This window comes from Cibotium barometz, chromosome 50, assembly GCF_041138505.1.
Source record: "Cibotium barometz isolate CiBa-2024 chromosome 50, ASM4113850v1, whole genome shotgun sequence".
Classification (NCBI taxonomy): domain Eukaryota; kingdom Viridiplantae; phylum Streptophyta; class Polypodiopsida; order Cyatheales; family Cibotiaceae; genus Cibotium; species Cibotium barometz.
Genome location: NC_141095.1, coordinates 859,663 through 931,751, shown reverse-complemented (window position 1 = coordinate 931,751; position 72,089 = coordinate 859,663). Strand labels below are relative to the sequence as shown.

General features: G+C 42.2%; 1 protein-coding gene across 1 annotated transcript; it reads right to left on the bottom strand.

Annotated features, from left to right (window-relative positions):
• Positions 1 to 30,518: 30,518 nt before the first annotated feature.
• LOC147609701 (uncharacterized) lies at positions 30,519 to 70,287 on the bottom strand. The gene is made up of 11 exons (XM_086786768.1): positions 69,847 to 70,287; positions 69,226 to 69,311; positions 33,456 to 33,555; positions 33,204 to 33,326; positions 32,988 to 33,074; positions 32,845 to 32,889; positions 32,650 to 32,745; positions 31,917 to 32,018; positions 31,634 to 31,720; positions 31,447 to 31,514; positions 30,519 to 31,299 (listed from the first exon to the last, which is right to left on the bottom strand). The coding sequence occupies exons 1-11, from the start codon at positions 70,171 to 70,173 to the stop codon at positions 31,218 to 31,220; spliced, it is 1,203 nt and encodes a 400-aa protein (XP_086642894.1). The 5' UTR covers positions 70,174 to 70,287; the 3' UTR covers positions 30,519 to 31,217.
• Positions 70,288 to 72,089: the final 1,802 nt, after the last annotated feature.

Here is a 72,089-nt window from a genome sequence, read left to right as displayed (position 1 = left end):
TGTATGTGAATGTGGATGTAGATGTGGATGTATGTATGTATGTGGATGTGGATGTATGAATGAGGACGTGATAGTGGATGTATGCATGTGGATGTGGATGTATGGATGTGTATGTATGAATGTGGATATGGGATGTGGATGTATAAATGAGGATGTGAAAATGGAGGTAAGCATGTAGATGTGGATGTATGGATGTGAATGTGGATGTGGATGTGGATGTATGGATGTGGATATGGATGTGAATATATGATATGTGATGTGAAGGAATCTGAAGTGAAGAGATGGAAAATGATGTGATTGGATGAGTACACATATAAATGGAATGTGGAATAAGTAATGTGGATTAATGAGGGATAATGTGGAAAAATGAGAGTTAATATAGAAATTGTATTTGTAAACTGTTTGTAAATGGCTGTTTTATGTCAAGAATGCTGGGAAAGCATTTTGACCGTCTTGTGATTAAGGTCGTGGAGACCTAACTGATAAAGTTGCAACTGCTGACGGAGAGTCAATGGAGGACGTCTCGCGTAGCAAGGTCGGCCGAGGTCTTAACCAGCCTTGGTGCAATTAAAATGCTGAGCTTCCGGTACGGTGGATGAGGGGCCAAGGAAGCGGCCTATGAGTGAAGCGCTAGGTCACCTGCGAAGGATCCTAGAGGGTGCTGACCATACGGTGCTCGGGCTCTGGGTCGCCCAGGATACCCACGCGTGCGTCGAGGAAGATATTGGAACAAGGAGTAAGAGTTGTTTTGTGAAACCGGGCATGGATCTGGTTGATTGACCTTGCTGGTCTTCAATGGATGAGTCCATGACTCTTTATATAGATTTGTTGGTTGATCTTGCTGATCTTCAACGAGATTCCATCTTGATTTTTATAAGTGATTATATTGTCGAGTATTATGGGCTAAGAACTATTGAAAAGGCCCCTGTGTGGACAGGTGGTGTGCGTTCTAGTTGCCAATGATGCCATAGATACTCTGATGAAGGAATGATGGAAAATTATGAATCAACCGGATAAATTGGAAGATTGTGATCAGTGGTACTATGGTTTCATTAAAGGATTGTTTTAAAGTTAGCTGATGCTAAGAAAAAGGCAATTTCATATTGGGTGTGTAAGTGGTGTGGCTAATTTTATGTTTGCATGAACTTCCGGCTAGGGGGCCTGGGAACTCTTTTCCCTGGTACCCGGGACAAAAATCAAATTCTAAATTGGATCTCATCACTACAGTGGTTGGGAGGTTGGCTAACCCATGGGACTAGATGGGGTTAGGCTGGACTGATGGATCCGTAAATCGAGACTCAACTTTTGTTATTACAATAGATAAAGTAAATCCCGGACAGTAATTGTTCTATGGATAGGAATCAACGGCTGTGCCTCTTAAATGGGGAAAAAAGCATTGATCCCAATGATCTAAGTGCAAGTTTCTTCCTTGATCTGATCAAGTATCTTGAAGATGCAATTGGATCAGCTTGATCAAAAATGATCTTGACTATGTTAGAGTAAAAAGTTTTTTTTCTTGGTGGAATCGCCCGTGTTTTCCGGGTAAAGGAAGTTTTTTCGGGTTCGGTTTTGAAACAACCATCGGATTAGTCTCTTGTCCGGATATCCATGGGCGAGGCCCCGAATGTGGGACCCCTGTCTCGCGCGAGAAGTGCTACTTCCGTTGCTAGTACCCCGAATCTGTTGCTCGGTGGGAACAAGGGGATCTCACAGTTGGTATCAGAGCATTTGGTTAATAAAGATCAACTGAGAAGACAAATATGTCAAAAATTTATCAAGAAACACAAAAAGATTATAATTGTGTGATATAATTCATACAATTTGATATTCAAACTGAAATTCGTAATTTGGTAATTGGGTCTTCAGATGGAAGTACCGCAATTATATAGAATCCCTGACTTGCTTGAGGCCTAGACATGATGGTATTTACCTTATAATTCCAAGGGCCGTGACTACCGTATATACCGTGAGTATAACTGCAGCTCTTTACTGACAATATATACGAGTAAATCTAAGACTTGAAATTATAAGCGTTAATGCTATCCAGATGATGATTTCGAATGTGGTTGATATGATTTTTAATTCTGTTTGAGAATTGATGAATTGATTTGGATTCTGATTGAAAAATGATGATTTCTGAAATTAGTTGAAATATAATAATCTGAACAAAACCACAATGAGGATGAATGGGACGAGTCCCTGTGATGATATTCATAACTAGAATGATGATAATGAATTCAGCAAATCACTATGAGATTAGTGGGTTGTGCTGTCAAATTGTTACTGTTAACACTTGATCGGTAGATCAAGTTAAGGGATGTCAAATTGAGAACTTGCTTGCTTGAAATTCCCGTGGAGGAATGTTCAAAAGGAAATTTTTCGGTCTAATGGACCATTATCATGTTAAAGATATGAATGATAAGATCTGAATGAATTGTTATTTAATTATAAGTTCTATATAAGGGATATTTATCCCAGTATTCTGTTGGGTTGACCAGAATATAAGGAACCCCGGAATAAAATTGGATCTTAAGAAAAAGAGTTGTCCTCTACCTTGCGAGATGAGGACATCTCGCACTTTTTTAAGTGGGGTAGAATGTAAGATTCCTCCCCAGCCTTCGTGGTATACAGGAGTAAGAATCTCCCTTTTTGATCTTATAATTATTCCCTCTCTAAAATAAAAGAAAGATTCTGTTTAAAAAAGGAAGACCCTTTCCCTAGAATACTTCTCAGGAGTCACGGCTATTTTAAGGATTCAGAACAATGAGTTCAGAAGTGAGAATCGGTGTTTTGGATACCAAGGTTTTGGTTTTCATTCGAGTACGGCCCAAAAGAAGTTCTTTATCTCTTGGGGAGTATAAGAAGTTATCCCCCAGATATTGTGAGCCTTATCTGAATTCAATGAAAGTAGGTGGCTTAGCCTACAAGCTTCTTTTATCTCCTCATCTCAAAGTTCTTAATGCCTTCTATAGAAAATGTGCCAAACCCAAATCATGGAAAGACGGTAAAACGTCAGTGACAAGATACCGTTGGCTTCTAAGTTACGCTAGCTCCTTCCTTTATATAAGTCGTAACTTTTACTTGTCGCTCACAGTAATCTTACTTCCATCGATCTCCCTTCTTCTTAATCTTCTTCATGGCTTGGCAACAGGAATTAGTTGTATCCATGATGATTTCTCACCTTCAAGACGCAAGCGAGTCTGTGAAGAAGGAGTTTATAGAATAGTATGAGCGCTCACTTTTTCCTCACTTGGGAACTTCTGTAGCTCATACCAAATGTCGGACCTATCAAGACATAACTAGGGTAACACCCTGGGGTCAGCAGCACTTTCGTAACAATGTCCGCTTGGCCATGGTTATTGAAGCTTTGGGTTTGGGTCCCCGATACTACTGCGTCATGAGATCAAGGCATCTTGGGTTTTCTGAGCGGGTCTTCTTACTGGCGTGTTTTCTTCCTCATCAGAAGATATGCCTTTACCTCGTTTTTGGCTTGCCTCTCAGAGGTCCTTTTGTTAGATCACCTCATACCACTGAGATAGGTGCGGTAATAACCAACAGAATTATTCCCATAGATGAGTTACCTTATACGTGCGCAGCTTGTGAGTGCTGCTTTTGTGATCATAGATGGACGGGCTTGTGGAAGTGTAAAGAGTTCTTCTATCTTTACTGTATATGTTCCAAGAATGAATAAAGTTTAAATCTTGTTCTTGTCTTGACCCTTACTCTCTTTGAGACTTTTTTAATTAGTGGTTAATCTTAATTAAAAATTTTCTCTCAGTCTCATACTTGTGCATCTTGCGAAATTACCCCTAGTTTGCGAGATGAGGACATCTCGCGTTTTTCAAGTGGGAGAGAATGTAAGATTCCTCCCCAGCCTCTCAAAATGTCCAGCATCTTCCCCTGTAATCAATCCCTCTTCAGAAATATAAAAGACTTGTTTCTAACTGTTTTAACCTAGAGAGAGAAAATATTTTAGAGAGAGAATATTCAGATTTTAAATATTTTTGGATAGAAAATTATCTCATCTTATTAAAATAAGTTCCCCTGAAACAGAAATTCAAAAAGAACTTTCCAATGTGCAATTGGAATTAATTGGAAATGGGTATAAAGGACCTTAGCCTAAGGGTCTAGATTTTCAGAAATTTTTGGATTATGGTCCAATTAAGGTTCTTATGGGCCAATAGCATCAATCCATGTGTAGGGAGGAGATAAATCCAATTTGTAAAAGAAGATACCCAAAAATGAGTAAATGCTCACATAAGATGAAGAGTTGAAAATGTACAAGGTTTATTAGTAAAAAACTATGAGCAATATTAAAAATATGAGATATTTTGGATATAATGATTCCATTTTGACACATATGTAAGGAAGGGGAGTTCTTTAAAGGAGGTGCATATTTCACATAAGATGAAGAGTTGAAAATGTACAAGGTTTATTAGTAAAAAACTATGAGCAATATTAAAAATATGAGATATTTTGGGTATAATGATTCCATTTTGACACATATGTAAGGAAGGGGAGTTCTTTAAAGGAGGTGCATATTTCACATGCTTGAATGAGTTTTAAACTCAAAAATAATGTGATATTTTTATCTCTCCTCTCTCTTGAACCAAACCAAATCAAAATGGAACCAAACCGAATCAAAAAGTAACCAAACTAGGTTCAAATCTAGTCCAAATTCAACCAAACTAAATTTGGAAAATTCTAGAATTCAGTTAGCTTTGGTTAGAGCTTCCCTCTCCTATAAATAGAACATGAGCCCTTTGAAAAAAATAGAAGAATTTTACTATACTAGAGTTATGCTGAAATAATGCTAATTTCTACTATTCTCTAAAATTCTCTCCAAATTGAAGAAATTGGAGCTTCCCTCTTTCTTCAATCCCCATTAGTGGCTCCATCAACATACTTAACCAATTGATTGGTTGGGGGCCTCTACCGTGAACAAAGAATCAAGTAATTTGTAAGGTAATTAGTGAATTTTGATCATTTTCTATAATTTCTCAATGTTTCTCTCTTCTCAACCCCTCTCAAGCTTGAGAAGCTTAATTGGAATGGTTTTTGAATGCTATTGAAGTTAATTAATGAATGGTAGTGAAGAGTTAGATAATTTGATGAATGCTATTGAAGTTAATTATATTAATGATAGTTAAGAATTACATAAATTTCTATTTATGCTTAATTCTAATGGTTTTTATGTAATTTCTCTCTCACACTCAAGAAATGGTCATACTCATGACCCATTCTCAATCCAAATGAAGCTTTTCATAAAGCTTTTCCTTAATTCAAGATTAATCTATGCTTGAGGCCAAATGAATGGCTTTTTTCTATGCTTTTAGTTTATGTATTTCATGAATATTGATGATTCAATCCATTATGGATTAATGATCCAATTAGGGATCATTCTATTTATTTCCTTAATGATAAGCTTTATCCCTTAGAAAATTTGAGATTTATCAGTCATAGCAGCGGAGCTATGGCAAAATTTTTATAAAAATACGCATAAAACAATTTCATTCAAAGCATGAAAAGAGGACTTCCTACCATATTCTAAGAATTATCATCCTAGATTAATTAAAAGATATTCATTGTAATCATAGAGAAATTGATTTTTATATTATACATAATTGATTTTCATGCATAGAGATATGCATAAAAGATTATTATTTTAACATAAAAGTGTTACTTTTATCATAATTAGATTTCATGCATAGAGGTATGCATAAAAGATTATTATTTTAACATAAAAGTGTTACTTTTATCATAATTAGATTTCATGCATAGAGGTATGCATAAAAGATTATTATTTTAATGTAAAAGTGTTACTTTTATCATATTTGAATTTCATGCATAGAGGTATGCTTAAAAGATGATTATTTTATTACAAAAGTGTTACTTTTATCATATTTGGATTTCATGCATAGAGGTATGCATAAAAGTTGATTATTTTATTATAAAAGTGTTACTTTTATCATATTTGAATTTCATGCATAGAGGTATGCATAAAAGTTGATTATTTTATTGTAAAAGTGTTACTTTTATCATATTAGATTTCATGCATAGAGGTATGCATAAAAGATATTCTTTTTATACTAAAAAAGTGATTTTCATCATAAATGGATTTTATGCATAACTTCGATGCATAAGAGAAATTCTTTTATTCTAAAAGTGTAATTTCTACCAAATTGAATTTATGCATAAGAAGATGCATAAAAGATTGATTTTAAAATTAAAAGTGTCATTCTCATCTAAATTGAATTTATGCACAGGAAAATGCATAAAAGATTGAAATTTAATTCAAAAGTGTCATTTTCATTTAAAATGAATTTATGCATAGGAAGATGCATAAAAGATTGATTTTTACTTCGAAAGTGTCATTTTCATTTAAAATGAATTTATGCATAGGAAGATGCATAAAAGATGCATAAAAGATTGATTTTTACTTCGAAAGTATTAATCTCCTTAAATAGAATTTATGCATAAATAAATGTGTAAAGAAATCTTATATCAAATATAAGAATTCTCTTGTATTCTATAAATAGATATGAGATGTAATAGGATGTGATAAGAGGTGTATAAGATGTGATAAGAGGTGATAAGATGCTTATGAAATAAGTTAGGAGGTGATAAGATGAATTAAGATGTGATAAGATGCGTATGGGATGAGGTAAGAAGTGTATGTGATAGGATAAGATGTATATGGGTTGTGATAGGGCGAGAATGGATGTGATGTAAAAGATTAGATGTGAAGGCATATGGGGCTATATGAATGGGAATGTGGAAATGGATGTATGTATGTGGATGTGTGGATGTGGAGATGGGAGTGTGGATGTATGAATGTGAAAATGGATGTATGCATGAAGATGTATATGCATAGATGTGAATGTGGATGTAGGTGTGGATGTATGAATGTGAAAATGGATGTATGCATGAAGATGTATATGCATAGAGGTGAATGTGGATGTAGATGTGGCTGTATAGATGTGAATGTGGAATGTGGATGTGGATGTATGTATGTATGTGGATGTAGATGTGGATGTATAGATGTGAATGGGAATGTGGATGTGGATGTATGTGAATGTGGATGTATGTGAATGTGGATGTAGATGTGGATGTATGTATGTATGTGGATGTGGATGTATGTATGTATGTGGATGTGGATGTATGAATGTGAAAATGGATGTATGCATGAAGATGTATATGCATAGATGTGAATGTGGATGTAGGTGTGGATGTATGAATGTGAAAATGGATGTATGCATGAAGATGTATATGCATAGATGTGAATGTGGATGTAGATGTGGCTGTATAGATGTGAATGTGGAATGTGGATGTGGATGTATATATGTATGTGGATGTAGATGTGGATGTATAGATGTGAATGGGAATGTGGATATGGATGTATGTGAATGTGGATGTAGATATGGATGTATGTATGTATGTGGATGTGGATGTATGAATGAGGACGTGATAGTGGATGTATGCATGTGGATGTGGATGTATGGATGTGGATATGGATGTGTATGTATGAATGTGGATATGGGATGTGGATGTATAAATGAGGATGTGAAAATGGAGGTAAGCATGTAGATGTGGATGTATGGATGTGAATGTGGATATGGATGTTGATGTGTGGATGTATGGATGTGGATATGGATGTAAATATATGATATGTGATGTGAAGGAATCTGAAGTGAAGAGATGGAAAATGATGTGATTGGATGAGTACACATATAAATGGAATGTGGAATAAGTAATGTGGATTAATGAGGGATAATGTGGAAAAATGAGAGTTAATATAGAAATTGTATTTGTAAACTGTTTGTAATTGGCTGTTTTATGTCAAGAATGCTGGGAAAGCATTTTGACCGTCTTGTGATTAAGGTCGTGGAGACCTAACTGATAAAGTTGCAACTGCTGACGAAGAGTCAATGGAGGACGTCTCGCGTAGCAAGGTCGGCCAAGGTCTTGACCAGCCTTGGTGCGATTAAAATGCTGAGCTTCCGGTACGGTGGATGAGGGGCCAAGGAAGCGGCCTATGAGTGAAGCGCTAGGTCACCTGCGAAGGATCCTAGAGGGTGCTGACCATACGGTGCTCGGGCTCTGGGTCGCCCAGGATACCCACGCGTGCGTCGAGGAAGATATTGGAACAAGGAGTAAGAGTTGTTTTGTGAAACCGGGCATGGATCTGGTTGATTGACCTTGCTGGTCTTCAATGGATGAGTCCATGGCTCTTTATATGGATCTGTTGGTTGATCTTGCTGATCTTCAACGAGAGTCCATCTTGATTTTTATAAGTGATTATATTGTCGAGTATTATGGGCTAGGAACTATTGAAAAGGCCCCTGTGTGGACAGGTGGTGTGCGTTCTAGTTGCCAATGATGCCATAGATACTCTGATGAAGGAATGATGGAAAATTATGAATCAACCGGATAAATTGGAAGATTGTGATCAGTGGTACTATGGTTTCATTAAAGGATTGTTTTAAAGTTAGCTAATGCTAAGAAAAAGGCAATTTCATATTGGGTGTGTAAGTGGTGTGGCTAATTTTATGTTTGCATGAACTTCCGGCTAGGGGGCCTGGGAACTCTTTTCCCTGGTACCTGGGACAAAAATCAAATTCTAAATTGGATCTCATCACTACAGTGGTTGGGAGGTTGGCTAACCCATGGGACTGGATGGGGTTAGGCTGGACTGATGGATCCGTAAATCGAGACTCAACTTTTGTTATTACGATAGATAAAGTAAATCCCGGATAGTAATTGTTCTATGGATAGGAATCAACAGCTGTGCCTCTTGAATGGGGAAATAAGCGTTGATCCCAATGATCCAAGTGCAAGTTTCTTCCTTGATCTGATTAAGTATCTTGAAGATGCAATTGGATCAGCTTGATCAAAAATGATCTTGACTACGTTAGAGTAAAAAGTTTTTTTTCTTGGTGGAATCGCCCGTGTTTTCCGGGTAAAGGAAGTTTTTTCGGGTTCGGTTTTGAAACAACCGTCGGATTAGTCTCTTGTCCGGATATCCATGGGCGAGGCCCCGAATGTGGGACCCCTATCCCGCGCGAGAAGTGCTACTTCCGCTGCTAGTACTCCGAATCTGTTGCTCGGTGGGAACAGGGGGATCTCACAGGTGGTGGTTCCACAAATACCTCCTCCTCAATGTTCCCATTGAGAAAAGAAGATTTTATATTCATTTGGAGAATATGCCATCCCCCTTTGCTGCCAATGCAAGAATGGCAGCTATAGGAGAAAAAGTTTCTTGAAAGTCAAAACCTTCGACTTAACTTTGGTGACAATCAATCGTGCCTTATACTTTTCCAAAGTACTATCAGATTAATATTTTGTTTTATAAACCCACTTAGTGCCAATTACCTTATGCCTTGGAGGATGATCTTCAAAGTCCCAAGTGTGGTTTTTCATGGAGATCAACATCTATGAGCTGAAAAGGAGCCTTGGCCCTAAAATTAGCCTCTTGTGAAAAGGTTTACGGTGCTTCTTACCCATCATCCAAACATCCATACTCTAAGAAATTGGCGATAAATGTTCAACTAGTTTACCTTTTTTCATCTCTAAAAGCCTCCGTACTGAGATTGCCATTTCTCTCATGCTTAAGTTTGATGTCGGTCTGAACTATTGTAAATTTCAAAAGCTCATACAAGTTGTTCCCTTTGTAATGACCTTATCATCTCCATCAAGAAAGAGTGCACCATTCTTGTCGAAGTGGACCCAACACAAGTCACGATCCATTATGTCTGAGATAAAAAGAAGGCTTCTCTTCATCCAAAAAGCAAAGGATTTGAAAGACTTTCTATACAACCTTATTTAGACATGAGTGAAATAGTACTTAAAACTTTTATTGGGACTTTGCATCATTGCCCAGTACCACCATGATGTCATGTCCCATAGGCTCTGAGGAGGACTACCAATCCTTGTGCGACTATGTTGTTCAACCATGATGTCATCTCCCATAGGCTCTAAGGAGGAATACCAATCCTTGTGCGACTATGTTGGTTATGTGCGAAATTAGTTGTCTCACTGCACAATTCTTCAATGGCAACCAATAGCTCTATTTTTGCAGCATGATTGGATTCTTCATTGGTATTTAGAGTGCCAGTCCTTAGTCTTTAGAGTGCCATTCTTGGCATCTCCTTGGTTTTTAGAGTGCTATTCTTGGTATCTTCTTCCTTTTTGGTTATACGCCCTTTGTTTTTACAATATAAGAATTTAAATTTTTCTTCTAATTGGAAGAGCTTAAATCCTTACCCTTCTTCTTTGTGTTAGTAGAGGAAACCTGGTCCTCCTCACCATTGTGACTCTACATCCTTACCTCCTCATCCTGAAGAAGCAATGAGCTGAACTCCTCGAATGTGAGAGGAGTAGGTCTGACACAAACTTTCAAAGATGTAACAAAACTATCATACTTAGGTAGTAATACCCTTAGATAGTGACAAGCAAGTCAAGATTTAAGGAGAGCACAGTCATGACAATCATAGTTATCTAGTCACACAGATCTTTGATTCTATTGAGAAACACCTCCATCATTTTACCTTTATTCAGCTTCTCTTGTTGAAGATTTTTGAAATTCTAAATCTTTAAGGGATTTGTGGTCTTGTACTAGCTCTGTAAGAAGGTCCATGCTTCTATGCAGCTATAGAGACGTGGTGAACCATGGTCATCACACTATCTTTCATGCTCGTGGCATAGAGAGCATCTGAATCCCTTTGTCTCCAAGCTTGGACAATGTTGATGCGGACAAGGTCAATAGTGCAGGAATAGAGGTGGTAGAGGGTCACCTGTAAGCATCCCCTATTGGTTGCCTGTTATTAGTGGTGGGTAAACATCAAGACCAATGTGACAATGTCCAAAAGCTCATAGGAGGAAATAATAGCTTTAATCTTGAACTTCTAGAGAGGATAATTAGTGCCATTAAGGTTTCATCAACACCAAATGGAGGTGGGCGGGGATCTTGTGAAAGATGTCATTTCTCTGAGAGCAATTTGAAAAGAAGCTATGTACCAAGCTAGAGCTTTGATAATATGAAGAGGATACAACATGTGGTTTATAGAAGAGAACACTCATAAGAAGTAAAATCTTTCATAGTACAAAACTTTAAAACTCAAATTGCACAATAATAGAGATAGAAAAGAATGTATTACTGAAGTGAAACAATGGATGGTAAATCCCTTCACAGGAGCGCACCTATGTGCTCCTATTATGAAGGGAGTTTGATGGTTGATCTGGAACTAATAAGATGGAGATTATATACTAGTAGAAGCTAGGGGGAGTAAACTTATAGTGATGATTAATGAACTGTGTGTGGGAAGGGGCTGGTTATGTATCTATATAGGCTTATATTTGTGGAGCAGCCCATGCCATGACCATGCAGGTTCATGGTGATAGGTACCACCATCTATGTGTGGTGTAGACTCGGCCCATAAATATTTATTAATTATGTACTAGTTTCTCACCTCCCATGGCTATCCGAGTTCATCTTTAGTTCTATTTAGGCCCCACAATGTGAGGACAAGGTCTCAAGAGTAAATTTTACCTATTCCATGTCGTGAGATAATAATCTAGGGTAGCAAGTAGCCTATTTGTTGGTAATGTGACAAGTCTAATCCAAGCTATCTTAAAACCATCTAGCTTCTTAGGCCACCTTCTTCCCATGTGAATACAAGGATACCGAGTGCCTGAGCTGCTCAACCATGGCTACTCCTCATAATGGGGCTTGTATAAACATGAGGTAGCCCAGCTCATGGTGGAAAATATAATATGAGGAAGGAGCATTGCTATCCAACACCTTTTCCTAAGGAGAAGAAGGCAATTGGATATAAGGGGGTCTATAAAGTAACACAAAATTTAGATGGTTATGTGAGCACGTATAAGGTAAGAATGGTAATATGTGAAATAATGCAAAATTTAGATGGGTATGTGAGCAGGTACAAGGCAAGAATGGTAATATGCACAAACCTATGGCATTGATTATGAGGAGACTTTTAGTCTCCTAGTTGCTAGGATGGCAACCGTGAGAGCAATTGTATTATTTTTGTAGCTAAGAAATTGTCTTTACATGAGATGGATGTAAAGAATGCATTTCTACATGTGATTTAAAGGAGGAGTTTACTAGAGGAGGTCTACATTGTGTAGCCTACCATGATATGAGAACCATGTACATCCAAATTTTGTTTTCGAGTTGCACAAAGTCTTGTATGGCTTGAAAGAGACACCTAGAGCATGGTTTAACAAGATAGGAGAGTATTTTGTCACTATTGCATTTCATATATCTACAGTAAAGTTTTCACTTTATGTTAAAAAAACATGCAAGGGCATTGTTCTAGTAGTCATCTATGTTGATGAATTGATTTTCATATGGGATAGTGATGGTGACATTCATGAGATGAAGATGCTCCTTAAGAGAAAGTTCAAAATGAAGTATTTGGGTGAGGTGAAATACTTTGTGGGGGTATAGAGGTGATTAGATCACATAATGGGATTTTGCTTTTGCAAGGTAGTATGATTTGGACATGCTATCCAAGTATCGGATAACAGGTTGTAAGCTAATATTTGTGCCATTGGAGCAAAACATAAAATTGGTTGTACATACATGTGACCTTTGCATATACAAGTGCATTGTAGTGATTTTAGTTTACATGACTATCACCAACAAAGGCCATTCTAAAGGCTTTCTAGAAAGACACCACTTGACCTTGTAGCCATGGTTCCTGAAAAATAGTAATCAATATTCTTAGATTCATTATTCTTTTCCTAAGAAACATCATTATGACCATGGTTTTGCTCTGATACCACCTGTGAGGCCCAGAATCACCTGCCCTTGGGTCCATGAGCAGTTGGCAGGTGCGGGTTGCCTCCACTTGGGTCTCAAAATTTCATTACTAACATAGCATATAAAAACCGGCATGGGCACAAAAATCAAAACTTGCATAGCATTGATTTCATTCATTCTCATCATATAAGAGAATATAGCAAGTAATAAAAATTAAATAACAATGCAAGTTTGCTATATTTTATATAGCATGTTCATGTAATGGTTTTCTAATAACTTTCATCATCATGTAACATGCAAAAGGAAAGCACTTAATGTAAGAATACATAATAGTGGAAGCTGGATCAACACAATACAAAGCACTGAATTACAGAAAGAAGTGGAGAGTAAACAATATTACTACTTATAGAAACTTGATTATAAATTGATGGTGTCTACTCACCTATGTGCTTTAGGTGAGAAGCTCTGATGTGGCGATCTAGACAGACTTTGGATGGAGAATGTCTTTCTTACAATATTTCTTAAACATAATAAACTCAATGATTAACTAAGGCTCCCAAACTAGTCTATATATAATAACTAGGGTTTGTAGGGACATAGGTCGACCACATCGGCCAACCCAAGACTTGTTCCAAAATGACCAACAAACCACATCATCCTAACTAAGTCTTGTAAAAAGGACTTAGCATAGCTCTCCCACCACCATCTAAACCCTCAACAAATGGCCCCCCCATAACTTGACAATAGTGTGTCCTTAGTTTGCTATATCTAGCACTAACTAATGCAGTCACATTGCCCACATAAGCATGCATCCTACTTGGCAAAGTGCCAAGTCTACATAAGCATGCATCCTAGTTGGCAGAGTGCCAAGTCTACATAAGCATGTATCCTAGTTGGCAGAGTGCCAAGTCTACATAAACCATCTTCTAAGCATGCGGCCACACATGGCCAATGTCTAAAGTGGGAGCTATTGTGCCCGAGTGCTTGCCATAATGGCTACTCCTTATAAAGGGGCCCTTACAAAATAGAGCACATCCATTACCCATAGAAATAACATGAGGATGGAGCATTAAGAAAATTCCAACACTTGACTCATCTAGCCCACCCATCTATAGGCCAAATGTTGGCCACATCATGCTCCCCTTTTCTCCTATTTAACTTCACAATGCTTAGACTATAGGGTAGACCCAAGGAGACGAGAGGGAGCATCATCTCCAAGAGGCTGATTCACCTGAGGGCCTCTCAGCAAGCCTGAACACTGCCAAGATGTTAATTCTAACATCACCCAAGTGAAACCAAAGGACCCAAATTAGGGTTGTCAGGCCCTAGATTCGCCATTTTCCACAATGATTATAAACTTCCTCGTTACCCTCATCCATCTTATCAATCAACTCTAAATTCTAATCTTCTTTATTAGCTTTTATTTTATTTCCTTTAACATAACCAATACAATAAGACATCATTGTAACATTTTGGAAACTACTTTAACCCTTTTTACATTCTTTCCATGATAAGTAAATTCTTATTGTAATTTGCATGCTCTTTTAAATTTCCCTTATATACACCTACTTATTAACAATTTGCTTTTAAATGAGTAACTATGGTATTTAAACAATATTCTTATTACCATCAATTGAAAATTATATCTAAGCATGAACAATAAGACCTAGATTAAGAAAAGAATCCTTTTTACTCACACACACCAAGCTCTCTACCAATGAAGAAATGAAATCTCTCCTTTATCTTCTACATTCGCATAATACAAGATAGGAAAACCATAGGTATTGTGTTATGCCCAATATATACACAATTAATTCATTCTGTCTCAATCCTAATTTATAAAATAACCTTTATTTACTTAAAGAGAAACAAACACTACTAATCCTAACTAGACATATTAATCCATAAACTTAGCACTATAAAATAATAACTACTATATTGATTACTCTACTCTATTTGAGAGATCATGAGAAGTTGAATTATCTCTAATATTTTTATAAATCATAAAAGAGATGCTTAAGCTAATCAAGAACTAAGAAAACTTAAAGGGGAGAATCTCTATGAGAAATAATTATGCTTAATCATTAATTAATTAAATTCCCTTATCTTTATTAGAGAGAAATAAGAGTATCCTAAAACTCCATAAATGAGTCTCCTAGGGCACTATATAGCACTCCATAGCACATTAGCATTATAACTAAACCCTAGGGGAATCTTATTTAAGATTAACTACTAAAAATAAAAATAAAAACAAAGTTTACTTAGAGTACACGTGGCTTGAATTTGGGAGAGAAAGAAATCGGCAATACGCAGTAAGACAGAAGATTAGTTTTATGAAAAAACAAAGCTCACAAAAACTAGGGAAGTAGGCACATTTTTCACCTTCAAGATAGGGAAGAGAAGTATGTAGATATCCCAAATACAATCATGGGTATGGTCACACATGGCTATAGGCACATTTTTCACCTTCAAGATAGGGAAGAGAAGTCTGTAGATAGCCCAAATGCAATTATGGGTATGGTCACACATGGAAAGGGAATGGTGAGAGGTTTGTTGAGAAGCATCTTGCCCTTTCCAGAAGGAGGTATGGCTAGGGAAGAGAAGTCTGTAGATAGCCCAAATACAATTGTGGGTATGGTCACACATGGCTATAGGCACATTTTTCACCTTCAAGATAGGGAAGAGAAGTCTATAGAGATAGCCCAAATACAATTGTGGGTATGGTCACACATGGAAAGGGAATGGTGACAGGTTTGTTGAGAAGCATCTTGCCCTTTCCAGAAGGAGGTATGGCTAGGGATAGAGGGCGAGATAGAGCAAGATGTGAGGGTGTGAGTAGCGGTGAGAGAGAGAAGAGCAAGATGTCACGGCATGAGAAAGGGAGAGATATAAAGAGCCATTGAGAACATATGAGAGTGAGAGAGCATGAGTACGTGTGTGAGTAGAGTAAGAGCAAGAATGTCCCCTTGGCCACAATGCTACTACACCAACCAGAACCCGGCCGACCTCCCACAACAACACTATGAACTAGAAACACTATTGGCCTCGGCTTCTCCAACTACAAACCAACATCTAAACCAAAGCCATTATCACCGTAGGTACCTCAACAACAAAAGACTTGGAGGAGAAAGCAAGTGGCAATGCCCCCAATCAATAAAGTACTGCTTGTGATCTAATAAAGCTATAAGCCCCTCGGTAAGAAGACTAAGATGCCAATGCACCAACCTCAAAGCTATATATAAGTGCAAGCAACCACCCAGTACACCAACATTGATGACATCACAATAAGACAATGCAACCCTCATCAACATGAAGCAACTAGCAAGAGAAGAAGGCCTCACAGCCTTCTACCCACCGACATTCTAAAAAGCCTTACTTAATGCAACAATAAGATCCTTGATCTTATCAAAAGAACCAATAAAGGTAAACACTTCTCGCTCTCCTTTTACTGCTTATTTTGGTTCCCTATTGAGTGGGAAGCCAAAATAAGTAAGTGGACCAAAATGAGTAAGTGGGTACATCTCCTAAACAATCCAAAAAGTAACCTCAAAAAGTCTAAATCCATCCACTAAAATAACCCAAAATCCTTTTCGAATAAGCCAATTCACCATGCCACAATACACACAACTAGAATTAACATGGCATTGTCCACATAATAATCATGCAAAAACTAAGAATTTTATCCATTACACAAGGAACCTTGTGAATACATCATGGCAGACAGTGCCACATCCACATCACCCCTATGAAGGGAGCCTAGAAAGAGATCTCAAGATGTTTTGGATGATTTCACCAAAACATCCCTCACCATTGCGAGACTACTCCTCCTCCCTTAACCCTGAAATTCTCTGCACACTATCCAAGGATGCCTAATATATGCCTAAGTCAAAACCCTTGATTGGAAATCTCTTTTGGGTCGCCTAATGTCATGCCTTGTTCCCTTTACCCAAAGTATCTCCTTACCTCGTCCTCATGGACTTCCATAACTAATCCCCATGGGGCCCAGAGATCTCCCTCTTACCCTATAGTAGATTGAGTCCTACCATGATACATATAATTCAAGGGAGGTTGAGATGTCTGATGGGTCACTTCATTGGATCCCACTCGCCATGGATCTCATATACAGAACACTACATCTCCTGGCCCATGCATCCAAATTCCACAGTGGGAAGGGAGCCATGGCCGAGGTTTGGCACCTCATGACAAACGACGGCCTCAACTCAGCTCTAAAAGCTCTTGTAAGATACATTTTGTATATCATGCTCACCACTCAACAAGAACCCGACATGTAAGGTATATTGTGTATATATGCTCACCAAGATCCTATACCATGCCCTTGACAACAAAGAGCTTCCACCCCTAATCCATTTCCAATCCTTTATGGGCCCATTTTTAGTAGTACAGCCTTGTCTAGGGGTGTCTAGAGCTTCCACCCCAATCCATTTCCAATCCTTTATAGGCCCACTTTTACTAGTACACCCTTGTCTAGGGGTATCGCATACAAGCTGCATAGAAAAAGAGTTGAAGAAAGCAAAATGAAAAATGTGGAAGAAAGTAGTGTGTTGGAGTTTTCATCAAAAGAAGCATCTACATAGGCCCACCTTTTTCCCATGCATGCCACCTGCAATATATCCATGGCCTTTGCATGCTATAGACCACCACTATTTTGAGGCCTAATTTGGTCAATTTTTTATCATATTTTTAGCATTTTTCATCCGAAGTAAACATCCTACCATTTTGGCTATCTTTGTAACCAAGCAACACTGATTTTCGAAGTCCTCCCCACAAAACACCCTTGAGGATTATACCTCACTTACAAACCATGCTGCTCAACCATTTTATCACTCTAGTAGATGATGATGATATGGTTTTGATAACCATGAATGGTCTTGGTAAAATAAGGAATACAACTAGTTTTAGACCTCCATTGGATTCTGAGAGGACTTTCCCAATCTTTAGGAATGGATTGCTCTCCTCATCCATGAGGAGATGAATGTTGGGGGAGGTTCATCCTCTGGAAATTTATATGAGTAGGCCTTCTACTCAGATATGGTAGAATTAGAGGCAGATCATCATCTAGAGGCCAAGGTGTAGGCTTTTTTGGAAATAGAAATCATGGGCAAATTTTAGGATAACACGTTAGAACTACCGCAACCTGAGGAAAACAAGACTTCATCTTTAGATGCATCATGCTGAGTGCATGACTCAGACAATAGGGAAGACAGGTAAAAGTATGATTGTCGATCAATTGATTTTAGCCATCCTTTAAAAAAAGGGTCAAGTTAAAGCAGGTAAGGAAGCCTCCCAGTAATGCAAACTTATACCCAAGGAGAGAGAGCTAGTTTAGTGATCAATATGTAGACAAAATCATATAAGTAGTAAATGCTTTCATCTGTAACCCAAACCATTGCTCTATTATGCATATTGCAGAAGTTTACAAAACCATGAGTCATCCATGTGTAGATATGGTACTTAGCCGCTAGCACAAATACCGATAGCTAGACCAAATCTAGCTTTACCAATGCCACCAACCCCCATAATGGTAATACTAGACTTACACCCATGCCCAAGCTTACACACGAGGAATGTATAGGGTACCCAATGTGCCCTTACGAGGAATGTATAGGGTAGTGCCCTTATGAGACCACTTTTCTAGCCATCACAACCACCTCCACCAAAGACTACCCCAATCAATCAAGTTTTGATCAAAGAACCACAGGAAGAAAGTGAATATCCTCATGAGTTTAAACTGAAGCATGATTTTTATAATAAGGATCCAGATGAAATTGTGCTTGACTTGTATGTTATGCAAGGAGCGAGATGCCAATGTCCGTGTTTCAAACCTCAATCCAATGGAAGGGGAGAGACATGAATGAAATAACTTAGAGGAATGTTATCACTATTAAAGGACCTCATCGAGTAGTAGTGTCCCCACACATATTGGTTGCTTCTGCTCTCAATAGTAGCAATCTCCACAACAAGAATTAACAGCTCCAGTGTTTAGCTGTATAAATAAGTGTGTATTAGACCATCTAATCAAGGACAGTCCATACAAATCAAGCAAGGATAGCAAGAAACTTCTACCAATCCTACAACAAGTCTCTTGTTTGATAAGTATACAATGAGGATACATTGTAGCCTCACTCAATATGCTAACTTGAGCTCAAGCCCATCAGTTTAACAAAGACAAGATGGATGTCCACCAATCATCGGCTTCTACCTCTAAAAAGGTAGGCTAAGGGGACCAAAAAAAGGTAGGCAAGGGTGAGTCAATGGTCCTTATCCAGGATAGTTCTAACAAGGGAATAATAGAAAAATATAGGATCAAGAGAGTGTCTCTATACAAATATTCCCCAAATAAATGGACTTGGAAAGTCTAGCAACTCCAAAGGCCAACACTGTGAAAAAGAGATTGAGAAACTAGAAACAGCAAAGGGCTTCATTCAAAAAGCCTATGGGAAAATTAAACAAAATCTAAGGAGCAGTAGATCCCTTAACATAGTGTATCCCTAAGATAGAATAAGGTAAAATAGAAGATTAGACATTCTAGATCCAATTCAATAATAAGAGGAGCAGCAAGAGCTTAGCTCCATGGAAGTGTCAGAAGATGCCCTCACATGAATAGAACGTTTAAAACAATGGATGAGGTGTATAGTCCTAAATCAGAGGATGGGATTAAACATCTAGTTAGGGAAAGTGAGATACCATATGGACCACGGGATGTACCTAGCCTAATGACATTCTTGTTGTTAGAGGTGAAAATTCCTAAACTAGGTCATGTAGCAGAGGTTGAGACCTCACAACAATTAAGGAAAGAGATTCACATGCTCCTAAATTCATACAATTCCCAATCAATCAGTTGGGGAATTACTAAAAAATAGAAGAAACTTGCCTTAGAATAAATGGATCATATCATAATAATGAATATCAAGCAATTGCAATCCTGGATATGGTGGAGTGGTATGAGCATCATTACAAATAAATGCTAGGAAAAATGGGAAAAATCAAAACGAACGTATCTTATCATAAAAATGGCCGATGGACATCTATGAGACCTATGGGGGTCTTGCAATGGACTAAATTGAAAATCTTTTCGTTCGGTATCATCACATATTTGTAGTGTATGAAATTCTTGCGCCAACCATATTCTTATGATATCATACTTGGCAGACCTTTCATGAGGGAGACTAGGTTGGTGCGTGATTAGGCCTTAGAACAAATATATTTACAAAAAGACACCCAAGTTCTTAAGGAGGATTTGTAAACATGGAAGACTCGTTCTATTGTGGAGGGTAAGCTCATTAGAAGAGAGTCTATCACCACTAATCACACCACAGCAATGCAAGTGTGAATGTTTCATTAAAAGATTGTTTTAAAGACAGCTGAATCTGTGAGAAAGGCAATTTCATATTGGGTGTGTAAGTGGTGTGACTAGTTTTAAGTTTGCATGAATATCCGGCTAGAGGACTTGGGAACTCTTTTCCCTAGAACAAAACCTAACCAAATTCTTAAATGGATCTCATCACTATAGTGGTTGGGCGGTTGGCTAACCCACGGGACTGCTGGATGGGGTTAGGCTGCTGGACTGATGGATCCCTAAAATGAGACTCAATTCTGTTATGGTACGATAGATGAAGTAAATCCCATATAAAAATTGTTCTATGGAAAAGAATCAACGGCTGTGTCTCTCAATGAGGAAAAAAGTGTTGGTCTCTATGATCCAAGTGTAAGTCTTTTCCTTGATTTGATTACGGGTTCGGTCAGATCAGTTCAGTTAGTTAAGGCTCATGACTATGTTAGAGTAAAAATATCCTAGAGGAGAAATCGCCCATGCTTTTTGGGTGAGGGAAGTTTTTCCGGGTTTGGTTTTAGAAGAACCGAGGGATTAGTCTCTTGTCCGGATATACATGGGCGAGGCCCTGAGTGAGGGACCCTGTCCCGCGGCGCAAGAAGTGCTACTTCCACTGCTAGCACCCCAGAATTCGTTGCACGGCGGTGGTGGGGACAGGGATCTTTCAGCTGGTAGTATCAGAGCGAATTGGCTAAAGTGGATCAATCGAGAAGCCAAAAATGTCAAAAATTTATGAAGTTATTGAATGTTGACCCTCGCAAGTGCAATATATCTAGGTCATCATCCTCTATGGATGATAGCATAGCCATATTGGTTGTAATGTTTTTTCCATATGTTGTGTGTCTCAACTCTCATCATCATGATAGAAATTGAAGAGTCCAAATTTATGTACTTGGTTCCTCGACTAGGGAGTACATTGATCGTCATTGACAACACGTGCATCTTATTTTCACAAAAATATAGAGGAGGGAGAGATGAATGAACAATTTTTTATCATGAATGTCTAATATTCTCATGATCGTGAAAAACCTACTAGTTTCTCACACTAAAAGAAAATTTTAGAAAGACATATTTTGTCATACAGTTTACCTCTACTACTAACACCCATGTATGCTTCTAACATCATCTTTGTACCATATAAATGACATATTATTATTACTAATGTTATTATATCTTACAAAATCATGTGTAAAAACCCACTTTCATGCCCAAATTTTCTACTAACATCATCTCATCATATATACTTTCTGCATTACTAATAACAAAGCCAAATTTTTTATGTGAATATCTCAAGATATTCAAGCGCCTGAAAACAAATGTAGTTTTTCATATCAGAAAGTTCGTTTAGAATTGATTTGTTACCTATTAATTCCATGTTCTGATGTGACTGATTGAATCATTCTAACACTTTTTTATCTTTACTCACTAACACTTTTTTGACATGAATATCTTAGATATTTCTTCGTGTGAAAAACTAGACTAGTTTTTTATGTCTATGAGCTCAGAGTTTCCACCTGCTATCCTCAATGGTACCTAATAGACTGCAAGAGTGTAACAATGCTCCTATACGGACAGGAGGGCCAAGAGATCTTTCCAACATGCTCACAGTTCGCTAAAACTAAAGGTGTCTCTTGATGGTGGATGGTGACACCAAGACGAATGCTACCCTAAAATCCCAACCTTCCCTACTCTCCTACACATTCTTATCTAGTATCATTGAAGGTTTAGATAGCAAGGAAGGTAACCAGACTCTGATACCAAATGTAAGGTGCCCATTCACCTAGGATCACAATTGCACAAAAATTGAAATACAAAACTTTTACATCTAACGAGTCTGCCTCCTCAATCTCCTTATCATCATCCACACAATTTGAATTTGTAGAAAATTTGGCAAAATTGAGATGAAACTTCAATTATGAGTGCATAGTAGAAACTACACTCCATTGCGAAGCTCAAACCTCCCAACCAACCCCAATCTTTCTCACTCTCACTCGCACCACTCATTCGTATGAATCGCTTCTCTGTAGGGGCTTGATTGAATTATAAAATAGCATAAATCTCTAAAAATCTATTAATCACACCCTTAATCCATAATTTAGAGATCCAAAACCCTTATCTCAACAATGTGCATAAAATTCTTCTTTTGGATCACACATCGAAAAGCACGCATACTGCCAATAATAGGCAGGTGTCCATGTAAGAGTGTCCACACCAACAATGCAGCTTCAAAGAGTGTCCGTGTAAGAGTGTCCAACAATAATAGACAGATGTCCATGTAAGAGTGTCCAACAATGCAGCTTCAAAGAGGTTAAAGGAGAGTCTCGCACAAAATCTATAAGAAAGATATAAGACTAAATCATTAATTGGCCGAATAGGAGCACAAAGGACTTGTAAAGGGGAATGGGCCAATAAAGCGGGCATGGGCATAGTCTAATGTGGAGGACAAGGCATAAGTGAGTGTGAACATGGGGCATAGGCATATAAGACAGTTATAAGCCCTAGTTGAAAGATAACTCATAATAACTTCTTGATTAATACTAATCATGTCTTGCTTTGCAAGCTTCCATGGATACTTTCTCCCATGTCTTAGACTCATGTAAATGATGTCTACATGTCTTTAAACTCCATGTAAATGATGTCTACATGTCTTTAGACTCCATGTAAATGATGTCTACATGTCTTTAGACTCCAAGTAAATGAGTCTCCTCTCCCTTCCTTTCACGTTTTTTTGAAAAATGGAGACTTTGGAGCAAGCATTCAACACCATTCGTGCTTGAAGGGGTTTTGGGAAGATGTTATGCAAGTAAAGGGAGATGTGGGGATGCAAGATCGCTGAAAAAAATAGGCCATTTTGCATATGTGTCGGGTGCTCTCACGATTGTCCACCTTGCTCCATGGTGATTCTTCAAGTCCTACTGCTCAATAATAGCCATTGCAAGTGTCTTAAGACTTTGTTAATGCATATTATGCTCCCAGTGGTCTATGCTTTACATGATTTGCATTATCTCTATGCCATGAGACTGCAAAACAAGAAGCCTCGGCATGTTTTTAGGAGCATTTTCATGTGGATGTGATTGATCTCATAGAGATAGGGTTGCCTAGGATTCATAGCCTTACTTAAGCCATGGTTTAGACAGTCTCATAGTATTCTTGGAGTTCTTAAAATATTTTTAGTGGTGGTGATTCAAAGAAGCTATGGAGAACACAAGTGATCATCAAGATTAATAGGGGATTAATCAAGCTTTAATAAAGTTTCTTGATGATCTTTGGGGGATTCTCGGAGATCTTTGAAGGCTTCTTGGTGATGGATTCAAAGCTTCCATGGAGGAGAAGGGTAAGCATGAGCTCTATTAAGGTTGAATCAAAGTTGTTTTTGTGGTTTCCTTGAATCTTGTTGGATTTTCTTCTGTTCATGAGTACACATGAGAGGAAAGTCTCTACATACATTTGATATCATCTTGAGGTTTTGGTAAGGATGTGAATGCATTCTTGACCAAGATTGAATCAAGGCATGGAGACTTTTTAATGAATCAAATTTTTTTAACATGTTATATGACCATGGGAAGGAGTTCTTGCTAAGTTTTGTCAAAGCTTCAAAGATTCAAAGCTTAAAGTACTTACAAGCATTCCATGAGTTACATGAAGGATCAAGTGAATACTCTTTTCCCATCTTGTCACATCATGTGAAAAACCCCAAGAAAATGTGGATTGATGTAAGCATAAGGAAGGGCATTCTTATGAGGTCACTTATGAGACAAGGATGGCGATGAAGAGGAGTAACAATGGTGGAAGTGATCTTGTGGATACATTTGACAAGGATGACGCGATGAGAGTTTTGATGTATACAAGGAAGAGGAAATATTTTTTATATAATGGAAGAAAAAGGGAACAATGCTTTTGTCAAGAGTCAAAACACTCAAGTTGAGCCTTCTCAAGTTGTAACAGGGCTTTGTGGAGACAAAATAGTCCAAACAGCATCATAGTTTGGTGCAAAGCAAGAGGTTATAACAATAAGTACTAAGCGCAATGAAAGGGGAAGACATGACAAGATATGATAATGTGTGTTCCAAATTGCCAAAGACTATGAAGAGGGTTGAATTCATGGTGACTACTCAAGTAGGAGATCTATGATTCAAGCATAGTGAACCATTGTTCCAAGCTTCGTTTTCACATAATGGTGAAGGAGTCACTTGTGTACAACTTAAGGAATGGCTTCGTAATTGAGAAGCATACTTCCATGTGTTTCCTTGTGGAGATAAATGCAAGGTGAAGAAAGTGACTTCTCATTTCATGGGCAAAACTAGATCTTGGTGGTTACAAGCAATACACAAGCATGTGTTGTGTTGGGAGAGTTTAGCCAATGAAGTTATGCAAAGATTTGTGACTATAACACTTCTACTACATGAGAAATCTTTGTTTAGGTATGCCAAGGAGTATTGGCATCTATCCATGAGAAAATGAGCTTTAGATCAAGATGCATGACACTTCTACATGAGGAGTCTTTGTCTAGGTAACACTTCTACTACATGAGAAATCTTTGTTTAGGTATGCCAAGGAGTATTGGCATCTATCCATGAGAAAATGAGCTTTAAATCAAGATGCATGACACTTCTACATGAGGAGTCTTTGTCTAGGTAAATTTGTGTGAAACTAGACAAAGTTTTCATGCAAGGAAGAGTGGTGATGAGATTGTCCTCGATGAGATTTTGGTGTGAAAACTAGACAAAGGTTTCATGCAAGTGGTCCAATGCATTATGCAGAAAGATGATGGCATTGTCCTTTGTTGAAATATACAAGTGAATAGGGTGTATGCGGGAACAAGCCCTTGGCTAGAGGCTGTAAAAGAGAATCTGTAAATGTGAGAGAACCTATGAAAAGGTGAGAAGAATCTACTAGGAGAGAATAAAGGGTAGCATGAGGAGATTTAGGAGGTATGGAGATATTCTGGGAGAGGTGGAGAGAATCAAACAAAAGAGGTGGAGTGAATCAAGGAGAAATCAGTGGGATTAGATGCTTGGATGTAAACTCTATAAATTGAGGCATTCGCCTAATGAGAATTTGCTAGTTTTTGATTATCCATGCCTACATTAAGCTATCACTTAATTACTCACTAATCACGTATTAATTATCATCTAATCTCTTTATTAATGATGTTGATTCTAGCATTTGATCCACCATAGCTCATCACATTGCTGTAATTTTAACATGGTATCAGAGCCTAGCCTAGAATCCTTCAATTTGTGAGCCCATTATCTTGCTAATCACCTAGCTAATTAGGATTAGTAGAAAATTAATATTTTCACCTCTTTTTCAACTAACCTCTGCACCCCCAGTCAGTGGAGGGGCTTGATATCCCTCCAGGACAAACATTAGGGGAAATGCTTCTAGCCCAACATAGCTATACTCCCCATGATTCAGCTCATCAAGAAATTTCTCCAAACCGCCAAGCGTAGCTGCCGTTTTTCACTGATTTGCAGGCGCCTTTTTTTCTGAGAAAAATTGACATCTCTTCTTCTCCAGTTGCAATGGGTCTAATTCCTCTTAGGCCCAGGGGTTTTCAAGCATGCTCTACAAGCTGGTGAAGTCAAAATTTGATTTGATCAAGTCTACAATGAGATCCAAGCTCTTCATCAAATTTACAGGTGACTTTGGTAAAACAGAGATTAAGCATTCAATGTTTGGTCAAATCTTGTGTTTCTTAGCTTAATCCTCTACTAGACTAATTGCTATTGATGGCCTTAAAAGCATTTGAGCTCATTTGAACTCTAAGGCCTCAGATCTGGGCTCCTCACATACTCTGTTTTTTGCACACAAAATAGAGGATTAATTTGCTAATCAATGATTAATCAAAATTAATCACTATATTTTGATACAATTAAGGGTTCAAACTAACCATTAGGTATCTGATACAGATCCCTATAACTTCAGATTGAAATTCGGAGATGGTTTGATACTCCAACCATTCCGTAAAAATTGGTTATCCTTGATTTAATGTAATTTCTGGTGATTTTATGCTGATAAATCTATTGTAATCGTCTCTTAAACATCAGATTGAGTTGTAAAAGGGTGGACACTACCCTTGAATCTTGAAATTTGATCAAGAGGTAAGACCCCCTTCACATCATCATGAGAACAACACAAGAGATAGCCAAATTTAATGGGGAGCAGTTTTACACATGGCAGACAAAAACCATGTATCTGCTCATGAGGAAAAATCTGTGGGGGCTAGTTGAGGGAAGAAATGAATGCCCAGAGGTGAGGGAAAAATAAGTGGAAGAGCAGGAATAAAAAAGCATTGAGACTTATCGCACTCAGTTTAAATGATGAAATCATTCATCACATAACAGGGATACAATGGGCAAAAGATGCATGGGATGAACTCAATAAATTATTTGGCACATAAGCTAAAAATTCAAAAATAAATCTGTTAATGCAATTCTACAAATTGGATATGAAGGAAAGTGAACCTTTAATCACACCTTGAACACATATAAAACCATTAAGCAACAACTGACAGCTATTGGTAAAAAGATAGAAGATGATGAGGCACTAGCAGTGCTTCTGAAGAGTGTGGACAAAGGTGAAAATGGAAACATTGTAGCAACACTAAAGAATGTACCTGAATTGAAGCTACACGAGATAGACGGAGCTCTACTATAGCAAGAGAGTAGTAGAGGCAAAGAGAAGAAATGGCTCGACTCAACAGCAGGAGAAGAAAAAGCATTCTTCACCCGAGGAGGATTCTCTCGAGGACGAGGACGAGGAAGAGGCAGAGTAGGAGGAAGGACCTTCACTTGCCACAACTATTGGAAGCGAGGACACATGGCAAGAGACTGCTACAGTAAACCCAGTGGAGAAGGAACGACATCGGCAAACTTCATGGAGGCTCCTAAGAAAGTGGAGTCGGATCATCTTTTCTGAGAGAGAGAGAGAGAGAGAGAGAGAGAGAGAGAGAGAGAGAGAGACCCCACAACCCAATGTAACCTGCCCCAATAGAGTAGCCACCGATGATGTAGGCCATGTGGTAGATGTATGTGTGAGCACTTTAGTCAAGGTCACAGGCACTTGTAGTAGCCTTGGACACATAGAGAGAGAGAGTGTCAAGGACTATGAGTTTAGAGACTTGAGGCACTGGTCGCGGGGACTATCAAGTAAGAGGGAAACTTGGTATAGGGTCCAGGTGTGCTAGGAGTATTCACTTGAGGGGAGGTGTTGAAATATAAAGTGAGGTGTGTGCGGAAACAAGCCCTTGGCTAGAGGCTATAAAAGAGAATCTGTAAATGTGAGAGAACCTGTGAAAAGGTGAGAAGAATCTACTAGGAGAGAATAAAGGGTAGCATGAGGAGATTTAGGAGGTGTGGAGATATTCTAGGACAGGTGGAGCGAATCAAACAAAAGAGGTGCAGTGAATCAAGGAGAAATCAGTGGGATTAGATGCTTGGATGTAAACTCTATAAATTGAGGCATTGAGAATTTGCTGGTTTTTTATTATCCATGCCTACATTAAGCTATCACTTAATTACTCATCATGTATTAATTATCGTCTAATCTCTTTGTTAATGATGTTGATTCTAGCAGTTAATCCACCATAGCTCATCACATTGCTGTAATTTTAACATCCTTAACAAGATTTTGGGATTGGTGAGACTTTTTCACAAGCCAACTTTACTTTTTTTGGGCAATCTACAAGGAGTTCACTTCAACCCATATCTTTTATTGAAATCCACTCTTGTTAGAACATAAGTGGAATCAAGATAGGGAGAATTAATGTATATGAAGTGTTTGTGCCATCTCTTGGTTTACCTTTTTATTTAAGCAAGGATGGAAAGGCTATTACACGCACTCAATTTTGGATGTTGGTGGCTTTACTAAGAGCAAAAGGGGATATCCATTCACTCTCACATTTAATCAAAGCATGGGTTATTATTATGTGGAGCTTTATAAACACATTAAAGTGGACAAAACACTTGCTGTAATTTCTAGACAGCAAGATGAGAAGAAACCATACACGCATCAATGCAAAGATTTGGATTTCATCTTGAGTTCCAAATAAACCTCTTCACTAGTGGATCATTCTTGTGTTGAATTTATGGAGGATGTTTTGGATTTTGATGAAAGTATTGAAAGTAGGAATTCATACACTAATGTGGATGATGGTGATACATTGGATCCACATTTCAAGCATCGATATGCTATGAATCATGCGTATGTGGTTCTATGTGAGAAAGACCATGCCTTAGGTGATTTTCAAGATGTTTATCATGTTAATGGTCTGGCCTTGCTTACACCTTGGCATGATTCAAATTTGGAGACATTTAGTTTTGATGCTCATAGATACTCTTATGAGGTTAGATTTCATATCTATGAGGCATTTGTGTTTGTTCACAGTGGATATTGTTTTAGCACTATAGACTCAGTCCCATGAGATTCACATCTGAATATACTTAGGATGTTACCAATGTGATGATTATGCATACTCATGATAGTGGTTATACACATGCAGATCTTTTCCAGAGACATTGATATAGTGGACCATGCCTTGGATCATTCAGCGGATGTTATATATGGTGTGGACACATTGGTTTGCTTATGATTGTGTATGATTCTTCCTATGAGGCATGTTTATTTGGCCTTTGTGGATGTCATCATGACCCTATGGTCATTGGAGCCGAGGCATTTACTTTTGGATGAGTCGCATGTCATTTGGGATGCATGTTTCCTGATCAAGAGACAGGCCACATTTGTACTTATGGTTACTTGATGATAGAGGATGGGCGTATAAACTTTCTCTTGGATTCTAGTACTTGCCTCCTTGCTTCATGCAAGGCTTGGATGTGCTTTAGCATCTCTTTCAATGCATAGATGAATCCTCATCCATCATCAATTGCTTTTAAATATAGTAAGTGTTAGAGCTACAAATTAAGATTGGCAAGTAGATAGCTCTTTCAAAATACTTCGATTCTCCCTTTCATGGCTTCCTCATTGGACAACCCAATCAAAAGTCAAAAGCCATCCAAAATTTTTCGAGAGGATCGGCTTTTTATTGAAGCACAAAGTTTATGGACGAAGCATGAGTGATTAAAGTGGTAAATGATATAAAGATCCTATAAACCCATAACTTTTCACATCATCTTTATAAGAGATCCAAACCAGAAAATAATAACACTTACATATTTCTTCATTCTTGGCCACCTATGTGAAGTCCACTTAAGATGATGTGCAGTTCACTTATATATACCTTGATGAATCCAAGAACATGCCCAAATTCACCTTATAAGAAAGTGCAATTTATAACCTCATGGTAGTTATCCACAAGACAATAAACCATCAACTCCATCAGGCATAGTATGGCATCCCCACTAACGTCATCAATGCCCAACATACAAAGGCCTATGTACTAAGTTTCTATCAAAGCTCCTGACATGCACAGCAAACTCAGCCATACTAAAGCCTAGCACTAAGGATAATAACAAATAGATAGAATTATTACAACAACAAGGTAGTTGATAAGACCTATACACCATTAAAGATGGAACAAATTAACACAATATCACCTAGCTGCAACTTGGATGAAAACTTCACAATGTGAAATTTATATGTCCTCTAATACAACATAAAGATATACCTAGATGAATCCAAGAACATGCCCAAATTCACCTTATAAGAAAGTGCAATTTATAACCTCATGGTAGTCATCCACAAGACAATAAACCATCAACTCCATCAAGCATAGTATGGACTAGATACTACGACATCCCCACTAACGTCATCAGTGCCCAATAGTGGGTGTAGAACTTGGTATCAATATATGCTTCCACACACCCCCCACACACGCACACACATAAGCGTATACATTCATACAAAGGTCTATGTACTAAGTTTCTGTCAAAGCTCCGAAGATGCAAGGCAAACTCAACCATAATGAAGCCTAGCACTAAGGATCATAACAAATAGATAGAATTATTACAACAAAAAGGTAGTTGATAGTGCATATGCACCACTAAAGATAGATAGAATTAACACAATATCAACTTGTTGTAACTTGGACAAAAACTTCACATTGTAAAATTTGCAGTCCACTTAGGATGATGTGCTTGTGCCACTACTTGGTCAATGCAAGAAGTACACAAGGCTAATGAAAAGGTTAACACATGGATTTGAAAGTGCTGTAGATGTGAGATAAGGTGACGTTGGTCGATGCAAGAGGTACACAAGGCTAATGAAAAGGTTCACACATGGATTTGAAAGTGCTATATACGTGAGATGAGGTGACGTCGCACAAATGGGCATACACATGGCAATAGACGAGAGTGAATGACAACATTATGACAATCCATTCATTTTTTGGATCACCTTTTTCATAATTAGAGGGGTAAGCCTAAAGATAATAAACATAATTTACATAGATGTGTAAAGTGTGAACAAAGTTCACTATTATTCTAAATCTTACAATTCATGGCCCATAGATCAAAATGTTGGAAAATCATTCTAGTGTCTTACTCTTGTAAGGTTTATCATGCTGGAAATGCAAATCTCGCATGGGTAATGGGGATTGCGAAATAGGAAAAGGGATTCCAAGTAATCCTACATGCAAAGGCACGATATATATCCTTTGACTCCCCTACGCTTGTCTTTTATGGAAGAGTGAAAGGCTGATTAGGTAGAGTGGGGACCTACCTTAGCATGTGTGACTCCAAGGGTGTACTAGTGGCCCTCGGGAAAGGGGCACACTAGGGTGGATGAGGAAACAGTGAAGAAAAGTGGTGGTGGTCCTTCTAGCACTTTTGAGCCACTTGTTTGGCATGGACTTAAACCATCATTTTGTATGGTGTGAGGCTATAAATTATGTACTTGGTTTATGCTAAGTGCAACCTTGATTATCAGGATGATTTCCTTCACAACAAGCCACCACTTCTTGTGTCGGCTTGCCTTCATTTAGAGAGTATATCATATACTTTTGGCAAAATTGGTTCAAAAAAATTTACTTGTTTTGCTTGCCATGTGAAGCTCAAAAAATGGCAAAGCTCAAGTCAAAATTTTTGTTGATGGCACTTTAATCTGGCCAGAAAGGCATCCATTAGCTTAGAAAAGCTTTTCTGCAATTTGAACAGCATTCAAAGCAGCTCCCTTGCGAATTTGGTCTCCACAAACAAAAATGTCCAGCCTGCATCAAATGTACTAGTAGTAAAAGTCAGCATTAAAGCTTCTATTAAAATCAAGCTACAATTATTCCTTTCTTTTGTTCTTCAAAAAAGAGAGCAAAAATGCACAATCATGATATGATAATGAAGTAGTGAACAAACCAACATACCCATAATACCCCTCTTGGGAAATGTCATGTCTCACTCTGCCAACAGCAACATCATCTTTGTTGGATACCTTCACGTGAACAAGCAAAGCACAAAAGGATTATCACAGCATGAACACCTGAGAAAGTCTTGACGATTAAAACAAAGCATATACTGATGCAAAAACAACCTGAAGAACAGCAGTAGTACCTCAAGTGGTGTCGGAAAATTGTTGGAGGCCCTATCATCAATTACCACCACACCCTCTGCTTGCCTAAGAAGTTGTCTAGCTGTATCCTGAGAATTTTCAGACAAATCAGCTTACAACTATAATCACTTGTCCAGAACAGACAATTGGAGACAAAAGGTGCTCTGAAACCCTCAACCAATCAAACAATTTCTCCACAACAAAAAAGTAGTACGCCCTTATGAGGGAACCAAACATCTAGTGCATATGCATGAATGATTCCATTGTACACAAGGTCCCATTTACCTCATCCAAAGGATTCTCAAAGTGAAGATTGATGCTTTCTGCATGAGCACGCATAACTGGTACCCGAATGCATGTTGCAGTTACCTTCACATCTGGATCATTCTGAAAAACCAAACCGAAATCTCTTCTTCTTCTTCTTCCTCTCTCTCTCTCTCTCTCTCTCTCTTTTCCAGTTGTTTCCATGACTTGGTATATCACATGGAGATGTTGTACAACTTTTTGCTCTCATAAACCCTTCGGGTCTTTTGAAGATGTTAATATAACTTTCTTTCTTTTCTCTCTCTTGGGAGCAGAGTCAGTAATGATTTGGGAGAGAAACAACAGACCTACCAAAGCTCACTTGCTAAATCTACCCACACGTGTCTACACAAGATGCCTATATCAGCCTTTTAAGGTTTTTCACACTGAGGCCATCAGAAAATATTATTCATCCTACACTAGGGTTTATATTTCCACACGGGTTTTTATTACATATCGCTTGATCACATTATTTCTAACAGTCATGAAGCTACACAAACTGATTTGTCAAGATTGGCTAATTTGAGTGTATGATGCCTTCCTTGGATATTGTAGCTGTTATATTTACAAGAAGGAAAAAAATTGCAATAAGCCATAAAACTAGCAGCAAGGCTCTCATTGCCAAACTTCTGTCACTTCATGGACACTTACAGGTAATAGCCAGAGTATGAGCATGAAAAAAGCACACTTTGTTACAAGCAGCAGAAAAACATACCCAAATCTTCCTGGTCTCTTTGACCAACTTCATTTCTTCCTCATTGTAGCCATTTTGCATCACTGCTGAGTTGTGGCTGAAAAGATTGAAGGCATACTGCGAAGCATCAAGGTAAATGACATGTAAGCCTTTGAACAAGCTCGTGCTGATAGATTTCATGAAGGTACTAAGACAATCTTTCCCGAATTGGTCTACCTGTCGGTTAAAGATATTGCATGTCGGAGGTTTTCCCTCCAGAACCTGACAAAAAAAAGACCACAACAAAGATATACTGCCATGCACTTCAAAGAAGATTGAACACTGATTGAGGTATATATCAGAATTGAGTAAAACTAAACCTCTCGGGTCTGCTGTTCTAGCTCAGCCATAGCCGCAGCACCTGCTCCACTAGCTGCCTGATAAGTACTCACAACCATTCTCTTTACCTGTATAACAGTAACTCCTCTCAAAGATGCACAACAAATGACCAACAGGTACAACCATGGCCATTAAAGAGGTCACAGAGGAATGTCTTGCCAAGATTGAAAAGCTGGCACCAGTTCCGATATGCTTACTTTTGCATGGCGATGCAAAGGAGTTGCAGCCATCAAACATATTATTGTTGAGCAGTTTGGATTTGCAATAAGTGCTCCTTTCTTATTGCTCAGCTTGATGTGAGACATGGCATCTGGATTCACCTGGTTAAACACCAATGCACCAGGCACCCCAACAGAGAACACTAAGAAGTAGGGAAATACTTCAACGAAGCTCAAAAAGTGCCTTAGAAACCATGCAAGTGAAAAGTTTGATGCATTCAAAATCATTACCTCAGGAATCACAAGAGGGATGCCCTCATCCATGCGAAATGCTGAGCTATTGTCGACTACAATAGAGCCCTGATTAACAGCTATTGGTCCAAACTTCTTGCTGAGATCCCAAAGGACAAGTATGGTCATTAACTTTGCTGCTTAGCAAGCACAAAAGAAACCATGAACAAGTTCAAACTTTTTGAAATTGAACAAAATCCCACCTTGCCAATTGTCATTCTTTCTACTGTAAAATCAAGCTTTAGACAACATGGTTCAAAACAAGAACCCATTGTCTCTTCTCCTTTCTAACTTGACCATGCTAAAACTTGCAGCAACTTTCCAATAGTAATAGGCACTTCCATATGCTCTCCATCGCCCATAAGCCCTCTATCACCCATGAGCTCTTCAAATATTTCAGTGTGTAAGCTGTAGTCTCCATCATGCAGACATTTTATTTTGACTAATGAACGATCTTTTCTTAAGAGGGGGGAAAAAAGAGATTACCAAGGCCAACCGATTGGAACTTCCCAGTTGGGCACTACCGTGGAAACTAGCTTGGCCTTTGCAAAAAAGAAAAGTGAAACAGATCTTCTTTTGGGACAGATCTATACTCGTAATATCTTGATTATAAACTTCTTGGTGGCACCTTTCCAAGAATGTGATACTGCAGGATTTTGCTAGTAGATAGTGTGGATGTCACCATTTTGGATTAGACCCCAATTATCTTTGTAAAAAAAATTATTTTGTCGATAGAAGTTATTTGTTTGGCCATGGATATGTTTACACTAGTGGACTCAAGTGGTGAAATCCTCCCCGGAGTCTATGTGTGTCAGTTCAATGGTGTTGAGCTACTGGCTCAGATGGTACTATTCCCCCAGCCTCCTGGCAAGATAGATCAAGTGGTATGATTCCGGGATCTATGCCAATAGCAGGACCAAGTGGTACGATTCCTGGGTACTCAGGATCAAGCGGTACAACTGCCGGATCCTTGGGTCAAGACTCAAGTGGTACGATTCTCGACCCCATGGTCAAGTGGTGCGACTCTCAAACCAATGTTAGACAAGCTCATGACGCTACAAGCATTGCGAACGAAGATTTTTTGCAGGAGTGTTTGCAGTATAGCATAAGTGTGTGTCATTGGATTTATGCTTGAGCATGTGTATGCTATGTTGCTACTTGTTGGGTTAATTTGTGTTGTCCTGAAGAGCTGGGACACCCGGAACTAGCAACCTTAAGGCATGTTGAGTGACTTGTTTGTTGACAAGTTTACATGTTGGCTTTGAGCAGGTGAAACTCCACTAAAAATGAGGTAATATTTTTAAATCTTGTAAATCCCACTCGTCCAAGTGTCATGGGCAGACACTTTCTTAGAAAACGTACACTCTACATAAGTGTGGGCACCCTTTTATTTTTATCTTGTGAGTTGTAAGGCTTTCATTCATGGGCTAGGCCCTTGTAAAAACCCTCCATCAACTCATCGTCGTCAACATCCTGAAGCTGTTTATACATTGTACTGTCTGCCGTACTATGACAACACCTACGAGTATGCAGGGCAGAGCCAAACATCATATAGCAGCTATCAAGCAAAGTCAGACATGGCAACTGCCATGTGGTAGTGATGACATGGCACTCATGACGTGGTAATCGGGTACAGTTGGCCGATAGCTACCACTGGCTGACTAGGAGCATTGGTGCATATATATACGTGGGTCGCTAAATCATCATATTCATCTACTTTCCTCAGCGTTGTACTTCACAAAGCGTTTCTCTGTAGACAAAGTGCTAGCCAGGAGTGAACAGTAGATCACAGGGCTGTAATTTGACATCTTCATTCTCAGCCACATCCTATACTTGAATTTCAGTTGTATTACTTCTTCTTGTACATAATACAAAGCAGTAGTTTAGGACTCTTGTGTGTGTTGTATGTGTGATTTCGCCGCACTATTCTTTTTCCCTCTAGGAAACCCTAGCACATAGGCGGAAGTGTTCTACACATTAATGTGTCCGGGAAAACCTGCCTTTATAGCCCCGTCCAAAGCACACCACCGTGGGGAGGAAACTATCACAAGCACCACAACCCAACAAAAACACCACTACAGGGCACCAACACACCCAACTGGCGTCACCAGGTCCTCAGCCATTCCAATTGAATACTCCAGTACCCTCCCAACCTCCCTATTCAATCCAGTTGCTTACTCAAATTGTCCTCTTAGGTCAACTCTCACTTCCTATACCTCTTATCCACCACTTAAGAGCCCCTCCTGACCTCGGCTAGCTCCCAGCTGACCAAAACAGGTTTCAGCTGCCACAGAACCGGCTAAAAACTGCCTCTGAAGTCCTCTACTTGTTTCCTGTCAAAAATCCGCCCTCCAGTTTCCTAGAATGTCTTCCAGAGTCAGCTAGCCTCACAACCTTGTTTTAGAACCTCCCAGAACCAAGCAGCTGCTCTCAACTGACCACTGGCTGACAATAAACTCTCCTGGCTACCTCAAACAAGTCAGATACTCACTGTTTACCTGCTTCCAAATTCTGATGGCTTTCCTCAGTCAAAAATGGGTCCTCCAATATCCTCTAGCATCCATGGACCTTATAGACACAATCCCTAGGCCTTCCTGGTTGTCCTTCCGACCCTTCTTCAAACCTCCACTTGCTGAGTTCTGCCTCAGAAATCTGCCACAGAACCGTTTGCCTCAAAAGCCTTCAGCAAATTAGAAACTTCCTAAAATGTCCTCCTACGCCCACACACCCTCAGATATCTCTCAACTTGAAGGGATATCACACAATCAACTCTTTGTTGACTACAGTTGGCCCCCACCTGCCTCCGAAGTGACTGTCCCCAACCAACTAACCAAACTGATCCAGTGGATGCAGGTATTTTCTCCTCTGTGTCAGCCAACACCTCTACTCTTAAACCAAGCCAGAACCCAACCTTAGAATCTCTCAACTGACAGCAAGAGTCTCCTTGCTGCCACACAAACCGTCAGACTACAAGGGCTTATGATAGCTAGCAACTGTCCTCAGACAAGCCTCCACCCTAGAACACAAAATCTCCTCCCCTCAACTCAAACAAGTCAAATCAAGGTCCCTACACTATCAGCTAGCAATTCTGATCTACAGCTGATACAGAACTGACCCTATACCTTTCCAACATTTTCTGGCTGAGTCAAAACTAACTCAAAGTCAACACCCTAGACATCAAACCAATACACCCCACAGGTCCAGAAGTACACTTTATGTTCGCCACATTGGGAACAATATTCTCATCCTCATTCTTTATGTGGATGACATGCTCGTCACTGGCCCTGAAGAGGGTGATATTTCAGCTTTTAAGATTGATTTACAGCATACATTTGATGTCAGAGACATGGGGCATTTGCATTACTATTTGGGCATACAGTTTATACCTTTTGAGGGGGGTATCATGTTATCTCAGTGCAGATATGTTAAACAGCTCCTTCAGCGTTTTCACATGACAAATTGTAAACCTGTTTCTACTCCTATGGAACCAGGTTTAAAACTGTCACTTGAGCATGTTGGTGAGCCTTTTGATGTTGCCACCTATCAGCAAGTTGTGGGATGCCTTATCTATTTATGCTCTACTCGTTTGGACATACAGTATGTTGTTTCTCAGTTGAGCAGATTCATGCATTGTCCGAGCACTATGCATTGGCAAGCGTGTAAGCGTGTCTTTCGCTATCTTAAAGGCACTGCCCCAACTTTGCCTTGTTTTATGACAATTCTTCTACACTATGCTTGCTTGCATTTACAGACAGTGATTGGGCAGGTTGCTATGACACGCGAGTGTCAACCAATGGTAACTATTTTCTTCTTGGTGACTCACGCATCTCATGGCTCAGTAAGAAGCAGCCTACAGTGGCCACTTCTAGCTGTGAAGCTGAATACAAGGCAACCTTTCCAGCTACTGTGGAATGTGTTTGGCTACGACGCCTTTTAGCCGATCTTGGTGTTGGACAGCAGTCCCCTACCACCATTTACACTGACAATCAAAGTGCTTTGGCAGTTGCACGAAACCCAGTATTTCATGCCCGCACAAAGCATATTGAGGTTCACTATCATTATGTCAGGGAAAGGCTCCATGCAAGAGAGATTGACTTGGCTTATGTGTCTACACATGCCAATATAGCATATGGGTTTACAAAGCCTCTTTCGAGGGAAAAGTTTGAAGCTTTCCGCAAAGCTTTGAGCTTACAGACTCTACTAGGGTAGTCTGCAGACTGCTACACCCTGTCTCCGTTCACACCATTCACTTGAGGGGGGTTTGTTGGTCATGACCACTCCCGGCTAGTTCAAATGTGAACTCACGGACACTTTTTCCATGTGACTGGACACAAGTTTTTTCCCCATGTGAACACACTTATGTGTGTTGGGCACTTTGTCCTAGGCTATATCTTGTACTCATAGTACTTTTGTACTAATCATTATCATAAGAGTACTTTCCAGCAACTAGCTCTCTCTCACATGTGTGGTTCAAGCTGTGTGTGTGGTGGTGGTGTACAGGCAAGCTTTCCTCAACCCCAACAGTTCAAGGGGTTGATGTCTCCCTGAAGTTGAAGTTGCCTAACAATTGGACGATGCATGATGTTTTCCATTTGGCTAGAACCATATGTTGGTCCAGAAGTGTTTGATGTTTCAAATGAACATCAGCCAGACGTGGTAGACGAAGCAGAAGTCATCGAGCTTGAGCAAATCCTTCTTCATCATTGGAAGCATGGTTCCGGTCGACGGATACGTCAGTTCTATACGAAGTTCCGAGATCCAGGCACCCACGAAGCCGTTTGGCTAAACGAGAAGTTCTTTCAAGAGTACCCCCAGTTGTTGGCAAACTACTTGGAAGCCATGAACCTGCCGCCAAGCTAAGCAGGAGGGAATGTCATATGCACTCTGCACTGTCGTGCATGGTCACAAGATGGCTCATCATCATCAGTGCAACATTGTACATTATTAGTATCTTTTAGGATGATAATTATCGTACGCCATGACCCCATTGTAATCCTCAGTCCAGGATAAGTCAAGCACGAGCTACGTAGGTCATTCTCATCCTTAGACAGGCAGTCAGTCAGCCCAAGTCCCTTAACCCACTTGAAGAGATGCATTCATGCATGTAGAGTCAGTAGAAGCCTTAGAGTTTGCATCAAGACATGTATGCATTTATGCATAGCATTCATCCCATATGCATGTAGGCCTTCTAGACCATTGCAGAAGCCTTCAGATATCATCTAGCAGCCATCAGAATTTATCTAGTATTATTCCCATAATTTACATCATTTATTGGGTATTTTTACATCATTTATATATTTTTGCCTAGACAACTGTAGTCGGCCAGCTCTCTAAGCCAATCGACCAACATCCCTTGTCCATATAAATAGCTGAGCATGTAGTCCTTTCATTCATTCATATCATATTCAACATTGAAGCACTCAACGCTTGGAGCCTTTAGCACAAGGAGCATAAGCAATTGCAAAATTCAGCACATCAACCTTCAGCGTTTTCCTCATCAGCATCTAGGAGCATCAACGCTTGAGCAATTCAGCCTTCATTCAATAAAACGCAGCATCCTCTTGCGTTTTCAGCATTCATACAGTTTTCAGCATCCTCATATGCATCGTTTTGCTACAGCCACTTGGTGAAGGTAAAACTCAGCATTCATACATAGCCTAGAACAGTCCCAATCAGCCCCTTCTCTCAGCCTCAGATTTGCAGCTTTCCTACATCCATTGGGAAGAGTGCATAGGCTCCAGATTGGTCATTATTGGTGCTTCTACAGACGTGTACAGTTCAGCCCGACTCTTGGTCCTTAGAGATCTTGCATTTGGCTTATCGTCAGTCCACCGTCAATCTCTTCAAAGAAATAAAGCAAATACTATTCCGATAACGGGATAGGGGGCCCTTCAGTGGGTAATTCGAGACCCCATACGGTGTACAGTTTCTATCTCTCCCTCTCTCAAATCTCTTAAAGTTTGAAGTCTTAAAGTGGATTGCTAAACTCACGAAAACGGTGTGAGCATTTGTGTGACAGAATCCTCAAATTACAAATACTTCCGCTACATGTTACAGGACAAGACACTAGGTGGGAGGCTGATGGGGGTTTGCTGCAGTGCCCAAGGACACGGGGTGTGGGTGGGTGGTCGCCTCCTAGTGGTGTGATGCTTGGTCATCTTCATGATTGGATTGTGCTTGGATGTGGCGGCGCTACTATGACTTCTCACATGGTATCAAAGCTCAAGCTTGGGGTCTTGGGCCATAGTTGTTTCCATACGGCGCACGACACCATATCGTACGAATTTTTCCCCCAAAAAAAAAAAACCTAAAAATTGTCCAAAAAAATTTTTTTTTTTTAAGGGTAATGGTGTTTATGGCTGTTTGAGCTTCCTCTATACTATGATGCTTCCCTCCTTTTTAAAATATTCCATATCTCAAATTGGAAATACCTAAGTTTATAAGTATTTTTTTTGAACACCGTATTTTACCGTACGATAAGAAAAAAAATTATATCATACCATATTTTCCCGTACGGCATCGTACCTGACAACTATGTCTTGGGAAACCCTCGCTTCTATCTTCGGGTGGTTCGAATGGAGGAGGGTGTTGAAGACAATTTGAGGATGAAATGACTGTAAGGTGTACTGGATTATCCTACATGTGGAAACATGGAAAGTCAAAGGGTCATATTGTAGCATGCGCCAAGCTAGGACCATGTGAAACAACGAGGCCTTCTTTAAACCTGAGTTAAGTAAGCATACATGAATCTGAAAGATGTAGTAGAGATGACACCAAATGGGGTCCCAAATTATCCATTGAACCCCCCCCCCCTTCTCTGCAAGCAGAGTGCAAGCAAGAGTATTTGCTTTATTTCTTCTTCTAGAGAACTGAATGCAAGCTGAAACTGTGTCCACAAGACTAAGCGGTCAAACTGACTAGCTGACCGCCAAACGCAAGGACAAAGCAACCAAATGCTCGGTAGAACTGTGCATAAGTTGTAGGCATCTGTGAAGCTATCTTCGAAGAGGATACACCGGCCCAAGACTGAGGGTTGGTGTGCTGAGTACTCTTGAAGAGGCTGAGCTTCTTTTGCCTTGGGCTGAAAGCACAAGAGTGACTGTAAGTATGAAAAGGCTGGAGCCTATGCACACATGCTTGACTGAATTTGCTTGATAGCTCTGATTGGATCTAATAATTTTGGGACTGATGATGGCATTGCCTTTTCATATGGGTTCAGGGGCTGGTTAGCTGCCAGTAGGTACTGTCGGCCTGTTGAGAAATGCCACGACTTGTTTATTTTAGCATTTAATGCTTGTGGCTGGTCTGACACCTAGCCGATTGCTGCAACATCTGGCTGACAACAGTCTGCCACTCGCCGACTGCTATCCAAGCCTTGGCCAACTGCCTACCCAGGTCCATAGGCGGCCAACTAGTGACTACCAGGTGGCTAGGGGTATTAGCTATCCCTTGCAAGGCTGCCCATTTATTGGGGCTGGCCCCAACTACATGAATGCAACTAATATGCCTATAATGCATACTACTCTTATGGCTCACATCTGCATGCACCTATATGATAAAAACTTGCTGAATTCTCCAAAGTGGGTTAATAGGACTTACCTGACATTGACCTCTATGGCTGGGAGACTGACCTTGCCTAACATGTCCCGAACTGGGGATCACAACGGGGTCACGGCATATGACAATCCTTAGAAGTGTGTCCTTTTTGTGTGACAAAAGAAATGATGGAATGTGCAGCGGAAGAAGGGAAAGTGGAAACACAAGAGAGAAAGAAAGAAAGAAAGATAGATAGATTTTATTAACGTCTTCCAAAAGACCGAACTCGGCCTAGACAAATCAGTGTACCTGTGTGGGGTATCCTCTGTAATCCCAACAAAATGAAAAAGTACTGAACTAAAAAGCTGAATCTAGGTGTGCAATAAGTACAATGAGTGGGGGAGGTGATGGAGCTCTACTACTAGGAGAATGCAAAGCTATATGCATGGAGTATACAATCATGATATGCAACCTAGCTAGCTCCATCATGTACCATACTGGCGGTATAGAATGGTATACATCAATGAAGGGGGTGTCCACAGCTCCCTGAAGAACATGCCTGGGTCTGCTCTGAAGCGAGCCAATCGCTCCGCACCCTCTGTGTGAAACTGAGCTCTGATCTCTGTCATCTCTCTCTGGTATAGGCGTGGTGTCAGAAAGCCAGGTGTCCTCTGTCTCTTGCGGGCTCTGAGTGTCTCTGCTCTATGGAGAGTAATTCCCTGCTATGTAGGGGCTGGGAGTGGAGTGGATCTCTAAAAAAATGTAGTAATTTGTGTCTGTCGTCCCCCCTCTGGAGCTGTCTGAGCCTGTAATGATGTCTCTCTGTGACACTGTATGTCTAGAATGAATCTCCCCAGTATGCTCTGGTCTGCTGCCTCAAAGATCTGGCGTAGGGAATGTGGCTCTCTGAATAAAATGGGATCTCTCTCTCTCATGGCTATATATGCTCTGCATCTGCATACATAATGCTCCTCACTCTCCACCTCCTCTCTGCACAATCTGCATACCCTCTCCTCTCGGGGGATCCGTGCTGCTCTGCCAATCTAGATCTCCAATCGATGTGATGAGACTCTAAGCTGACCAATAGCTACTCGTCGGGAGCCGTGTGGTAAAAAGCCTTGCATGTATCTAGGCCTCTCTATAAATCCATCATCAGTGATACTCATGAAGTGATCTCTGTAGTATAGCATCTTCGGTGGAAGAGGCTGTGTAGGTGATATCCATGTCTCTCGTGTATAGAACTGCCATAGCTCCTGTCTCAATACTATGTTCCTCTCACTATGAGAGAGACGGATATGTGGTGCATCCCTGTCATACTAGAATGGTGGTAAATGATCCATGTCTAGGCCATGCTGTGAGAACCAATATGTGACCTGTGCATACCATGATCCTCTGTCTCCTGCCTCAACCAGCTGTCTAGATGCCTCAAAAGCTCTGTATGACAATCTGTCCTGTGGCATCTCTCTGAATCTGTCTAGCAGGCATATAGAGAGAGAGAGAGAGAGAGAGAGAGAGAGATGAAGAGGAAACACAGGTGAGAAGCTGCTCTCAATATTATCATCCAAAGGAATACATGTCCCGAGAAAGAGGGGAGAAAACCTCATATGTGAGGGACTGCAGAAAACAATGCTGAATGAGGGAGGCAAGCCAGCTATATATGCCCATATGTAGGCAACCGACTAGGGAATAAATCCTCCACAACTGGGAAAAATACCCAAGACTCCATAAAATGGGGAATAATATGGAAAAACATATGTGAGGGGTGACCAGTCCCTCTAGCTAACATGGTCAGCCCTAGAGGCTAAAATAGGACACCAAACAGGAAGCCAGCAAGAAGGGGATGCTGTCTAACACCCCCTCTCAGCACCGAATGCTGAGTGAACTCCAAGAAGCTAGAGACGCTGTCCTCGATCAAAGATGAAAGATTGCAAAAACAGGTACCAAGAAAGCTCCACAAGCAATCTCCTCAGCAACTCAGCTACAAAAGCAACAGAACAAGCTACCAGGTACACCGCTCCTCTGGAAGAAAACAACCATGTAGGCTGCGACGTGCTGCTCCAAATAATGGTTCCAAACCCAAGTGTAAGAACACTCCCCGAAATCGAATGTCGTGTATCCAGCTTGGAGAAGGTATGAAAAATCTCATAACCAACCAAGATCAGATCTTGTATATAATCAATCATGGGAGAAGCAAACTGCTCCTCATTGGAACCCTCAAAAGAAATAGAGTCAATCTGCTCCAACTCTCTACAAAGAGTAGCCAAATGTTGTACAAAAGCATCCTCTGAAAAGATCAGCATCGCAAGATGCAAAGACTTTGACACTCCACTGAGGTGGGCATCGCAAGATGAAAGGACTCCACATCCCCCTCTGAAAAAAGATGTCGTCGGACTGGTTCAAGCCCAACCTGATTCTGATCCAAATCCAAAAAACTCTGGAAGTACCACTGTGCCCCAGGCATGGTTAGCAACCATAGATTCAAAGCATCCCACTGGGTATACAAAACCATCCTCCAAAACAACAAACCTGCAGAATGGCCGGGGGAGGGGCATTCTCAAAAGCATCACAAAGAGAGGCAAAGGTAGACTCCTCACAATGAGGAAGGGAAGTAGGAATATAAACTGCAGTGGTAACAAAGTCCTCAAAAGTATCACTGATAGCAGAAGACTGTTCCATAAGTAGAATCAGATCCCAAGAATCAGCAACAAATAAATGATCCACGTGAAAGGATCACACCTCAAGGGCAAAACACCCTCCTTGTCCTGCAAACACTGCAAAGAACACAGGCTCGGACAAAATAAATTATGCTCAGGATCTCTGAAAAGATCACTGCTCTCCTCCAAAAACAGTAAACTCCTGTCACAGAAGAAAGTCTCCACAGAAACAAAACAGCTCCCGAAACTGATCCTCAAGTGAAGTAGCTGGAGATAGGCCCCCTCAGAGTGTAGAAAACTCCTTTGGGAAGCAAAACGCAGCCAAAACACTGCTGTTCAGCAAAAAACAGCACTCCATCGCCAACAACAGAAGGCAAGGAACATGAAGAAGCTGGAAAACCGTGTAGGCTAGGAACAAAACACAGGTATAAATGCTCCAAAATCAGCAAAACACTGACTGAAATCAAAAATTCAGTAATGTCCTCAAGTACCAAACTGCCTCCAAAGCCACGATCCAAACAAGAAACCCCCTCTGCAAGTGATCTGTGTCCACTGGAGAAGAAAACGCAGCCAAACAAGGGCTACAAACCTGAAAATTCAGGCCAACCAGTGTCCACACCTCCTATGAGGAAAAACGCTGAAGAGAAGGTACCTTCAAGTCCAACAGATGAAGCCCAAGTGAAGGTAGAGCTACCAGCAAGATCTATTCAGAAAAACGCAGCAACTATGGCTGCAAATCTGAAAACGTAGAGGTATTCGGGACAGTAGAAAGGGCTGATCTGGAAACGCAGAAGAAATAGGGTACCACCAACCCTCAGATCAACAAACAGCATCAGAAAACCTGTAGGAGAAGAAAACGCAGCACATGTATGGCTGCTGTCCTGCACAAAACAGGCCACCTACACTATAGGGGTAGATGAATCTGAAAACTGCTGCAAAACTGTTGTAGATAGCCACCTGTAGAAAAACGCAGCACACTAGGTGCTGCTGCCCTGAAAACAGTGCAAAAAACAAGTGTGAAGGAAGTCTCAAAAGGTCAAACCGGCTATGGATGACCACAGGTTGCTGAGAAGAAACGCCTGGAAGAGGTAGGCGATCAACAACTACTTCTGAGAAAAAACACAAGATCTGTCCACCTTGCTGAAAACACAAAAATGCAGGAGGGAGAGGAGGGAGCATCCAACACTAAAGATCACTGGCGCTTTGATACCATGATGGAATGTGCAGCGGAAAAAGGGAAAGTGGAAACACAAGAGAGAGAGAGTGAGAGAGAGAGAGAGAGAGAGATGAAGAGAAAACACAAGTGAGAACATGCTCTCAATATCATCATCCAAAGGAATACATGTCCCGAGCAAGAGGGGAGAAAACCTCGTATGTGAGGGACTGCAACAAACAATGCTAAGCAAGCAGTGAAGAATAAGGGAGGCAAGCCAGCTATATATATGCCCATATGTAGGCAGCCGACTAGGGAATAAATCCTCCACGACTGGGAAAAATACCCAAGACTCCATAAAATGGGGAATAATATGGAAAAACATATGTGAGGGGTGACCAGCCCCTCTAGCTAACATGGTCAACCCCAGAGGCTAAAATAGGACACCAAACAGGAAGCCAGCAAGAAGGGGATGATGTCTAACAAGAAACACCTACCATCCTTGTATTGAGCTCTTCTACACTCAATTTCCCACTGGTCTTACCTACCTCAACTTTCTGATCTGGAGTAAAAGCTTGGGCACATTCCAGTTCTTGGAGCCAGAGGCTCCCGTGCTCTGTCTTAAGGAAGACCCTGTCTGGTTCTAGACTCTCCTCCCCCCCCCCCTTTTCTTCCCCCCGCAAAGCGGGTGCTTTGGGAGTGGAAGACTCGGAAGTCTTAGGCTTTCCGCCATTGTACTTCAACTTAGCACTCCGTGCAAGCAAGAGTGCATCCTCGAGGGTGGTTGACCGAAACATACGCACTTTCAACTGGATTTATGTGTCCAAGCCATAAAGGAACTGCCCTTTCTTGTCTTTATCCGATATGCCCAATTGCAAACTTAAGTTTAAAATTTTGTTGATAAATTGTAAAATTCCTCCCTCCAACTTTTGAGATGTAAAGGTGTAAGAACCTCCCCTTCAATCTCTGTAATCATCCCCTAATTCTGAATGCAAGAAAATATTATTTTCCCTTGTTTTTGGTCTAGAGAGAGATAATACAATTTTGAAATATTTTTGGATAAGAATTTTCTCCCAATCAATAGAAAGAGATCCCCTGAAACAGAATCTTAAAAAAAGTTTTCCAATGTGCATTAGAAATTAATTAAATATGTGAATTGAACATCTTGGCCTAGGGGTATAAAATTTCTAAAAAAAAATTATTAAAGTCCAAAGAGTGTCAAGAAAGACCAATAAGGTTAATCCAAGTGTTGGGATGAGAAAAAGGCAAAGAATATAAGAAAATCTCCCAAAAATGAGTAAATTCTCACATAAGAAGAAGAGTTAACTAGTACAGGATTTATTAGTTAAAAATAGAATTTTTGACACCTCAGAATGGGGAGACGAGCTCATGAAGGAGGTGCCTAGAAATCACATCAAGAGGACATTTTTTAATTCAAAAAAGTGAGATATTTCATCTCTCCTCTTTCAAACCAAATCAAAAAAAGTGAGCTAAACTAGTCTAAACTTGTCCAAAATGGATCAAACTGGAGCTGAAAGCCTCTAGATTCTAGTTGGACTTGGGTGGTAGCCTCCCTCACTTATAAATAGATCCCCATTCCTTTGTATTTTCATATTGGAGTAACTGTATGCTAGTGTAATTTTCAGTTTATTATATTTCTATTATTGTGAAGCTTTGGAGCTTCATTAATCCTCTTCTTCTCTTGGAGATTATTACCCTCTTTTACTTGGTGGCCAAGTTCCTTCTTTGAGGGGTTCACATTTCTCTAAAGAATCAAGCAAACCAAGAATAAGCCTAAATCAAATTTTATGTATAATTAATCTTTATGCTAAAATTGAAATTTTAAGCATTCTCATTTCATAGAAAATATGAAAAAGTCATGATAAAATCTTTATCATTGAAAAATGGAATTTAGACATAGATAACTTTTATATCAAAAGTGAAATTTTGAGTATTATCATTTCTTAGAAAATGTGGGGACGCTATGGAAAAATTTATATCTTTAGAGGATGAATTTATGCATAATAAATTTTATGCTAAAAGTGGAGTTTTAAATAAAGAAGGTTATGCGCAAATTTTCTAGATGAATTATGAAAATGATTATAAATATAATTCACTTAGATAAGAATGAATATGAATGGATGTGAAATTAATTGAAATGATGTGAATGAATGTGAAATGATGTGAATGGATGTAAATGGATGTGAAATGATGTGGATTGATGTGGAAAGATGTGAATAGATGTGGATTGATGTGGAAATGATATGATTAGATGATTGATGTGGGAAGATGTGAATAGATGTGGATTGATATGGAAAGATGTGACTAAATGTGGATTGATGTGGAAGTGATGTGATTAGATATGGATTAATGTAGGAAGATGTGAATAAATATGGATTGATGTGGGAATGATGTGATTAGATGTGGATTGATGTGATTAGATGTGGATTGATATGGGATGATATGATTGGATGTGAATTGATGTGAGATGTGTTGGAAGGTTGGCGATTTCGAGCGTGTGATCTATGGCTAGAAGGTGCCTTGGATTATCCCATAAGTGGAAGCATGGGAAGTTGAAGAGCCATATATAGACTAGAGTGGCACCTTGTCATAGTCATCTCTTCCGGCCGGTGTTTTGGGAGGCAGCTCACCAAGAGATGGAAGCCCGGTGGAGGGATGCTGCAGTGCCCGTTGGGGGTGTTCGTGGAGCTCGATGGTGATGCGTCTCCTACGTGCGTTAGTCTTCCGCTGCGCATTCTGACATGGTATCAGAGCCCGGGCGTGTGTAGTCCTGGGCGGCTCAGACGTGTGTGGTCCTGGGTGACTCCCTCGCGCCTCGATCGCTTGTGGAGCTCGAATCGAGGGAGGGTGTTGGAAGGTTGGCGATTTCGAGCATGTGATCTATGGCTAGCAGGTGCCTTGGATTATCCCATAAGTGGAAGCATAGGAAGTTAAAGAGCCATATATAGGCTAGAGTGACACCTTGTCATAGTCATCTCCTTCGGCCGGTGTTTTGGGTGGCAGCTCACCGGGAGATGGGAGCCTGGTGGAGGGATGCTGCAATGCCCGTCGAGGGTGTTTGTGGAGCTCAATGGTGATGCGTCTCCTACGTGCGTTAGTCTTCCGCTGCGCATTCTGACAAGATGATGTGATTGGATGTGAGTTGATGTGGGAATGATGTGATTGGATGTGAATTGATGTGAGATGATGTGATTGGATATGAGTTGATGTGGGAGTGATGTGATTGGATGTAAATTGATATGGGATAATGAGAAATGATATGGAATGATAAGAAATGATATGGGACGATGAGAAATGATGAGGAATGATGTGAAAGAATGTTCGAACTGTAACTGTACATGAAACCTATTTTTTAAAGATTGTTTTTATGTCAATAATGCTGGGGAAGCATTTTGACTATCTTGTAGAATGAGGTCGTGGTGATCTAAGTGAAATAGTTGCAACAGCTGACAAAGAGTCAATGAAGGACGTCTCGCGTGGCAAGGTCGGCCGAGGTCTTGACCAACCTCGATTCGATTCAAAATGGTGAGTTTCCGGTACGATGGATGAGGAACCAAGGAAGCGGCCTATGAAACCGATCCCGTCAAGTGGGAAGGACTCCGTTGGACACCCACACGCTTAATAGCACAACTTTAAAACCACAAATTTGAAATGGACAACTTAAAACAACTTGAAATTTAAATGAACAGAAATGGAAAGATGGACACCAGCACTGGGGCCGGAACGGGCCGACCCCCCCCTCAATATATGATATATTTATTGGGAGTATTTAATGAATACAATGCTCCATGGGTTCTGAGAACCAGATAATGTCCATGTACATATGAAAACAGTACCAAACAAATAGGCTCGGATTTCGATGAAGAAAACTCGAAGCAGAACGACCACTAGTGTGGTCCAATCTCTACGGTCCTGTGCTTTCACTGGACTCCGCGGAGAGCGCCTCACTGGTGTTCCGAGACCACGCACAAACAGGCGCTCTCGTACTAACGCCTGGCTCTCCCGATCTCAGCATCTTTGGACCGAGGTTCGCCAATACAGCTTGGACAACCCGGCACCGAACGGGTGTTGGCCGAGCGGGATGAATCTTTTATCAAATTTAAACATATAATACTTTACTAAAATCTGAAAATCACTTACTTGTGGATGGATAGAAAACCCATACTCGAAGTATGAAGAAGCCTCCCAGTAGAGGCGAAGTTCCTTTGATGAAGACTCAGTCGCCTCGTGGTGAACCACCAAGGCAGGTACCACCGTAAAAGAAAACCACAGCCGCCTGCTGTGCGAGAAGAAGTATCCACTTGCAAGGGCGGATAGAGACCTGGCTGCTATGTGGAGGAGCAGCCTTGTATGGAGAAGGGGGATACTTGCTGCAGCCGCCTGTGGGGAGTAGGAGTTGCAGTCGAATAAGAGCAGACGCCTGTAGGAAAACAGCCGCCTAAAGCATAGGGGATCTCACGCAGCCTGCTGAGAAGGGGAACCGGTAGAGGGTACAGCCGCCACAATTGGTCCAGAAGCGCAGCCTGGACAGCATACAGGTGAGGTTGCCAACAATAGGTGGTGGGCAGCCTGTAGCATGTGCAGTTGTAGAGCAGCCAGCCGCCTGGGAAAACAAGCGCAACCTGCTATGAAGAGAAAGAGCATACACGCGCCTGTATGGGAGATGAAGGCAACCACCTGCAGTGAGTACTAGCCGCCTGTAGAAGAGGAGGCGCAGCCAGCAGCAGAGAAAACAGGAGCAGTCGCCTTCATGAAAACGTGCGCCAGAGAGAGGAAAAGTCGCCGGTTGTCTCACGTAAGGTGGAAGCGATTCATTCTACGCTTGAAGGGGGCCCTTTCTTTTAATAAAATTAATGTGGAGTTTAACTCCACGCTTGCATGAGGGTGGGGGAGTTTGGGTAGGTGCCCTTGCCCACCCCCACACTCACTTAAATGGGGCTCCCCACCTTGGCCCCAAAGTGGGTGCCCAAAGTGGTGCCCACATTTAAATGAATGTGAACACTTCACCTTATAAAACAAAGGGGTTAGAGATAAAATATTAAAACAACATGTGTAACATACTTACCACCTGTTCACATGCACTGAAACTTGTCAGAATACAGAGCAGACTTCACGACTCACTGGCAGGCGTCCCCGCTCAGTAAGTAACACGTCAGGCAGGCAAACACACAAATACATGTCATGCGAAAACAGTTTCAAGCATACAAATCATGTGTGCATGTGCAAATAGTAAAATGGACATATCTCCCGTTCATGGAACATGTACAAAATATCTGTCGGCACAAAACTGGCACGACATAAAAAACATAAAAACCTGGTCTTCCTATGGAGTGACAGTCCCATAGGTAAGACACAGTTCCAGGCACGAGTCTTCCTATGGTGTGACAGTCCCATAGGCAAAACACGGCACGAATACTGGCTCTTCCATGGCGTGACAGTCCCATGGATCGAACACAGTCCAAGTCATACACGGGTGGCACTGATCTGGCTCCCGTTCATACGACACCATCCTGCTAACACACGGGTGGCACCAGTCTGGCTCCCGTCCATGTCAGCAAAATACTGGCCTCTTCACACGAGACACCGGCCTGGCCTCAAGTGAACGAGACGCAAAAACTAGGAATGGACCAAATGGTCGGCCAATTGGTGACATCCCCCCGGGCTTCTAAAGAGTTGACCTCAACTTAAAAGCCTCAAGATATGCCTGCAACAATTGCGGATAATCTGCAAAATAATCCTCATTTACCCATTTGGCATCAATAGGCAAATAATTCTTAAACTTCACAAGGTATCTCCTGGAAAGCTTTCCTGCAGGTAGCTTTCTCTCCTTGTGAAAAACAATCTGTTCTGGCTGGAGGATCTCCTCAAGCTCTTCAATTTCTGGCGGATCTTCTGTGACAGGCTCATCAGGATCTGGCCCCACATATTTCCGAAATAGACTCACATGAAAAGCATTGTGAATCTTCCAATGACTAGGTAAAGCAAGCCTGTAGGACACTTCATTGATCTTGTGAATCAGCTTGAAGGGTCCATAATAGCGAGGAGAAAGCTTAGGATATGATCCTTCTCGTCCTGGCCTCTTCCGAAGCCTCGCCTTCTCAAATTTCAGCAATACCCAATCACCTTCTTTGACTTCCATGTCCCTTCTATGCTTGTCAGCAGCCATTTTATGCTTATCCTGAGATCTCGCAATGGCTGTCTGCACCTGACCAAAGGCAACATCCAAGTCACGAACATATTCATCAGCTGCAAAAATCTCATCCTTTGTACGAAGGATGGGTGGCAAGACCACTCTGCCATAAATAATCTCAAACGGAGCCTTTCCTGTGGAAGCATGGATCGTATTGTTGTAGGCAAACTCAACAAGTGGAAGATACTTCTCCCATGTACTCTTTTGATCTGCCACATAACATTTCAACAAATCCAACACTGCTGAATTTGCAGCTTCACTTTGGCCATCCGTTTGGGGATGATAAGCTGATGAAAACTCAAGCTTAGTACCCATATTATCAAACAAAGCCCTCCAAAATAGGCTTGTAGTCCTGGGATCTCTATCCCCAACAATGGATTTAGGCATACCATGATGCTTGAAAATATTAGCAAGAAAAAGCTTTACCATATGATCAGCTTTAATGGTTTTCTTGACGGGCAAGAAGTGAGCTTGCTTGCTAAACCTGTCCACAATAGTCCAAATAGCATCATTCCCATGCTGGGATCTAGGCAAATCCATAATAAAATCCATCGTGATACTTTCCCAAGGTTGCGAGGGAATAGGCAATGGCTGAAGCAAACCTGGAGGCTTTTGCCTATCAAATTTCACCTTTTGGCAAGTGATACATGCACGCACATAAGCCTCAATGTCTTTACGCATGCTTGGCCAAAAGAAATACCTCTGAATCATGCGAGTAGTAGGCATAATACCTCTATGACCAGCATAAGGTGGAGCGTGACATTCGTCCATAACCTTTGGACACAAATCCTTCACCACACATAGGCAATTATCCTTCATTAGATAACCCTCATTGATAACATAAGAGGCATGTGAATGACCAGCCATCAAATCAGTCCATATATGGCAAAAATCAGCATCCAAATGATACAAATCTCTCATAGCAGATAGATCTCCATGAGAGGCCACTGAGACTGCAGCAACATAAGGCCTCCTAGATAGTGCATCGGCCACTACATTTTTCTTTCCTGGAGTATGCACAATCTGAAAATGAAACATGGAAAGAAAGTTTGCCATTCTCATCTGCTTCTCTGAAAGCTTGGTTTGAGATAGAAAGTATCTCAAGCTTTAATGATCTGTCTTGACTACAAATTCAGCCCCAAGAAGGTAGTGTTTCCAAATCTTTAAGGCGTGAATTACAGCCAAGAGCTCTTTCTCATAGATATCCATATGAAGCTCAGCATCATGCAAACGACGGCTCTCGTATGCAACTGCATGCCCTTCTTGATTTAGGACAGCTCCTATGCAATCACCACAAGCATCACATTCAACCACGAATGACTTGTGCAAGTCAGGAACAATCAATACTGGACCACATATGATCGCATGCTTGAGCTGCAAGAAAGCATCCTGTTCCTTTGAAGTCCATTTGAAAACAGTTTTCTTTTTCGTGAGATCATGTAGAGGAGTGGCAATCATAGCAAAATGCTTTATGAAACGCCTGTAGTATGAACATAATCCTAGAAAACTACGTACTTGATGTACGTTTTGCAATTGTCTCGATCTTTGCAGGATCCATTGTAACTCCATCCTTGGATACAATATGTCCCAGATAATGAATCTCTGAAAGGAAAAACTCACTTTTCTTGGCATCGACGAAAAGTTTATGCTTCCGCAACTCTTCGAACACTGTGAGCAAATGAGTTCTGTGTTCCTGCTCATTCTTGGAGAAAACCAAGATATCATCAAAGAAGACTCCTGTAAACTTGCGATGGGATCGGAATATCCTATCCATCATACGATTAAAAGTAGCAGGAGCATTGGTGAGACCAAAAGGCATTACCAAGAATTCATATAATCCGAAGGCTGTCCTGAAAGCAGTCTTATGGACATGTTGGGGCACCACACGAATCTGGTGATAACCACTCTTCAAATCAAGTCTGCTAAAGCAAGCTGAGCCATCAAGCTTATCCAAGATATCATCAATACGTGGAATAGGAAATCTGTTCTTGATGGTAAGCTTGTTCAAAGCTCTATAGTCTACACACATACGGAATGATCCGTCCTTCTTTTGAACAAGAAGCACAGAAGAGCAGTAAGGTGAGGAACTGGGCTGAACCAAACCTTTCTCTAAAAGCTCGTTTACCTGCTTCATAATTTCTTCTTGTTGTGCAGCACTCACTCGGTATGCGGGTTTGTTAGGAGGAGAACTACCTGGCACAAGATCTATGCGATGATCTTCGGGCCTTTGGGGAGGTAATTCACCTGGCAACGAGTCAGCAAAACAGTCTTTGAATGCATTAAGAAAATTCAGCCTATCATTAGACATAGCATCCACATTTTGATGATTTGGCACAAGACTATCACGCACAAAAACCAAGTACGCTGAAAGACTCTTTTTCATTGCTTTATTAATTTGGATGTGTGATACAACTGGGATAGAATCCCCTTCTTTGCCAGCATCAATAAAATGCATGCGGCCTTTATGCATAAAGGAAATCATATTGGACTTGTAGTCTTTGCGGGGCTCAAGCCTATGGTGCCATGGCTTGCCCAACAATACATCACATCCATTCAGAGGAGCAACTAGAAAATGCTCATTATCAAGATAGCCCTGTATATGGATACGCAACTTCCCAATCAAAGGGGTAACCTGCACCTCTTTGCCAATAAATGCAGCTTCAGCTTCAATCTGAGGTCCCATATTTTCAACCTCAATACCCAATACAGCTGCCATTTGCATAGAGATGAAATTGTCAGTTGCACAGTCATCAAACATGAAGAGTGCGGGCTGATCCTTGATTTGCCCCCAAGCCTTGCAAACCATACGCTCTTTTGCATCATGACCTGTATTACCTTGCACATCAGGAACTGCATGAACATTTGCTTTGGTGTGCTTGTCCTCGTGCTTTGGTTTACGATCTGGGCATTGCCGAAACATGTGGTCTTTGCTACCACAAGAAAAGCATTTTCCATCCTTAGCATATTGCTCTCTTTGCTCCGGGGTTAAGCCAAATTTATTCTTTCTTGGGCCCTGTTCTTTAGATGGGTTATTTTCAGCTTTACCACCCTTGTAAGGCTCCCGGAAGTTCTTTTTAGATGGCTGTCCGCCCTTTTGCTGATTTGGGGCAGCCTTGTCCTTCGCCTTGGAACCTCCTTGATCCTGCTTAATCTTGAGCACCAATTGCTCTGTAGCAAGGGCAGAAGCTGTGAGTTGTTGCAACGTATGTTTTGGGTGCAATTCAATACCCGATCTATATGCAGGTTGCAATCCAGAACGAAACTTCCTCTTTCTTTCATCCTCTGTGATTAGCATAAAGGGAGTCACTTCCAGCAACACTTTCCAAAATTTGTTAACATACTGTTGCACACTCTCATTATCTTTTTGTTCCAGCCTGTCCCACTTTTGAGTGAGAGTTTGCTCCGCATTGGGTGGCAAGAACTGAGCATAAAATCTATCTTTGAATTCCTTCCAAGTAGAGATGGGATCCTTGGTGATCTTTTCAGTGATCCACCAATGGGCAGCAGTGCCTTTCAGAAACATGCTAGCATGGCGCACCTTCGACTTTTCTGTAAAGTCCTCATCGCTAAAAGCAATGTCGAACTGTGCGACAAACGCTAACACCTTAGAAGCATCATGTTCACCATGAAAGACATCAAATTTGACAGATTTATCACCTGCTTTGAATTCCTTGAGCTTCCTGGCATGAGGCTCATGGTCTTCTCTTTTTCTTTTCCCCTTATCCAACGGGGTAGCCCTATCTGCATGGGCTCCATGGGCCGTCATAGAAGCTTCATGGGGCACGGTGGCATGTGCTCCACGAACTCGAAGCTCAGATGCATGTGACTTACCTGCATATGGCATAGTCTCTCCATGAGACAACTCAGAAGGCAAAATTTTTCTGGAAGTAGACCTGTCACCATGAGATACATATCTTGCATGCATGTGACTTTGATGCCCTCCATGAGCACTGGCATACATAAATCTATCAGGCTTAGTGCCTTGGGGAGAGGATGCATGACGAGAGGTGACAGTCACCTCTTCCTTTTGCATAAAAGATTTCAGCCTCTGGGATGCGGGATCTCCATGCTTTAAACGAGGTGGATTTCTGAATTTTAGCTCTCCGTCATCCCCCTCTTTGATATCACCTTTGCGAAGGAGATAGGCAAGTGCCAACTCCCTTGGTTTCTTGCCCACTTCACGAGCCATTGATTCAAAGGTTACATCAACCATAGCGTCAGCCTTCCTGGCTTCAATAGCACTTTGCAGATGAGGATCTTCATGCAAAAACTTCAATTCTTGCTCTTGAGCCTGCAAAAGTTTTCTCATATGTTCCATTTCAGCTCTCATAGCATCAGGGTCTTGTTCAAGCATAACTGTCTTTCCTGGAGACAGTTGACCTTTGGATTCACTATCCATAACCCTTTCAAGGGGCTTGTGTCTACCACGCAGGGCATCAGACCCACGAGAAGCACTAGATGGACCCCTCGAATTAGGCACTTCCAAAGGGTTGCCTTGGCTGTCCATTGTGTTTTAAGTTTGCTAAAAGCGGGATGTCCAGTACACAGGTTCATTTCCCCACTAGGAAGAGGGAAACAACCGTGCTCTGATACCAATGAAACCGATCCCGTCAAGTGGGAAGGACTCCGTTGGACACCCACACGCTTAATAGCACAACTTTAAAACCACAAATTTGAAATGGACAACTTAAAACAACTTGAAATTTAAATGAACAGAAATGGAAAGATGGACACCAGCACTAGGGCCGGAACGGGCCGACCCCCCCCCTCAATATATGATATATTTATTGGGAGTATTTAATGAATACAATGCTCCATGGGTTCTGAGAACCAGATAATGTCCATGTACATATGAAAACAGTACCAAACAAATAGGCTCGGATTTCGATGAAGAAAACTCGAAGCAGAACGACCACTAGTGTGGTCCAATCTCTACGGTCCTGTGCTTTCACTGGACTCCGCGGAGAGCGCCTCACTGGTGTTCCGAGACCACGCACAAACAGGCGCTCTCGTACTAACGCCTGGCTCTCCCGATCTCAGCATCTTTGGACCGAGGTTCGCCAATACAGCTTGGACAACCCGGCACCGAACGGGTGTTGGCCGAGCGGGATGAATCTTTTATCAGATTTAAACATATAATACTTTACTCAAATCTGAAAATCACTTACTTGTGGATGGTTGATAGAAAACCCATACTCGAAGTATGAAGAAGCCTCCCAGGAGAGGCGAAGTTCCTTTGATGAAGACTCAGTCGCCTCGTGGTGAACCACCAAGGCAGGTACCACCGTAAAAGAAAACCACAGCCGCCTGCTGTGCGAGAAGAAGTATCCACTTGCAAGGGCGGATAGAGACCTGGCTGCTATGTGGAGGAGCAGCCTTGTATGGAGAAGGGGGATACTTGCTGCAGCCGCCTGTGGGGAGTAGGAGTTGCAGTCGAATAAGAGCAGACGCCTGTAGGAAAACAGCCGCCTAAAGCATAGGGGATCTCACGCAGCCTGCTGAGAAGGGGAACCGGTAGAGGGTACAGCCGCCACAATTGGTCCAGAAGCGCAGCCTGGACAGCATACAGGTGAGGTTGCCAACAATAGGTGGTGGGCAGCCTGTAGCATGTGCAGTTGTAGAGCAGCCAGCCGCCTGGGAAAACAAGCGCAGCCTGCTATGAAGAGAAAGAGCATACACGCGCCTGTATGGGAGATGAAGGCAACCACCTGCAGTGAGTACTAGCCGCCTGTAGAAGAGGAGGCGCAGCCAGCAGCAGAGAAAACAGGAGCAGTCGCCTTCATGAAAACGTGCGCCAGAGAGAGGAAGTGTCGCCGGTTGTCTCACGTAAGGTGGAAGCGATTCATTCTACGCTTGAAGGGGGCCCTTTCTTTTAATAAAATTAATGTGGAGTTTAACTCCACGCTTGCATGAGGGTGGGGCAGTTTGGGTAGGTGCCCTTGCCCACCCCCACACTCACTTAAATGGGGCTCCCCACCTTGGCCCCAAAGTGGGTGCCCAAAGTGGTGCCCACATTTAAATGAATGTGAACACTTCACCTTATAAAACAAAGGGGTTAGAGATAAAATATTAAAACAACATGTGTAACATACTTACCACCTGTTCACATGCACTGAAACTTGTCAGAATACAGAGCAGACTTCACGACTCACTGGCAGGCGTCCCCGCTCAGTAAGTAACACGTCAGGCAGGCAAACACACAAATACATGTCATGCGAAAACAGTTTCAAGCATACAAATCATGTGTGCATGTGCAAATAGTAACATGGACATATCTCCCGTTCATGGAACATGTACAAAATATCTGTCGGCACAAAACTGGCACGACATAAAAAACATAAAAACCTGGTCTTCCTATGGAGTGACAGTCCCATAGGTAAGACACAGTTCCAGGCACGAGTCTTCCTATGGTGTGACAGTCCCATAGGCAAAACACGGCACGAATACTGGCTCTTCCATGGCGTGACAGTCCCATGGATCGAACACAGTCCAGGTCATACACGAGTGGCACTGATCTGGCTCCCGTCCATACGACACCATCCTGCTAACACACGGGTGGCACCAGTCTGGCTCCCGTCCATGTCAGCAAAATACTGGCCTCTTCACACGAGACACCGGCCTGGCCTCAAGTGAACGAGACGCAAAAACTAGGAATGGACCAAATGGTCGGCCAATTGGTGACAGCCTATGAGTGAAGCGCTAGGTGACCTGCAAAGGAACCTAGAGGATGCTGACCATACGGTGCTCGAGCTCTGGGTCGCCCAGGATACCCACACGTGCGACAAGGAAGAAAAATGAGTTGGAGCTGTTTTCTAAACACGGACATGAATCTGATTGATTGGCCTTGCTGGTCTTCAACGGATGAGTTCATGGCTCTTTTACATGGATCTTGTTGGTTAATCTTATTGATCTCCAACTGAGAGTCCATATAGTTTTTATGTGATTAAACTCCTAGGTACTATGGACTAGGAACCATTGAAAAGGCCCCTGAATGAGCACGTGGTGAGCGTTCTAGTTGCCGATGATGCCATAGGTACGCTGAGGAAGGAATGACTGAAATTGGATTTTATGGTTGAAAAGTGAAAAAGTTGGAAATTGGATCTGGAAATGAAATACTGAGGATTAGGATGGAAAAACTGTGGTTTTATTGCAAATATGTTTTAGAAATACTTAAATCTGAGAAAAGGCAATTTCATATTGGGTGTGTAAGTGGTTTGTCTATTTAATTTTTGCATGAGAGCTGGCTAGAGAGCCTGGGAACTCTTTTCCCTAGTACCCGGGACAAAACATAATCAAATTTTCATAGTGGATCCTATCAATAGTGGTTGGGTGGTTGGCTAACCCATGGGACTGGATGGGGTTAGGCTGGACTGATGGATCCCTATAATAAAATTCAATTCTATTCAAGTTACGATAGTTAAAGTAAGTCCCAGGATAATCCTTGTTCTATGAAAAAAGAATCAACGGCTGTGCCTCTTTGATGGGGAAAAAAGCGTTGGTCTCTATGAACCAAGTGTAAGTTCCTCCTTTGATTTCGCCATATGACCCGCAGGTTCGGTCGGAATACAAAGGATAGTTAAGGCTTTTTGACTACGCTAGAAGATTTTCCTAGAAGAATCGCCTATGCTTTCTCGGCGAGGGAAGTTTTTTCCAGGTTCGGTTTTGAAAGAACCAAGAGATTAGCCTCTTGTCCGAACATTCGTGGGTGAGGCTCCGAGTAGGAAGCTCTGCCGTGTGCAAGAGGTTGCTACTTCCGCTGCTAGCTCCCTGGATTCCGATGCGCGAAGGAGGCGGGGGTCTCACACAAATAGTAGAACTAGCTGCGCGTTTTGCAAAACGCGCCTTCTGAACACGTCTTCGAGTCGCTCAAGGTGAAACTGCTGCTTAGGATCTAAGACAAACTCGTCCCAAACATAAGCTGCCATACCTAATCTAGTGTGGGCATGAGCCCACTAGGTCCACCATGAAAGGCCTCACCTTCTAAATAACAACTAGCCAAGATCACTCTGTCAATATCGTCTTCTTGTGAAGTAGCACGAGATGCTGCCACACGGTCTTCCATCAATCGAATCGCCAACTCTCTCATTGTAACACGCGGAAGCTCTTGGAGGAGGGGGGGGTCTTCTTTCAGCCCTAAACACCACTGGAAGCTCTTGGGGGAGGGAGGGGTCTTCTTTCAGCCCTAAACACCACTGGAAACAAGCTGATGCAAAACACAGACATGAAGAGAGAGTAGAGAGAGAGAGATGCTGGAAATTCAGTATATTCATATAGTACAAAAAGGTACTCAGTCCACAGCCCTAGGCTGCCTTGTAAAAAGGGTGAACATCACCAAAATCTGGCCTACTCTAAGGACCCTAAGGATCCAACTCATAAAGAATTGAATGACTCTTACAATGAGCATATGTGCCTATTTATAGGCCTTGGGACATGTGGAGAACTGGCCGACTGTTGGTCGGCCAGCCTTCTTGGCATATTCTTCATAAACGCTCGTCGCGCAAGCCTGTTCACACTAACAATGAAGCACTTGCTGCAGCCGCCATGATCTGGTACAACAGACTGGTCCTGTAAGCAACCGACAGCACCCCTTCCTTGTTTTCCATGCCTTGCTCCAAGTCCATCACTGCCAAACAACACCCCCTTGCTCCAGAATCCTAGCTTTAATGGTCTTTTTCTTGGCTGCCCCTTCTGGAATAGCTCTGAGAATGTCCATGGCATTTCATGCACATGACACTCGTCTACAATTCAAGTGTCGAACTCGGCTGCAATAGTAACCCTTCAGGAGGGTTATCACGAAGGGCATCTACTATCGGGATGTGGGAATGAGAAGGAGCCGCTGGAAAACAGGTTCTTTCTTCCAGGGCCAAGATTCATTCCGCTCCTCCAACTTGGTGCTCTAGTCTACGATTGCTCGCATCTCGAAGGACTGCCTAGTGCTCCTTGTTCCGAAGTTCTTTGTTCTCTTTCTTCATTAAATCTCATCGTAGTGGGAATATGCACTTCCTTTCCAAAACACAATAAAACCAACCACTATGCGTGTGGGAGACTTTCCAGAGGCCTCCGAAGGCTAAAAACCAACCGTCCTCCTACGGACAGGAGTCACACCGAAAGGCGTGATCCTCCAGATAAGCGGAAAAAAAAATCTTTCTTTTTTTATGGTTTTTTGGTTGAATCTTCACACTTAAAGAAGGCTCTAATACCAATGCAACATGCGGAAGCTCAATGAATAGAATCGGTAACTTCAGTGTTCAAAAATTCAACAGTCTTTCGAGACGAAGATAATGCACAACATAGAAAGGGATGTGCGGAAAGAGAGAGAAAGAGAGAGAGAGAGAGAGTCGAACACAGTATTGGGTCCCGCATACCCTCTGTAGGGCGTCCACCACGAATGGTGTATTTGCTTTATTGGAATAATGCAAATATTTAATAAATAAAATCTGGTTCTTGACCTTTCACCTTCACCTTGGTTGAGAGCTTCCCTTGGCCGTCCTAGCCCTTGGAATTCAACAACCCTTTGTGAACGCTTCAGATGAATGAATGAATTTCAGGCTTGGCTATTTATAAGCCCTTCTAGTGCTGGTCAGCCTGCTCTAGCAGCAATCGGCATGTTATAATTCCTCACAGACCTGAAAATACCCCTCTAATGGCAACGCTTTTCACACTTGGATCTGGCCGCCCCTTTTCTGCTGTGTCCAAGCCATGCCTAGGGCATGCGATGGCCTGCCCAGGCTGTCCAGCCTTCTTGGCTGCTGGCTGACAAGCTGGCCAAGGCCTGGGGGCTAGCCGACTTGGCCTATAACCCCTCTAGGCTTGACCTCCTTGCTGCCCAGGCCTAGCTGACAGCAAACCCTAGCCTTCCTGGCTAGTGGGCAAAGGCCATGGGCCATCTTGGCTCCCTTGGGTGGCCTAAGGCCTACCCTGTGCCCATGTTCAAGGGATACGACACCCCTTTCTGGGGTAGCCCTAAGGGCTACCACTACATGCTTCTAGACAAATGCCTGACATCTGGTTGCAAACCAAACATTTGGGACACCTGACATCATTCCAGAGGGAGACTCACAGTACGGACTAGCACTGCTTCATGTGCAAGACAATGCACACTGAACCAAAACCATGTACGGGACTTGTACACCCGATCTTGGACGCTTAGAGTGGAACCCTCGCTGACTTGTCCCGGACTGGGACTCACATGGGACCAATTTCCACTCCAGGTCCTACACCTTGGTATCATATATGTCCACGTGGCATCCAAGTGCGGGATGCACATGACATTAGCACTAGGTACATAACATACTTCCCCTATTAAGACATTTCCACTCTTGGAAATAAAGCAAGGGAAACATAGCCACCTCAAACATCTCCCTCCAAAATCAGGTTTCGTACCTGTCTAACGAAACCACATAGCTAGGTATCCAGGAATCAGCTCAACACAGACTATCACTGTGGAAACAAGACAAAACCAAAACCTACTCTACCTCTTGTCAGAATATGCAGCGGAAATGATAACCAAACTTGGGTAGACAAGAGCTAGTAGACTGCAGAAAATAAACAGCACAAGAAACACAGAGAGATAGGTGTGTAAACTCTTCTCTATACACAAGATCCCGGAAAAACTGAATGAGAAAGTGGTGGGGGCAAGGGGCCTTTATATACATCCCTGGGAGGGCAGTCGGCCAGCAGATGAAGTGCCCACGACTGATGAAAAAGGTCCCACGACTGCATTTATGCAGTCGGCCAGCAGATGAATGCCCACAACTGAGGAAATCCAGTTGGCCAGCAACCCAGTAGCCCACGACTGATGAACATCCAGTCGGCCAGCACTGGAGTGCTCCTGGCATCCTCTAGCAACCCTCCCACCACTAGGAAAAATGGAAAAAAATAGGGAAAAATACGGGGAGTGTGGAAAAATGATAAGACACCTTATACAGGGCGAGCACACCCACAACAGAGGCCCTGGTGTATGAACATAGCCAGGAGATGACTTCTAACACCCCCTCTCAGCTCCTGGCTGTGAAACCAACCCAAGGGAGCTGGAGTGCCGCCTGAGCGTAGCCCGAGGTTAGAGACTTCGTGAAGAGGTCCGCTTGTCCGTCGAACAATAAAGTAGCAAGATGTCACCAGCCAAGATCTTCTCACGTACAAAGTGATACTATATCTCTATATGCTTGGTCCGGGCATGGAAAACCGGGTTCCGAGCAATAGCTATACAACTCTGGTTATCGCACTGGATGACTGTGGGCTCCCTCTGTGGAAACCCAATCTCGCCTAGCAGCCTCCGCAACCATACAACCTCACAAGCAGCACCACAAGCAGCCCAATACTCTGCCTCTGTCGCAGAAAGGGCAATAGTTGGCTGCCTCTTGCTACTCCAAGAAACTGCTCCTGAGCCGAGGGTAAAACTGTATCCTGAAGTAGATCTCCTCGTGTCTAGATCTCCTCCCCAATCTGAGTCACTCCAACCTTGGAGCTTGACTCCATCCCCTCCTGTGTAAAAGAGTCCCAGATCCTTCGTACTCTGCAGATACAGCAAGATCCGCAATCCTGCGTCCCAATGAGTCTTCAATGGCGTCTGCATAAAAGAGCTCAACAGCCCCACGGAGAAGCTCAAGTCCAATCTGGTGTTCAGCAACCAGATCAATGAACCAACCAACTTCCGATACTGCGAGGCATCAACTGGCTCACAAGGATCTGTAACGGTTAACTTTGTGTTCGGGTCCATCGGCGAAGTAATAGGCTTGCAGTTCTCCATCCCAAAGGCCTCAAGCAACTCATGAACATACCGCTGCTGAGAGACGAAAAACCCCCTCTGGGTTTGCCAGATCTCCAATCCCAAGAAGAAGTGGAGTAAGCCTAAGTTGGTCATCTCAAACTCCTTTGACAAGGCAGCCTTCGTCACTCCAATGTGCTCCACATGACCGCCGGTGAGAATGAGATCATCCACATAAAGGATGATAAGTGTGACCATGCCGCGTTCCCGAAAGAGATACAGGTTCGGATCTGCAACCGATCTCTGAAATCCAATCCGAATAAAGAAGAAATCAATCTTCTGATTCCAAGCCCTGAGAGCCTGCTTAAGACCATACAAGGCCTTACGTAACCTGTAAACCATCCCTTCCGATCCAGGAACAATAAAGCCGGGAGGCTGCTCAACGTGCACCTCCTCCTGCAGGTCACCATTAAGGAACGCAGATTTTACATCCATCTGATACACGGGCCACCTCTGAGAAGAAGCAAGGGCAAGAACGGTCCGAATCGTGGTCATCCGCGCTGTCGGTGCAAAGGTATCCTCGTAGTCGATACCTGGCCGCTGAGCATAACCTTTAGCCACAAGCCTGGCTTTGTGTTTGTCCACCGACCCATCAGACGCGTATTTGGTCTTAAAGACCCATTTGACACCAATGACTGACCGCTTCGACGACCTCGGTACCAACTCCCAAGTGTTGTTCTTCTCAATGGCATCAAGTTCCACCTGCATGGCTTTCTGTCATGTGCATCACAGATGCCATGGACATTTCTAGGGCTAGATCCAGAAGAGGCAAGCAGATAAAGACTAGGAACCAGATAGAGTCAGACTGTGGAGCACAAGATGCAGTAGTGGACAGGTTGGACTTGGAGAAGCACCAGGGAGCAGTCGGCTGAGGACAGAAGCTGTCGGCTGAACCAGGAAGCAAGGCGCATGAAGGCAAGACAAGATACCCAAGTCGGCTGAGGGAAAAAAAGCATTTAATAAATTCAGAACTGGCCGACCAGCAGTCGGCCAGCTCCTACCTTGTCCAAGAAGCCTATAAAAGGCATCAAGTGCTCATAGCATTGATCATTCCACCCACTAGGGGTGTGAGTCAATAGGAGGTCCCATAGGGGACAGAATTTAGGGTTAGGAACCTTTTTATGAAGGCAGCCCATGGCTGTACAGATATGTACCTTTTTGTACCATGATATATACTGAAATTCCAGCACTTCTCACTCTCTCTCTCTACTCTCTCTACCTGCGTTTTTGCATCAGATGGTGCGTTTTTGCATCAGAAGGTTTTCAAGAGTGTTTAGGGCTGAAAGAAGACTACCCAGAGCTTCCGCGCGTTACATTGGTATCAGAGCATCAGGCTCAGCCAAGCTAAACACTGATTCAGTCCCATATGATGGTGTACAGGTCCAAGGTACAGGAAAGTACACGGATTCGAAGCCCAAGGGGAGAACACAGATCGGGAAGAACTCCCAGGAGGTTTGTTGGTGGTGTTCCACAGTGCCAGACGGGGATGGCAGTTCCATGAGCCAGATGGGTTCTCAGGGTACGGTCCCAAGGGAGGTTGATCCTCCAAGGGTGATGTGAGAGTGCCAGACTCGGTTCCAGGAACGAAGACCAAGACGGTGTTCAGAGTCAGGGCAGGAATGGATTGTGGACTAGAGGAAGACCAGATGCATAGATCTTCATCAGAGACAGAGTGGTTTGGAGAACAGAACGGAGTTTCAGAGAAAAAGGTTTGCCAGGGATGGATGATGACAGAGGGACTTCGGAAAAGGATTGGGATGATGACAGTCATCCAAGAGCAGGTTGGATTCCCGTCATCAAGTTTAGCAGAGGGGGATGTCATGTGCATCACAGATGCCATGGACATTTCTAGGGCTAGATCCAGAAGAGGCAAGCAGATAAAGACTAGGAACCAGATAGAGTCAGACTGTGGAGCACAAGATGCAGTAGTGGACAGGTTGGACTTGGAGAAGCACCAGGGAGCAGTCGGCTGAGGACAGAAGCTGTCGGCTGAACCAGGAAGCAAGGCGCATGAAGGCAAGACAAGATACCCAAGTCGGCTGAGGGAAAAAAAGCATTTAATAAATTCAGAACTGGCCGACCAGCAGTCGGCCAGCTCCTACCTTGTCCAAGAAGCCTATAAAAGGCATCAAGTGCTCATAGCATTGATCATTCCACCCACTAGGGGTGTGAGTCAATAGGAGGTCCCATAGGGGACAGAATTTAGGGTTAGGAACCTTTTTATGAAGGCAGCCCATGGCTGTACAGATATGTACCTTTTTGTACCATGATATATACTGAAATTCCAGCACTTCTCACTCTCTCTCTCTACTCTCTCTCTACCTGCGTTTTTGCATCAGATGGTGCGTTTTTGCATCAGAAGGTTTTCAAGAGTGTTTAGGGCTGAAAGAAGACTACCCAGAGCTTCCGCGCGTTACATTTTCCTCCAAGTATCCTGTGAAAGGGCTTCCTTTACGGAAGTGGACTCTTTGTCCCGCATGATACGAGACATCAAGGCATAGTTCACCTGAAGAAGCTCCACCGTGTTGCTTTTATCTCGGACTCGATGTGATCTTCGAGGGCCGTCCTCTGTGGTCCACTCGGAGGGTAGCTCCGTGACACCTGACTCCCGAAGGGTGTCTAACAACCACCTAGGTACTCGAACAGATCGTGGAGCCTCCTGTGGTCACGGGGGCTCAACTCCAGCTGCGGACTCAACCTCCTGTGATGACTGAGGTGGATCAACTGGAATGAAAGACTGGGAATCATCATCAGACTCCTCTGGATCTCCAAGAAGTGGCGGCTCCTCGACAGTGGATGCTAGAACATGCTCGTCAAAGACCACATCCCGGCTGACAACAATCTCATTCCTCTCTGGATCATACAACCTGTATCCCTTGGAAAGAGAGTTACACCCCACAAATACCAGCTTGCGGGACTTGGAGTCAAGCTTCCCCCTTTGCTTCTTCAGAATATGTACATACGCGTCACTCCCAAAGACACGGAAGTGCGAGACATCGGGTTTCCTGCCAAAATATGCCTCAAATGGAGTCATATGGGGTACAGAAGTCATCGGAGAGCGGTTAATGGTATGGACAGCAGTTGCCACAGCCTCATCCCAAAGTGGACGAGGAAGATCACGATGCTCCAGCATGGTCCTCGCCATCTCCACCACAGTCCTGTTCTTACGTTCAACAACTCCATTCTCTGAAGTCGATCCGATATTGGCCAATTCCCTTTTGATGCCATGATCTGCACAAAACCTGAAAAATACAGTCGAGGAGAATTCACCTCCTTTATCAGCCCTGAGAGTCTTAACCTGATATCCAGACTCTTTCTCCACCATCACGTGCCAATCCTTGAACCAAGCAAAAGCCTGGTCCTTCTGGGAAAGAAAGTAGACCCACGTGAATCTGGTACAATCATCAACAAGTAGCATGAAGTAGAGAGATCCTCCCAAGGATGGTATCTGCTGTGGTCCACACAAGTCAATGTGAATCAACTCCAATGGTTTCGAAGCCCGCCTGGAAGCCTGCTTCGGAAAGGATTCCCTGTGCCGCTCCACGTATGCAAGAACTGCAGCGTCCTTGTCTATTACCAACATCTGGCAAGCCAACCACCATCTGGTCCCGGAAGGCGCGCCGCAAAGCATCCACATTTAAGTGGCCAAAACGAAAGTGCCACAAATCTCCGACCTAAGAGCCTGTCAATGAGGAGAGTGCAGAGAGCTTGTAGATGCCATTCTCCACACCGCCTTCCCAAACAACTTTGCCTATCTCACGGTCCCTTACAGCAACTGAATGCTCCTCAAATTCCACCCGAAAGCCAGTCTTGCATACCTCATGCACTGACAGAAGATGAAAACCCAGAGCAGGGACATAAAGAACACGGGAAGCATGCTTGCCCCCCTTTCCGTCGGGAATAATCTCCATCCGGCCCTCACTATGTATCGGAATAGTGGAGTTATCGCCAATAAAGATACGACCTGACTGCCGTTTCAGATCCAGAAAGAAGTCACGGGATGGAGTCATGTGCCTGGAAGCACCACTGTCGAGAATCCATTCCCGGGTATCCTTCGCGGTGAAGCCAACTGCCTCCTCGCTCGAAGATGATGAAGCATCGGAGTCCACCATCTCGAAGTGCACAAATGCCGAAGTCTTTGCAGCTGAGGCTGAGGAATCAGCACTCTTCCCTGTCTGCTTAGGACACTTCCTCCCGTAGTGGCCTTTCTCGCCACAATCATTACAAGATCTTTCGGCCTTCAGCTTCTCTCGTTCTGGATCAGGCTTCTTCTCAGAAGACTTCTCGGGTAAAGCCTTCCCTTTGCCCTTGTTGGTATTCCGGCCTTTCGACCGTTGGCCTGTCAAGGCCTCCGAACCTCAGCCGTGAGGAGGGTTCGTGAAACGTTCCTCCTGGTCCAAGACCATTGGCACAAGCTCCTCCCAAGTAATGGTGCTAAGCCTGCCACTCGTGATCAACGAGGAATAGAAAGCAGAGTACTAACCAGGCAAGTGGGAAAGCAAAGTAATGGCCATATCTTCAGATGATATCTCTTTCCCAGCTTGTAGGACTTCCTGCTGAAGGGCCTGTAGCTTGTTAATGTGTTCCCGCATCGTCGAAGACTTTGCAAGGTTCATAATCCGCATCTGCACTTCCAAGGAGATCCGTTTCATGGGTGACACCCTGTTATACAAAGAAGCCAAGTGCTCCCATATGCTTCTCGCCAGCGTCATGTGCTTCACATGATTGATCACTTGTGGTGTGCAATTGAGGAAAATAAACGACCCTGGCGTTGACACGATCCCACCTGTGTGCCTATGCCTCTCGGTCCTTCCTCGTCGATAATAACTCCCCTTCCTCAGCTTCCGGCCGTGGCACCCCGATGATAATAAAATCAGCAAGGTCATATGACTCCAGAACTGACTCCATCATGACCTTCCAGATGCCGTAATTGGACCCGTCCAACTGACGATCCACTGGGAACGTGGGGAGAGTCGGAATCTTCACGTGCTTCTCAGCCATCTCTAGTAAATCTGCCATCGCGGAGAGTAACCTGAAAAGGGTGGGTGGGTGGGGAAAAAAAATCTGCAAACCTGCAAGTGGCTGTCCAGCACCTTGGCCCGCCTTCCTCTTGCACCTTCTCTTCCCGTTCAGCCCAAAACAGTCCACCAATCAGCAGCCTAACGCTCCCCCTCTTGCTCAGAAAAACGCCCAAGATCTGTCTAGAGCCTAGGGCTCTGATACCATGTCAGAATATGCAGCGGAAATGATAACCAAACTTGGGTAGACAAGAGCTAGTAGACTGCAGAAAATAAACAGCACAAGAAACACAGAGAGATAGGTGTGTAAACTCTTCTCTATACACAAGATCCTGGAAAAACTGAATGAGAAAGTGGTGGGGGCAAGGAGCCTTTATATACATCCCTGGGAGGGCAGTCGGCCAGCAGATGAAGTGCCCACGACTGATGAAAAAGATCCCACGATTGCATAAATGCAGTCGGCCAGCAGATGAATGCCCACGACTGAGGAAATCCAGTCGGCCAGCAGCCCAGTAGCCCACGACTGATGAACATCCAGTCGGCCAGCACTGGAGTGCTCCTGGCATCCACTGGCAACCCTCCCACCACTAGGAAAAATGGAAAAAAATAGGAAAAAATACGGGGAGTGTGGAAAAATGATAAGACACCTTATACAGGGCGGGCACACCCACAACAGAGGCCCTGGTGTATGAATATAGACAGGAGATGACTTCTAACACCTCTGCGATTCTACTTTCTATGATCGGCCGATTCCATTTTCGGATTGACCGATTCTACTTTCTACTTAGCGTGATCGGCCGATTCCACTTTCAAGGATCGTCCGATTCTATTGCTAATTTTCAGCAATTTGCAAATTGTTCACCAGTGGTAGGTGACTTCACTTCAAGCTTTATTTCTGCATCTTTTCTTCTCAAATTCACCAACAGTCAGGTATGGCCAACAACTCTCCAAATGATTTGTTTGGTATTCTTTCCAAAGAGGATATATTAGATGGGTCGAATTACTCCTTATAGAGTTTTATGGTCAAAAATGTCCTTGTTGCAAAGGACTTATGGGATCATGTTAGTGGTGATGATCCCCGCCTTGGTGCAATTGCTCCTGCTACTCCTCAAAGAAGTCACGGCCAATAGACTCAATCATGTAAGCACAGAGTAGTCTCAAGGCCTCCAGTCCAAGGCTGAGGAGTTAAAGTCACTTATATAGACCTCCTATAAACTAGGAACCAAATATAGCGCACGTCTCATAATAGCTACTTACCCCCACTTAAGATGCCTTACCCACAGGCTATGGTTAACCTAACTTGAACCTTGGTTAGCCTTGGGACGTAACGTTAGCCATCCACAACTTGCAAGGCCATCACGTGGACCACAAAGGCAGGTCCAGGCTCCACGGGTAGACGTCAATAAACTATCATCGATTACATTTCCTTACCTGATCGAGCCTCCCGCACTAAAAAGAGCAATGTCAATCCCTTGAAAGCTATCCTCGGTAAGCTCCTGGATCTCGATCTCTTGACCCTGCACAGGCAAAGTAGAGAAGAGCATTAAAATGTCAGAAATGGGGTTTCTTGAGAACCTATGACCTGGAGAGGGGGGGAATGTTAAAGAGGCATAAACATATGTATGTACTATAGTGACCCTTTGGTTTATGCAGACCAATATATGGGTACTTCACCCAGCCCCTTCGTTTCTTCCACTCTCATTGCACTAGTTTGGCATTATCTGCTTGCCCACTAGTTAGCCCAGCAGTTAGAACTCCGCCTTGTTAATGGGGAAGACTTCCTATTCTATGGTGGATGATTTAAGGTCTGTGATACTCAAGAGAAGTGTCTTTATTCCTGCACATACCGGGGCATGTTCTATTTCCCAATTATTATCAGAGAGATGCATTGACACAAACGTGCATTTCACAAACTAAACACTACGACATCCCATATCAAATCATCAGTGGCAAGAGTGGGTCCAGGTTTATGTATAAGGTGCAGATCCATGGAAGTGGAAGGAGAAGGGGAATGCTCTGTGTGTGTGTGTGTGTGTGTGTGTGTGGCATTACCTCGAATGTGATGTGCTTGCCCGCGGAGCGTTTGCTGGCAAGGAGCTTAAGGCTGCGGTAAGGGAAGTCGCGCTCCGACAGAACGCTGAGGAACTCCTGGCCAACGGCGCCCGTGACCCCGACCACAGCCACAGAAGGCCCCTGCTCGCTCAGCCCCATCCTCACCACGCGGGTCCTCTGCTTGGGGCTGCAGCCCACCACCGAAACAGCAGAAGAGCGCTGCCCCTTCACCCACAGGTGTGCCCCCTGCCTCGATGAATACACGCACGATGACGATAAAGACGACGACGAAGAAGAAGAGCGGACCATCGAGCTCAACCCTGCCATCGCTACCCCCACCCCACACACACAGGCACAGCGTCCACTCGCAAGTATTTTGGAAAACGCACTTTTTTTTTCTCCCTCATTTTCTACATTTCTTACTTTGAAGACTTCAATTTTGCTTCGAAGATCTCCAGGCCTTCATAAGCTAGATTGCTTATGTCCACCCAAGACCTGTAGGCCTTTATAAGAAAGTTAAGAACTAGATTGCTTATCGTTTCGTGATTTCATGTAAGCTTGTTGCAAAATTATCATGCTAATCCTTGTCACAACTACGCGTTATTGTTTTTGGAATAGGCGCCTACAATGAGAAAAAAAAATCAATTAATTAATGGACAACCTTTCGACTAAGGTTGAGAAACGGAGGAAGCGTAACATGTACTGTTGCATTGTTTTATGGAAGGGCACCATGACATAGACTTTTGCTTCACCCGTCGCTTGAAGACAAAGATCTAAAAGACAGCACCACCACCCTAGACACGTAACGGCGCGATGAGTGGCCCCGTGAAGCAACGTTGGGCATTCGCCATCACAAGGACGGCGCCATGAGATGGACAATTGAGTGATGTGACGAGACAACATGGCCACTGGTGGGGACGGCATCTCCAAGAGTCCAAGGCTCCACATCGTTGGGCAATAGGTGCACGGGGGGCGGGGGTGCACAAAAAGGCCATGTTTGTCACATTGTAAGATCAGTCGTTGTGAATGTGCAGGCACCGAATGCCATTGCCTATTTCGGAGTCTTACATGGTCATGTTGTCCTACATGTTACACAAGGGTTGCATGTCCACTACAGTCAATCTCAAATTATATTAGCATCTCCTCTCTGATCTCTCTCTCTCTCTCTCTCTCTCTCTCTCTCTCTCTCAACCTAGGGAAGGGAGTAGGCGACGTATCAGTCTTTGACAACCCAAGACACTGATAGGGATGGGCAATGCTGAGAGAAAACAATTGTAGATTCAAATTTTGATTCTATAGAAATTTATGTCTTAGAAAATTAAAAATATTTATGGAAGTAAATCCCTCATTGCTATAGTCATTCGGGAGCTCTAATTTTTTAGGTTGAATATGCTGAATAGGTGGAGTAGAGGATAGTTTTTCAAAACTTATCTTGATTTGTCCTTGTTATGGCTTGAAGAAAAGAAACCAACCTCTATGTTGTAACTTTTCTTAAAAATTAGGTTCCCCCCAAAATGAGTCGTACACTTGAGTAAATGCATTTAAAATTCCCTTGTCTACCAGTTGCACCTCTTTCTCATCGTCTGTTTGCATCATCCTCTCCTCTATTCATCATCAAACAATGTTGAAACAACAGTCCAACCCCACTCCTAATGCCATTTCATCATGCATTCTTCATAATGTTAAGATAACAAGGGTGTGTGGGAAGGCATAAACTTCAAGCTAAACGATTGGGTGACTATGAAACCATCATGCAAAGGTCCTCATATGATAAAAAGGCAAAGAAAAGGCTTGCTACAATACCATTAGAAGGGGGGTATCTTGGAATTCAAGATAGCAAAAGAGATCCTTGTACTCCAACATCTGCATTGCAAGCTCATTGTAAGATGTTCTTTGTAATTTAATTTGTGTTCTTTATGATTCTATGGTTTATTCACATGTGTTTTATATGTGATAGATGTTTATCCATCAACAAACATTGAGTGGCAACATGTGGAGTCATTCACTGGGAATTTCAAAGCTATGCATGCTAATCTTGGGAAACTATTATTTTTCAATCAACCATCTTCTTTTTTCATTAACAAGCAGATACTTTTGTACAATGCTGTGTATATTTTCCCTACAAGACCAAAAGTTTATGGAAAACTAGAGAGTATACCAAGCCTAAATTCTTTAGATTGGCATTTTGTAGACAAAGGTACTCTATTAGCATCCAAGATTGTCTTAGATATTCAAAAGTCTAT

What these genes read in the sequence shown, in the direction of transcription:
- LOC147609701 (XM_086786768.1), bottom strand. Translation starts at nt 70,173, where the DNA reads ATGGCAGGGTTGAGCTCGATGGTCCGCTCTTCTTCTTCGTCGTCGTCT. An exon ending in AGTGCGGGAGGCTCGATCAG is followed by an intron (nt 33,556 to 69,225) that starts GTAAGGAAATGT and finishes TTGGGATCTCAG; the next exon opens with CAAGAAGTTTGGACCAATAG. An exon ending in TCCCTCTTGTGATTCCTGAG is followed by an intron (nt 33,327 to 33,455) that starts GTAATGATTTTG and finishes GTGTTTAACCAG; the next exon opens with GTGAATCCAGATGCCATGTC.